Below are 61,293 nucleotides of genomic sequence, written 5' to 3'. Positions count from 1 at the left end.
GAACTTTTCAGCCAAACTTGATAATAGCAACAAGGCTCTACAAATTTGACTGTGGGAAACTACACAATAGAGAGAAATCTAAATTAGCATTCTTATCAACTGAGTTTACAGCGTAGCCGTTCCCTTATCTCTTCTGTTGGCTCTGGTGGCTGGACAGTCAGTGCACATGTGGACTTTCGCCCAGCTAGCAATAAAAGGATAGTAGGGGTCTGCAAGGGTAGGGAGGCGACATACACTGGGCAAAGTATTGGAACAAAACAGTTAGTGCTGCTGCCTGCTGGTCCTGAAGCTGCAACCTCAGATTAAACCAGAGTATTATGCGAGGGCAGCAATGAAGAGCTGGGATGTTGGGAGATGAACATGCTCAAAGTATTCTTCTTGGCTATTAAAGTAAGGGTTTATTAGCTAGGTAATACAGTTCTGCTGATGCGGCTAACCTCCAAATGCAGTGTTGGAGGGTGCATTTATCCAGGCTCTGTTGGGAGGTGGGCGGGGGGTTTACTGTTACTTAAAGCCAAGGTCAGAACTGAAGGAGATTTAATTCCCTAAATGCAACCCTAGTACCACCTGGTGGCCAACTGGCAGAATTTCTCACTGGTCGCATTGCCAGTTACGGTCCAGCAACCTGCATCTCACTTCTTCTGTACACTCCTGCCTGCACAGACAGCGTGACAAAGGACGCGTATGTGTCTGGGAGAGAGATGGATGGGTTTAATCATTAAGTATCCTCTTCTTTCAACACAGCACTGTGTAAACATAGCTCTTATGTGCAAACAATTAACCCCAAACATGGCTTAGATTAAACCTTGCCTTTATGTAGTCTTGTCTTCAGCAGAAGGTTGTGGGGCGTGGAGAAGGAAAAAAGTGCATTAATTCAAGGTAAAACCCTACTAAACACATTTTCAAGCAAGTTTAGGACAATTTAACACCAGCAGTCAGATCAAAGAGAAACTTTGTCAAAATACTGCTGGCAGATTTAAGCATCTAAGTCTAAAGCTGTCATTTCAAAAATTTTTTTTTAAAACCCCTGTTCAACAGCCACCTTCCTGGAAGCACCAGCATCCCATAGGTGCATCCCTACAGTTCCAGAGGGAGACTGCTTTAAATCCTGCGTAATTTAGTTAGCTTCTTCAATAAAAAGAAACCAGACAATGTGGTCCCAAATGGAAGTCCAGTCAAACTGAGGTATGTTCTCAGCAAGACACTGAACAGCCAATAAAACTATACCATTCATAAAAATAGTTATAACTGACTCATTTTTTTAAATGTATTTTGAAGCATGGCTCAAGGCAGAAAAAGAAGTGTCTGTAGCATTTTCCCAAGAAGTAAAAGATTTGGGATCAGTCTGAGGCTGATAGCAGACACTGTCTTGCAAGAATCTATTTGCTTGCTTGGGGGATATGCTGTACGTTACTGTTCAAGCCAACAGAAAAGCAGCTCAGACTCAGAGCTAAAGAAAAAGCAGAGCAGCAGCCTGGCATCAGCCTTACTCCAGATAGAAGAGGTAATAAAAACTCATCTCTGTCCCTGTCCCCACACGCCTGCTCCTCGTAAAATACTCTGAACAATGGCTAACCCAAAACATCCTCTCCCAAAACAGTCTCTTAATAATGATTTGTTGTGTTGTCCTTCGAATATGCAATTAGATTAAATCATCTTCAGTGATGAAGGGCTGAAAGACCGAAACTTTCAAGGGGCACGACCAGACAAAGTGCTAACAAGCAAACGGATAGAAGAGGACTTAATTGTGACTGCCATCATGGAAAAAAAATAGCAAAAAGTAAGTGGGTAACTATGGAGATCACCTCACTGACAACTGAAGTAAGCTTTTTATCAGGAGTACATGAAGACGTTTTAAGGGGTAAGTTCTCCCAGAGTTACCCGAGAAGTTATCTTGCTCAAGAAGCAGTTTTTAAATTCCTATTTAAAAACAACCCAACATATTATTAATTTGTTAATAGATATTAACATTATTATTATTCATAAAATGTCAAATGGGCACAAGTACCTTTGGGAATGAAACACTGAAATTTACAGAGAGTCACAAGGAAGCCTTTGTTCGGAAACACTGAATCCTTCACTGTGGCGGGGCGGGGCTTATACAAGTCATGGTCCTCTCTGCTGTGTGAGGTTTTATCCAAAAGACACTTCACAGGAACAGAAACACATATTAGCTGACGGAATGATGTCAGCAATGTGTCCCAAAGCACCTGGGTATCTCCAACTCCCCATAGCTGAGCACAACAGAGGAATGGCACGGACCGTCATAAGCGATGTATATGAAACCTTGCAATTCAAACTCTCAGTGACTCCATAATCAGCAGCCTGCTATGCTAAACACTGTTAATAAATGTTTTCCTCCGGCTACATGCAAGCGTCCATTCACAGTGCCTAATGCTGAGAAGCCTACAGAGATTTAGAGGCCTCTTTGCATAGTAAGACATAATAGCTGGTAGAGACATCTCCTCACTCTGATGCCAATACTGAATTTTGAATATGCTTAACTAACATTTCAAAGAAATAATTTTATTTCTTCTTCTCACCTTCTGTACACCTGTGTCTATGAAATGGATCAGAGATGAGAACCATGTATCAAAACATACTAAGAGCAAAAAGCTTCATGTGTAACAAACAACTTTTGAAATCCACTGGGATCTCATGACCCTAGACACTAATTAACCCTTATGGTTTCATGTTAGCTCAACTCCAACTATTTTTGAAAAAGCCTGTCCTGCATACTTTTCATTTCTGAATTACCCATCACAGGATATTCCACACCTTTGTCTGAAGCATCTTATACAGGCTGCTCTCAGCAGACTAAGAGATCGCTAATTTGGTCCGGAGTGGGAATTATCATCTTTCCCATTTGCAGTGATGACCAAGACCCATGCTAACCTGCATGCAAATGAGTAACTGAACTAATAGCAGAAAGAAGGACTGGCCATCAAGTATGCAGCTTCTTAACTGCTACAATTACAGTTAATGAAATACCGATAGAAGCAGACAGTAAAAACACAATAGTATACTTTGAATTGACAGTGGGCTTCCCAGTAAAATGGGACTGAATCAGAGCATTCTGCTGGGACAGTTTATTCCATTCATTTGTTGTCCATTTAAAGATGTCTCCACAGATGCCCACCGCGTAGTCTGGATAGCCTTCCCACAATTAATACTCTTACTATTTTGACTTTGCTGAGCTTTAGGAAGACAACACCATTTATTTAATGCAGATTAAAATACACAATGATAATAAAGAACAGATTAGTTAAGTCTTAGTTAATTACTATTTTCAGTACAGTTCACTTTTGATTAATTATATTATCATGCACTAGCTAGCATACGTCTGCTCCCAATTGGTTAAATACTTCTGCAACTATACTCCTACTGAAATCCACAGCAAAATTCCCATTGCTCCAGTAAGCTTTAATGAAGCCCCTAAGACTCTGGAAAGCAAGGCCAGTCATCTGTACGTTGTGTTGCTTTGCTAGCGTTTCTAACTTCGAGAAGCGAAGTGACTCTGTTCTACATATGGTTTGTCCTATACTTTCAGCTGTGCTATCTGCCATGTAGGAGGGCACTAAAACATGGGTTTGAAGGAGTTTAGCAGCTGAATTTATGCCATAACTTGGGTGTATTTGCTAGAGAAAAATCCTCAGACTGTAGACCATGGTTTTAGTACAGGGACTCTGACGTCTTGAAAAGTGGCAAAAAGCACACTGGCTATCAAATACAAACTACTGCAGGTAACGGAAATTCAGATATGCTAGAGCCAACCACTGCAATACAATTTCCATGTTAAAGAATCTTTGAAAAACAAGCAGCAGCATTTTTCAATAATACTAATATGCTGGGCTTTAATGGTTAGCTTGAGCTAACCCGGAGCTTACCACAATTAAATAAACCAATACCACACAAAACTGCTGCTCAAGACATTGCTTCGAAGAATGTATCTAATCATAATTTTGGGTTTTATTTAATTTGTCACCCTTTTCAGTGTTTAAATGTCTAAAGCCAAGGTCTTCTAGACAAACATGGCTCTGTGTGTTAAAGTCTCTAATGAACATCTACACGCTTAGTTGTTCCTCCCCTTCACAATATTCACCTGCATTTTCAATAAATTGCTGATCCCTTTCACAAGCATTTGAAGCAGGACATTAGAACTGTTTCGTCAGAATGTGTCTTTCAAGGAATAATACCAAGACGCTGACGTTATAACACTATTTGCTGAAAACCCCAGACTCTTCACCACATGCAGTGTCTGAGTCACACTTCAGAAATTCCTGAGGGCACTTGGGGTGCGCATGACCTTGGGAGAGAGTCAAGGTTCATTTATTGATGCAGCCCCCTCCAGTAACTGGTATACAACCTAAAGCATCTACTCCATTACCTTTACTAGACTCACAAAGCTCATTCACTGTGTCACTGCCCTCTGTCTCACTATTAATACCAGCGAGATGCATAAGCGAAGTATGCCTCATTAGCCAGAAACTAGTGATTCAGGGCACATCAATGTTCTTTGACCACTCTCAGCTCAAGCGTACAATATGTTTACTGGCTGGAGCGGTTGGTCCAGGGATGCAGCCACTTAAAGACAGGGCAGACAGACCTATTCTGCAATGAAGAAATGGAATTTCCAGAATCCAATTCTTCATGTTGCACAGGGCATGTTTCTTTCTTTGGGTTCGCGCGCCATCCTTGTACAGGAGTCTCAGAGTCCAATTTGTTCTCCAACATAATTTCAGAGCTCTACTCTATCAAGATGATGCATCTCCCAACTTCAGAGAAGAGTCTTGTCCAAAAAGATAAACAAAACTTTTTTAAAATCTTCTTTTAATTCTGCATTACTAAGCTAGCAGACTTTGCTCCTTTAGAGCGTTACTGTGTAACATTATGTTGTCAGCAAAACAGTTAAAATAATATTTGCAATTTTTAATAAGTTACTGAAAAGCAAATCCTTTTAATCCTCTCAGGTAAATAAACAAAGTTTTGTCAAATAAATTCCTCCATCCGTAACGTAGAGATTTTAATTTCTCTGTTGAATGATTACACAATAGTCCCTGTAACTAAGATCTAGTGAATTTTTCCTCTTTTCTTTGCCCTTCTTAAAAAGATTCTTTTTTTTTTTTTGTACAAGACACTAAAAAATATCCCATTTCAGTTTTCCTATTTTAAACTAGATGCAAAGTATTTCTCCTTTCCCTTAGCATTAAGCTTCTGGCTTTGCAATTAACACACATCAAACAGATCTCAGGATGTCACCAAAATGTGTAATGCTACTGAGGTGCATGTTTAAATTTAGGCATGCAAGTAATCAGATTAAAGTCAGTATCTGCGAAGTCAAGCACATAAGCCAAAGAAAGAGTTTAATATTGTTTCCGTGTTCAGCTTCTCAAGTGCTGTCATAGCCATTTCACTAACATGTTGTATCATCTGCATCCCATTTAAAAAAAATGCTAAGATACCCCTCAGTGGGCTGCACAGATATTCTCAAGAGTACCACAGAAAGACTCAGCACAGACCAGCTGTTCATGGTATGCCTCTCTTCCTAAATCACTAATAATTTCATAGTAATACAATAAAGAGAACTAACTTGAATTATAGTTTAATTCTACTGAATTACAGTTAAAAGTAGCAATTCTCTTGTTTAACAAAAAGCTAGATACAAGAAATCGCTTAGTGCAGTAACTGAATTCGGTACTCTAGCAAAACCCTACCGACTTGGTAAGAGTTTTACGCAAGGAAGTAGCGAGTGATTTGTCAAACAATTCTGAATTAATCAGGCCTGCAAGCACTTGCAAAAGTGGGGTATGAGAATGTCTTTTATTTATTGAGAATAAAAGAAAACACGAGTTTATGCTGCACTTGTTGAATTTCTAAATACATTCAGATACATTCACTGGCAATATTTCAAAAGGCTTTTTTCAGTCATTCCATGTATGACCAACATTTGTAATCCCTGTCGTTCCTGTAATGAATTTTAGATATAGAACATAACACTATTTTTTTGTTTAAATACCTTACAAAAAGAGTCATTATACTTCATGCTCCAAAACACACAATAATGACTGGTAAGATTATAAAGTACCCTAATTAATGCATTACTTCTATAAAAAATACAAAATATTTTAAAATATTATATAGGAGCAACATATTTGATTTTTTTTTTGTTATTCTAATGTGAGAGCAGAATAATGCATTTAATGGATTATTAATCTGATACAGAAAAATATCTGCTATGCAATAACTCCACAGAACACCAACACTCTGCATTATTAAAATATGCTAGGTAGACTAACCATAACTTTAAAAAATTCCTGCAGAACAAAAAAAACACAGTTTGATACATGGATCAGCTGACTTTTAATTATGCTTTAATTCAAACTAATTTATCTAAATGAAAAACCCATTATAAATGCAGGAACTACGCTCACTATACTAGCTAGGCAAACTCAGAAAGTATGTTTTGAAAAGGGAGCGTATCTAAATTCAGGAATAAAATTTTTTTTTGAAGATTGCAGTAACTGAGCTAAAACAACATCTTTGAGGCTTGACAGAGGAGGGGGAAAAGCTGATAACATACTAAGTAATTCAATACCTGCATTCATATAACCTTAGTCTGACTGCTGTTCAATTACCCTATACCACCTGAGTAATTTTTACAATGGAAAAAATTTCAATACTTTTTTTTTAATGTATAGCTCATTAGTTTCCTAATTATTTCCCCTTCCTGTAGGACAAATAAAACGGCATCTTCAGAGTTCACCTCTGAATAGGGCTGTGCATAATCGTATTTCAAGAAACATTATCATAGGTCTGCTGAATACAGTGATTGGTGTCTTCACCTATAGATACACCCTAGTATCTCACATTGTTTTGACATAATTTTGACAGCATTGCATATACTTTTTACAATCTAATAAAAACATCTGCAACAAAAAACTAACAATGATTATTTTATATTACAACTCACTGTAATACAAATTAATAGCATTTCTCAACTCCGTAAAGAAGTCAGGAATAACAGCATTCATAAATCTCAGGAACAAAGCCCCCAAATCAGAACAGTAACTTAAAAAGAACCAGAACAGTAACTTAAAAAGAACCAAAACAGATTTTAGAAGGCTGCAAAGTGCTTTGAACATATTAAAACCAAAATTCAGCTATTGCCTCCAATTTTCTTACTATGAGCTTCATTTTTTTCACATCCCATCCTGAAGGGCACACAAAGCTAAATTTATGACAGATTATCAGAATTTCTCAGATAGATATCACAGGTTCCACTCACTTGCATTAAATCTCCCATAGCTTCTCTACATGGCCCTACTATAGAAAAAAAGTATAAAAATAAAAATTTAAAAATAGCTAATTTTTCCTACCTGTACATTCAGGTTTATTTACAATGCCGAGAGAGAAAGACGTAATGGTACAGTTTCGCCAAACTACTCCGCATCGATCTCAGCTGTTCTACTGAGAGTACGAGTACCAAAAAAAAGTTACACTAACTTTCACAATTACGCATTAATTTATAGAACTATAACAACGACAAAAAAGTTATCAGCTTTATAAATTACAGGAAAAAATATGAAATTTTTAATTTTTAAACAAAAACAAAGTTACTAAAAATGTATTTTTTACTGTACCTCCTTTTAATTCCCCCCCCCCCGAAAGCTGATCTTAACAGGTTATAAAGAAAATTATTTCTTCAGCCACATGCCTTTGTATTTTGTTTTTATTCAAAATAAAAAGTCATAAAAGTGATAAAAAAATCCGGTTTTGGCCATTTGGCTCCCTCCCCCAAACTGACACTTTATAAAAACCTTCTGCACTTTTTTCCCCCTCCCTCTCTCCCTCTCTGCTACCTCCAAGATGGTAGGAAAGTTGTTGTTTTGGAGGGCAGAGGAGCCGCTCTCTGATGTTATGTCCTCTCGGTGCCTGTAGTGGTGCTGTAGGAGGCTGCTGGCTCTCTTCTTGAGCAGCCCCAGCAGCCCTGCCTTCTTTGCTGGAGAATATATTCAGGGATTCCCCTTAATAATCACCTACCCTCTGAGCACTTTGTAGTTTTAAAATAATAAAGAGCCCCCAAAGCTTCCTCTCCACAAAAAGCAGGATCTTCTCAGAGCCAGGGGGGCAGCAGCTTCTCAGCACAGAGCCCGAGCCCATTCCCAGTCCCTCTGCTGGGGAGGAAACTCTGATCTGTCAGCCCAACAGAGGGAAAGGGGGGAGAGGAGAGAGAGGAGAAAAAAAAAGCAGCTGGAAAGGTAAGCCAGGCCCGGCCTGCATCCCCGGGCTCGCGTAGCGCGGCAGGCGGTGCGAAGGGTGCAGGGCGGGCGGAGAGGCGGGCTACGCGAGGCCGGGGATCGGCCGGGGCGGTGTAGGCCGCAGCGGGGGGTGAGGGGAGCCGGGGGGGGTTTTGGGGCTTTCGGGCGCCGAGAGGAGCGCCAGAGGGGGGTGAGACGGTCGCCGGGGCCCAGCAGGAGGGTCGGGGCGCAGCGCCGCAGCGCATTTGCCCGGGAGGTGAAGGGCGGCGGGGGAGAACGGGGCCGGGGGGGCGCTAGGCCTCAGCGCGGCGCGGCCCGGCAGCTCCGCTCTCCGCCCTGCCGGGCCCCCCGCGCCGGGCCCTGGGCCCAAAGCGGGCCGAGCCCCGCTGCCGCCGGGGCTTGGCGGGTGGGGGGGAGGCGGCTGGGGCGCCTCGGCCGGGGCCGCTGCCCCCCCGCCCCCCCCTCCTCCCCGCGGAGCGGCGGGGCGAGGGGGGGCGCGGGACGGGGGGTCTGGGGGCGGCATTAATTTGCCGAAATGACTTTTAATGAGTGGCGGTGGCTGGGGGGGAGCGGCGCCCCCTCCTCCAGCCCGGTCCGGAGCCGCGGAGGCGGTGCCGGTCCCGCGGGGCGTGCGGGGCCGCGCCGGCCGCGGCCTGGAAAGTTTCGCGGCGTTTTTGGGGCGCTTCCCCCCCCGGCCGCCGCCGCCCGCCCCGCGGCCGTGGGGACGGGGCCGGTGGGGCGGGGGCGCCCCGGAACGCGGCCACGGCCCCCGCCGCCCGCCCCGTGTGTGTCCCCCCCCATCCCCCCCGCCGGTGTCCCCCCTCGGCCCGGTGATTCGCTTCACAACTTTTTTGGGGGGTGGGGGGCGGTTTTGGGGTGTGGGGAGGCCGTCGGAGTGCCCCCCCGCGCCGTAAGCTGCAGGCACGTGGGGTCCCGCACCGGCGCCCGAGGCAGGGAGCGGGGGGGGGGGAGGGGGGGGGGGGGTGGCGGCCTCGGCCTCGGCCTCGGCTTCGCGCCCCGCCACGTGCCGGGGCTGGCAGCCACCTCAGCCCCGCGGGGCCCGCGCCGGGGCCCCTCAGCCGGGGGATCGCCTCAGCTGCCTCTGCGCACCAAGGGCAGCATCTGGGCTGGGGCCCTGGCCCCGTCGTGTCCTGGTGGGGGTCCTGCCGGGGCAGGGGGGTCCCTGTGAGGTGCTGCTGTCCCCCAGGACTGAAAATGAAAGGCTTCTTTTTTTCAGGGACAAAGAACGTCTGGTAGTTGGGAAGTGAGTCCGCTGGAAAACCCACCAACGCGCTTCGCCCCGCACAGGTGAAACAGCTCCGGTTTCTAATGCAAGAGGTGCCTAGTTTTGGGTCAGATGTTCCTTAATATGTTGTTTAGCTCAGAACGTTAATGGCTTTGAGCAGGTAACCTGGAATGAAAGTTGGAAGTGACAGCAACACTTACCTTAAAGCCTTATATTATGACATCTGATTAAAATCTGTAGATCTATAGTTAGTTCTAACTTTGTTACTTAACAACATACGGTGAAGGTTTATTTTAAGGCTGTTCTCAATTTTTGAGGATTGGTAGGCTTAAAAAGAAAACTGGCAAATTTAGGGCACCGCATCCCTCCCCTGTAGTCAAGTGCCCTCTCCTGTGGGCACCCCCATGCTGGCAGGGTTTCACGCTAAGGCCGTACCCACCAGGTACCGCTGCTGATTGAGGAACTGGAGCGCCTGTGTTTTGTATGAAGCTGTCACTTTGGTGACGTTTTCGCAGCCGTCTTCAGCCTTCTGTGTGATTTGTTTGTAATATATATGTACATCAGAGAAGTCCTGTTGCTTGTAAAGCTAAATTGTCTGCAGAAAGCAACCCAAAATTTAATTAGTGGGAGTTATTTTGGTGTTTCAATATTTTTATGATGAGTGAATGAATTTGTATGTGGGGCCTGGTCCTACGGAGTTGCATGTACCGCGTTCTCACAGTATGGTACATCCTCAGGAGGTACAAAATTATTGTAATACCATATTGAAACTTTGGTAGCTTGTAACTGCTAAAAGGCTGCTCTGTGAGGAACTCTACTGCTTTATTGATTGAATATTCCCACTGAAGCAAGAATGATATTCCTGTATTGTGTGAAAATAAGCTTCTTTGTCTTTGCAGCGTTGGGACTAAGAATAAGACTAAGGTATTTTATTTAACCTCATGTGCAAGTTATCTGTTATTTGAATAAATAAAAGACTTGGACTTGCAGCCTTTTTTCTGTTCAAGTACAGATGCAAGGTATACTGGGGTATGTTTAGTCTCTGCTTTCTCTCTGGGTCATGGTTTTGATATTTCAAGATAACATTTTAAAGTGTATTTCTTCGATGTTGCAATGGCCTAAATGTTCCATTTGTTGCTGCATCTGAAGACTCCCTTTCTGCAGCCCCGCTTGCCCTGGCAAAACCTGGGCCTGTTTATAGCCACATGGAAGTGAGTGTGCTTCTGTGCAAGCATGAGGATCTGCCTGTGAGGATGTGTTTGCAGGACTGGGGCCTGAGACCTGCTGCTCAAATAGAGAAATCCTTGTTCAAAAGACTTCCAAAGATATGGAGCCTGTCTTGAGCCTTAGGTCAGGAATAGCCATGTTTAGGAAATTATTTTATTGAAATCTATAGGAATGTGCTCTTAGCAACACTCATGAATCTTCCTACTTCACATCTTTTCTCTTTAGAAATCCTTTGAAGTTTCTAAATTTCTGAATTCTTAGAGTCTTAAATGTTTGTTTTTTAGGCTTTGGGCTGTCTTTGTCATGTTTTCTTTAAGGTGCTGTTTATCAGCTGAGTAAATCAGCTGATACTAAAATTCCTGCTGAAGTTCATTTTGTGTAGGAAAACAAAAAGAAGAACCTGTTCAGTTTTGGAACAAAAAGAGTTGTTTCCTCTCAGTTACGTTTTCTGCTGTTGATTCAAACTTGTTACAAATCTGTAAGTTCTCTAGCCATTACTATTATTAGGGATAATACTTAATTCTGTATTTACTGCATTATATTCTGATGCATAATCTATATTACTGCTATTGCCTAAAATATACTGCTGCTTTTCTGTTAATATAACAGACATCCTTATGCAATATAAACTGCCTTTTTGCAGAGTTGAAGTAATAAGCTTTCTAAAAAGGCAGAATGAGGACAGTGTTGCTGCTTCTATCTTCCTAGGTAGATTTTAACATATGAAAAAGGTAGTCCAAAATGTGATTCCAGGTAAATGTCTGGTAAGATCTTAACATGTTAAGTGCATTGATCTGTCAGGGTACTTATATATGTGTGCAGTACCTTGACTTTTGCAGGGCTATTCGGAGGTCCTCTGGAGTGAGGATTGTGCTCTAGTTAATAAAACAGTTCCCTACAGGAACTCTTGCAGTTGACTTTGGTTGCTTCCCAGTGTTTTCTGTCTCAGTTTGGATAGTTTTACCAACAAAAAGACTCTTGTTTCCAGAATTACAGCAGGCTTGGTTTGGTAGCTGAGCGTAGTAGAGAATTGAGCTGTTAAATAACCAGAACTAAGCCAAAGTTATGGTTAGATCACAGAATGGGGTCAGAAGTTACAACTTTGTGGTGTTGATGTCGACCACAATTAGATGTGGTGCAGCTTCTCTTGATAGAACAGAGCACTTCCCAGAGAGGTACTAGTTGCCTAAAGTCTCTTAGCATGAGATAGAAAAAAGGAATGTTTTTACTTTCTCTCTGATAATATAGTTCTTACTAATACTGACCGAAAGGTTTTACTGTAAGGTGTCTTGTAAGTGAGTGTCTTTTTTGCAATGATTTTTATGGTCTCTGTTCGTCTCTGAGTGGATGAAATTCCCCATTGCCTAAACATCTTTATGTGTTTATTGTTAGTTTCGGCAAAAGGGTCAGACAGTGGCAACGCAGGGAATTTTTCTTTCTTGGTCAAGTTGAGGAATCAATAAAACTACTGTTCATATTATCTGTGTTTCTGTAAAAGCTGAGGTTCTTGGAGATCCATGTTCCACTTCTGGCCCCAAGCTGATGGTTTTGGAAGCGTATGTAGATGATTTTACCTTGTCTGTGAGATGTCATGAACACACCAATCAATTTAACGTGAAATCTGCGCTAGTATTAGCAAATGTGAAACAACACGGTTAAGACCTCTTTAATCGTGGCTTTTGTTTGGATGCAATGTGTGAAGCTCTGAACTCAGTGCTCTTAATTATACATCTTTTAACCACCGACATATAATTGCCTTGCAATTTAAAATGCATTTGGGGATTCCATTGCCTAAAAGGGTCTTAATGTACCTTGTATGTCAAATTCTGAGCGTAAGTTTAAGAATGTATCCAACCCACAAGATTTAAATACTTGAGTATTTTCAGCAAAATTACCGATTGATTTTTGGGGCCAAAATGCTTTGGGTTTTCTAATAGTGACTAGCCCATTAACTTCTTTGTAGACTACAGATGATGTCAGGAACCAAACTGCTGTATGACAATACTCAGTATGGTCTAGTGAAGATTCCCCCTCAAAGTTTGCTGCTACACTGTTTCCCAGCCTCTCTGAAAGACTTTGTTTTGGGAGAGGGTAGGTGGAGTGCAGGGCTATACCTTTGTTGTCTTGGAGCTGGTGTGCACTGCAAGGGAACTGATTATGCCTGCTTGCCAGTACTAAAAGCAGTTGGGAGCTGGCTTCTTCCTATGCCTGACAGCAGGTGCTGACGGCTGCACAGGTGTGTACCTGTCTGTATTTAAGTCTTTAATTTCTCTTTTTACAGTCACTTTGCAAACCACATTCTGTTGTCTTATGGACCACCAGTGGCTGCACACAGCAGGGAAAGTAGCTTTGCTCTAAGTGGTGATGTCGCAGAGTGTGGCTGTGCTGTGTCCTGCCTGTCTTTCCAATAAAGCCTTGCTGGGATGCTAAGTTTGTTGCTCTTCACATGTCCAGATAGGGCTTTTACCAGGGGGAGAATATTTTCTTCCAGTCAGCTGCTCGGTAATAAAAAGTGGGAGAAGGGGAGAAATGAATGTGTTACCAAATTACAGATGTTAGTAGTAACCTCATAAGAACATATAAAATTCCCTGCTGGGTCATATCAGGGGTCGATCCAACTTAGTGTTCTGTTTTGGGCAGCAGGAGTAAGTGATGCTGTTTAGGAGAGCGTGAAAGCCCAGCCACTTTTTAATGTTTTCATCTCTTACTCCTCCAACATCCATATTTGTTAAATTAGGCATGGTAGCAGGGACATCACTTAGGTCCCTATTGTCTGTGAACTTTTCTGCTGTCTTTTTGAACCTGATGGCACTGTCTGCTTCCATATCCTTCTGTGACAGCAAGTTCCAGCAGTTCACTACCCGTGAGTAGTAAAAATGAAGAAGTCCTTCTTTAATATGTTTTGAGTCAATCTCTTATTAACTTTACCAAGTACCCCTGGTTCTAATATTGTGTGATATGGTTTATGACCATTCTATAGTCACCTTATCCCCTACTGTGATTTTTTTAAACCTCAGTCATGTCTTGCATCGTTTGGTAATGGCACACATTTTTGGGTTCTCTTCTGGTCTTTGCCCCACTGCTTCAGACTAGATAAAAATCTTTTATTTAGAGGCAGCTGTTTAAGGAAAATCTAGGTTCCTCAAGAAGCAGCCTCTGTTTTCTCATTCATGGGTTGTTGCTAAAGCCAGTTTGAGCATATGGAGGCATAAATTATGTTTCTGTTGAACGTTTCTACAGCTTCAGTGTAGAGTATATATGCAAAACCCAAAACAGCTTTCAGAAAGTTTTGTACCCTGATATTTTTTGAGCGAAGTACAGCTGCTTAAGCATTTGATTTTTCCAGGGGAAGTCCATGTTTCCGTCGTCTTTTACTGATTCCTGTGGGACAAAAATAATTTCTCCCCCACCCACTATTTAGCTAAGCATAGTTTCAGTTCTCTTCAATTAAGCTACATGTGCCTATTCCATTCTTGTGCTTTTTATGTAGCAGCAACCAAGTTCTGCCAAGGGCTCCCGTATATTTTGTTCAAAGTAAAATACTGCATCAAATTAAATCAGAATCAATAAATTTAAAAGTCTTTTTTTGTTGGATGGTTGTTTTTTTTTCTGTAATATATATATAGTATGCTATGGTAGTAAAAATAAAAATCTCTTTTTAGATTAAGCAAAACTCCAGTCTCTGATCCTGACAGCATATCCACAGAGTGCCACTGTCTTTTGGGGCGTCTGTGTAAGAATCTACCAATAAAGATATAATTGCAAGTTTGAGAGAGCAGCTGTAGGGATTTTTGTAGTATAACATTGTCTGCTAGGTATATTAGCTTTATTTTTGTTCGTTGCACTGTAGCTGCGCTAATTGATTTGTATCACGGTTTTTAACATGGTTATATTTGCATGAGCTTCTCTTAGTGTATATATAAACCTAAAAATTCGCGTTCAAGCTCATTGGTTTCCCTGAGGATTATGGTCAGTATTTTTGCTTAAATGTTTCATATGGCATTGTACTTGTGCCCTGTATCTTTCAGACCAGTGAGAAGTAAAACACTATGCCTGCCTTAACACAGTCAAGTTAAATGCAAAAATAAGACTTAATTATGTGTTAAATCCAAAAATAAGACTAGGGGCACAAGAATAAATCCAGGATTGTAGTGTCTGGGAACTGTGGAGGAGATTCTTTACAGAAGCTTAACGGAGGCACACCAGGTATGCATTTCTTGCTGTTTACTTTGGAACCATTCTGAGGAACTGTTGCTTGATAACCTTCACTAAAGAAATATTGCTGGGTTGTGCAAAAGAGAAGGTCATTGATCTGTCAAAAACTCTGCAAAGCATGATGATAGTAGCTTAAAAGAAGGTGGTAAATAAAACAGAAAGAAATAGAGAGCAGCATGTGAGTCACCCCAACTGCAGGATGTACTTGTTCTTTCAAGCTTTCCATCCTGTCCAGTATATGCCACCAAATACAAGCTTTGGTTAACTGTTGAGAGAAGCAAACTCCAGAGCAAAAGGCTTTCCAAAAGCTTTGTTGTGAGTATGAGATGCAATTAGCTAAGACTCATTTGAGTCTACTTTTAGCTCATTAGCTAAGACTCATTTGAGTCTACTTTCGCTGCAATAGTAATGGAGGAGGCTTTCAAACATATGGGACCCAAACCCAGATCACAGCTCCTGTAGTGGGCATGTCATCATGGGATTTGTGTTTTTCCTTCATGTTGTTGCTGGATAATACTGAAGTCTGTGTCAGTATCTGCCTTAGCAAAGGTGTCTGAAAGGATTATTTGGTTCTCAGCATGCTAAAGAAGAGATAGTTCCCTCTTCCCATTCTGTGTTTTTGAAGGGCACAGCCAACAATGAACTTTGTTAGGGCTGATGTGTTGTGAAGGGTCATACTCCAGTGATTAGTTTCAAATATATATAGTATGTGCTCTGTACTTTGATGTGCTTCCATGCTTCGAGAGAAGTTGGTGAAGGTGTTTGGAACTGGATTAGATGTCCGTGGTTGTGTTCTGGCTCTCTGATGTAAGCAAAGTGCAAGGCCGCTGCCCCTGGGGGTGTGTGCTTGCATGTGTGCATGGAAAGGGAACTATGTGTATAGAGAGGAAATATGAAATGATCCTTATTATTGTCAAATGATTAATCAGGTCACTTGTGCTAGTTACATTTTGTAGCATGTGTCTCCATTCTGTATGCTGTGTACGCTGCACGTGTGCATATACAGCTGTTTCAAGAAGTGTGAGTGTTTTAAAATTTTTAGTAGTCTTCTGACTTACTGCTTCTACAGCTAGATGTATGTTAATAAAAGGCCTGGTTTATGCAGTTTACTGTTAGAAGAGTGATAGGGTGTTTTGTTTTACCTTAGTGACTTAAAGTTGCTTTTCTAGATCCCCCAGTGCCATCATGCTTGTCCTTTTCTCAAGGCGCTCTTATACAGTGCAAAGTGAAGGCTTGTACCTTCACAAGAGGAAGCTGCATCTTTCCTGCAAAGTCTGTGTAGGCTCCTTCCTTGCAGTTGTGTTCTTGCCATTTTGGGCCGTGGGAAACACGAGTTGACTGAGGTGGTAATCTGTACGTTTGTCATATGCCTGTAATTTATTACATGTTTCCTGAATATCACCTCTGTGTACATTCCTTTGCTTGGTGTATAACACATATAAAACTGAACTGAGTACTGAATATACCATGTTCAAAAGAGTTTAATCCAGTGCTTCATGATGGCCTTTCTGAATAAAAGCTGCTTTTTGCAGGGTAAGCTGAGTGGAACAGAGTAGCTGCAGAATATGTGTAGTGTTAATTTTATTTGAAGCTGCTTTAGGATGTTTTGGTTTGGTTTTTTTGGTTTTTTTTTGCTTTTTCTTTTGTAAAGTTGATTACCAAAGACTCCATAGTGTTGGGAAATGAAAAAATACCTTATAATTGCATGGATTTGCACTACATGAGTCTGTTCCAGGGGGAAAAAAAACCATCCTCTTGATGAAATGACATTTCAGCCCTCCTGGTATCTATGGGAGTACTGCCTCTGACATGATTAATGCCTGCATTTACCTAAAATAGGTACAGTAAGGATGGAGAAGGTCTGAAGAACCGTGGTGACCTTAGGAAGGACTGCCTGTTGATGCTTGCAGAAGCTGTGGGCAGCCAAAAGATCTGAAGATTGTTTGTCAGGTTTGTCATCTTGCGCTGCCTGATGAAATTAAAATTTTGCAGAGCAAGGATAGTCACCAGCATTTTTGTAAGCAAAGATACTTGAAGTAAAACCTCTGCAATCAAATGACTTAAATCATCATTCAGCTTGATTCCTGAAAGCAAGTGATCTAATCTGACACTTAACCTTTTTCAGCTTGTAGCTCGTAATCATTTTCTGGTAGGTGACTGGAGTTTTGTTTAACGGGTTTAGGTGCAGTGGCGGTAGAATTTTATTTCCCCCAACAATTTCCTTTCATGATTTCCAAAGATCTGTGACTACTGATTGAGAAGTATTGTGCTAGTGGATTTGGCTTATTGGATGCTAGCTGAACCACAGGTTTAGTGGCTACATCTAGACACTTACTTATGAAAGAGTAATAATATCTATTTTATTCTGACTGACCTTTTTGATATTTTCCTTAGACAATCTGCTTCATCTTGATTCATCATCATTCCAGGATAGCAGTGTCCTTGGGGCTCCCTCTTAACATTGATATGGTACAGAAGATTTAAAATCAGGTATTGTTTTGGGTGCCTCTTTCCTCTAAAATGAAATACACAATCTAGGACTGAATGCATTCTTTTTCCTTATGTGATTTGTCTTAATATTTTGATTATTTCAGCTGATGTTCACAAGGAATAGAGTCACGTGATGTATGAAGGCAAACACATACACTTCTCTGAGGTTGACAATAAGCCCTTGTGCTCATATAGCCCCAAACTGTGCAAGCAGAGGCGACTTAACGGCTACGCCTTCTGTATCAGACACGTTCTGGAGGACAAGACTGCCCCCTTCAAGCAATGTGAATATGTGGCCAAGTATAACAGCCAACGCTGCACCAACCCCATCCCCAAATCTGAGGACCGTAGGTGAGTTGTGGTTACCGATCTGCGAAGTGGGAAGTGCCTGGGACATAGGCATGAGTTTTCTTTTAAGATGCTGCCTGATTTCAGGATGAGGGAGGAACTGGCCTGAGTGGATTGAATTCCAGGATGTTCCTTTGAGGGTTTTGTTTTAAGCCTAGTAAATTTTATTTTGTTTTCTGTGGGAGTAAAGTACTCAGAAAGTGGGCAGTAACTTACTCCCAGGGAAATTTTTGGGAGAGTTCATTGCTTTTCTCAAATTCACTGTAAACTGTTTATCAAACCTGCTACACAATACCTGCTGTTCTAATTAATTTGCTTTGTCACTCACAGTATGTGCTCTTAAAAGGGCCTGCTTGTTTGGCCAGCTGTGCCAGAAGTACACTTCCATCTACTTTTTCAGGACAATTGAAAATGCATACCTTCTGGGCTTAGTGAAGTGACACGTAGGGATGAATCCAGAATTACGGTTCAATGTTTGTGATTTGGTATTGGTCTGTAACGTTGTATTACTGGAATAAAAAAAAATTACTTGATAGTAGATGAGCCAGCTGGGAAAGTGCTGTCCATTCCCTTTCTTTTTTGCTTCCCCTCTTCCTCTCCCCATTGCTGCCCAAATGAAGATGCCCAAGGTGCCCAGGTATTAAATGCCTTGCAAGAGATAGTCCTTGAAGTTGTTGGAGAGCTGGGAATTCAAACCAGATTTCCTGAATTGCAGCCTGTGCTGTAACCGTTCTTCCTTGCTCTTTAAGACTTCCTGAACATCAGTCTCATTGGTGTTGTTTGGGCTGAAATACCAGTATTTGTCTGATCTTGGCTACCAGGTGTATATGACTTTAATTTTTCAGAGTCATTGTTGAAGATTTTGCCAGTAACACAGTATTTAATTAACGTGTGTTAACTGTCTGAGGCTTGTTCTGTTAGAAATGCATCTTTTAACCTAAAATATAAACCAAATATGCCAAAAAAGAATCAAACCACTATTCACTGACCTTTCACATTATTAGCTGCAATTCACTAACCTTTTGCATTATTAGCAGTGTTCCCACTGTGCCCTACATATAACTTCCTTCTCAGCTCACAGCTCCCTCTCTTGTCTGAAACAACAGTTGGACTGTGCTCTAAATTAACTTGCACTTCACCTGCCATTTCAGCTGAGGAGACTGATGAAGTGAGAAAAAAACATGAATGTTTGTCAAAAGCTGTAGGGCAAATGCTCAAATGGCACAAGATGAATAACTTCAAGCTGTAATTTGACAGTTGGTGACTGTTTCTTTGCTACTGTACAGTTGAGGCTCTTTGCAAATAAGCTCGCAGAAATGATCATGGAAATTGCTAGCGCAAATGGTATGCTGTAATTTCAGATACGAGAGCTGACTGAGCCAGAGTTGCTGTTTGCCAGGGGTCATGCTTGAAAACAATAGAAAAGATACTACTTAAGGACACTTTTTTAGGTTTCATATGTTCCCATGGAATTTGAGATTTTTCTTTACACCTTGAACTGAGTTCACACTTTGTTCTTTTTGATTTTTCTCAAGTTGAAGTGGAGTGTGGTCATGACATCTGGTGTATGTTATATTAGAATAATTCAGTTGCATGTCGAGTGTCACATTACAGTACTTGAAGAGGACAGCAGGTGTCTGAAGGAGAAAATAAACTTTTAATTTCAAATGAGAGGATGTGATAGTTTGAAAGAATATTTTAAAAGACTGCTTCTCAGGGCAGAGTTTAATTTTAACAATAAAATTTAGTGAATGCTAGTGATAAGACTGTTTCTGTTCTAAACATTTTTGGGGGGGGGGGCAAACCTGTATCTGTTTCTTGGGAGACTTTTTTCACACTCTGTTCAATATAAAGATGTTTGCTGTGTCTGAGTTTTTCACTCATAGCTTTTAATTTTCTGTGTACAAAATTACTGTCAGATGGTCATTTTGTCACAGTTTTAGACATGTAACTGTACCTGATCAGAAGCAGGCTGTATGATGCTCTGACAGCTGTCTTCTTACATACTTTTAAAGATCATAAAAAAATAAAATGTCTTAACAAGATGCATGCATTATATGCCAAAAGTTTCATAGTCTGTCCACAGATAATTAAAAAAAATTGTCACTTGACCCCAGACAAATGAGATGCCACCAGCCACAAAGATGTTTAATATGCTGCTATATTATTAGATTTCTTATTAACCATTAGCATTCTACAGATTAAATCTATTAATAGTGCATGACTTCATTGCCTTATTTGAAGCTAGTTTCTCTATTCACTATCTTATTTTTTTTAAGGGTATGTATGGGATGATACAGACATGGGTTCTGTATCTGTATTTCCTCTGAACACGTCTCCTAATTCTTTCTTATCCAAATACATACATGGATAATGAAGTTCAACTTAATTTTTAAGTATAGGGTTATTACAATTTAGCTGGGTTAGACACCATGTTATCTCTAATTCTTCTCTTTCAAGAGAATCTTTGAATATTTTGTTTATATGCAAGATGCTCTCCAGTTTATTTGGATCTTCCTTTAAATAAGTGACACAACTTGCTACCAGTCTGGGATATACTGAGAAGCAGAATGCAGTTGTGGGTGGAAAACCTTGCTGTCTGGATTTGTGCCCTCCCAATGATTTGGGAAACTGTGCAGCTGAAGCCTTCAGAGCCCATCACCTTTTGTGTGCTTCATGTTACGATAGTTTTAATGGATATCAACCCACTGCTCTTACCAAATGTGCTGACTTCCTTCGACGTCACCTGCACAGAGTGAGTGCCTTTGGCACTCACCAAGGAAGGGGGAAAAACCTGTATTAGATACTCAGTGTGATACTGTCAGCTGAGAATAACTCACAGGTATGGAAGTGACAAATTGTGCACATAAGACAGGCACATCAGAAATGGCTGTCATAGAGCCATTTTGACCCTAGCGGGTTTCAAGCTCAGAGCCATGTGAAAGGGACTGTGCTACTTGCAGGTGCTATTCCAGTCTTCCCAGTAATCTGTCTTCCATGGAGCATGAATAACTAACACCTTCCCTGGCGTTATATCTGGTCCAAAGAGTTTATTGCCTTAACTCAGCTGGTTATAGGCTGGTTCCAGCAGAGTCAGTTAATGTCTGCAGCACCGTGCAAAGTCAGAGCCAGTTTGGTTCAGGGCCAACTAAAAAGCCATCCTGGAACCTGAAGGATGGGGAAGTGGGGGTGTGTGCCCGCCTGGCTCCGCATGGGACCAACTAGAGCCTGGCAAGGACACGGCTGAGTTGATGGTAATAAATTATGCCTGGCCAAAACTGCCTGCATGTAGTCTTCTCTACCCAGAGAAGACTTAAGTGCTCTTCCCAGCTTCTTCCTCCTTTTAGTCCAGCAGGCAAGGTGTTTCAGCCTCGGTTATGCTGGAGTTTATGACAGACAGACCCTAAGGCACAGAGCCAAGTCAGTGTGCACTGGAGTCTGCAAGTGCATGTGATCTGTATTTTCATGATGTTGTAGCCTGGCATCTGTGGGTTTGTGTCTAGAGGTGATGCCTGTGTAAGATGTTGCTGGCTTTCAATGATGCAGTATAGTCAGTTGTAAGAGGCAAAGCTTTATTCTCTGCCATATAAAAATGATGCTGTTAAACAAACAAGCAAAACTCTTAATATTCTAACTCAGAGGATGTGAGCAAGCTAATTACCTTTTCATAGGTTTATTCACAATTTCTATTTTTTTCCTTCTCTTTAGTTTTCACACTGAAAACAGACTAGCCAGTTTTACCTCATCACTCCTGCACAAGCACAAGGTGGCAATATTTAAGTTCTGAACAATATAAAGGAAGCATTCACATTGAGCAAAACTCTCTTTATTAGAATAAGGGGGAAAATATTCCATTGTATGTCTTGTCTGTTTATTGTTTTTTCTTCTGTCATACTAAAAGTGCTGTTCTAACTGATCTCATCAGTCTTGTTCAAACAAAATATTTTAAAAGTGCTTAATTTTGGTTATGGGAATAGTGCTGTTGACTTTAAGGGAAGCTTTATTGAGCACTCATTATATAATTTTATTTTTAGAAGTGCATCTCGTAGTAGGAGAGTGTATTCCAATAAGGACTCCACACGTTGCTGGCTTTCAGCTTGCCTCATTTAGACTTATTTATTCCTTACAACTTAATGTAATAAAGAAATTATTTAGACAATAATATGTAGCAGTACTATTCAGTCTTTTCTGATTCATGAATACTTGTGGGTGTGGATCCCTCAAGAAACTACATGTATGGAGATTGTTGAGGAGCATACATGAATTTGCTTTTTCTTTTTTACCTTTTATGGACCCTTTAGAAGCAGTTCACACATTGCTGCTTTAGGGGTGGAACAGCAAGTTGAAAGTCACTAAACTGAAGTGTTAAACCTTTTTGAGGGTTGGGTTTGGGCTTTTCTGTTTATTTTTTTTCCTCCATGAGGACCAGGAATAATTTAATTTTAATCTACCTGTTCAACAAATCTTACTTTTCTCAAATTCATACTGATCAGATTTTATACCTTCATGGTGTATTTCCGTATCTTCTACTTATTTGTATCCATGAATACATTCATGGATATGTCCTTAGCTTGTTCATTAATATATTGATGTAGACATCACTTTTTCCTCATATCTTTGGTTTAATCTATAAGCTGCGGGTTACGGATGGGATCCTGCAAGGGCAGAAGTGTGATTGCTGGTGGCATTCTACAGAGGCAGGAGGGCTTGCCTGTGTGAAACAAGAAAAGGATCGGATCATGGTTCCTATATTTCTGTCACCTGCTTTGTTTTAATCAGAAAAAAAATTAACTGTTTGCTTCTCAGTATGTTGTCTGTGGCCTTAAATTGTAACTCTTCTTTTAATTTTCATGCCAAACTTTCAATGACTTTTTTCCCTTTTTTTTTTTTTTTTTTTAAATAACATGGCTTTAAAAGCTTTTTTGTATTAGAAGAGCATAATGTCCAGGTTTGTGGATTTTATGTATACATATTCCTGGCACTGTGTAAACATTTTCTAGCAGCAGAGCACTGCATTTAGACTAGATTTTTGTTTGAAGAACATGCAGCTAATCCTCTGGCTACAAAATTCATCACGTTGAACTACTAAAGCAGAACTTAAACATTTATGCTACTTGTTCATTAAGTGCAGGTAGTGACGCTGCTCAGCAGGTATCTATAGTGAGATTGTCCAGGTAAGAAACTGCTCCCTACTATAGTGGAATTCATAATAATAATGTGTGTGTTGATGAAAATGTTAACTACTTCCAGTGAAAAAGCTAGTGAATGAAAGGAAGTAGTCTTCGATGTGCTTTTTCTTGGGGGCTTTTGAAATGATCACAGTTAATGGCTTGAGTTCTTACTGTTTTATGTATCAGACAGTCCATTTGTTTTGTTGGCTTTGTTTTGTGAGTATTTACCTTATTAGAGAGTAAATATTTTGAATGGTTGTGTGTCAATCTCCTATAAAGACTGAAGACTTTTATATATTGAGATTACAAATTGTCACTCGTATCTGTTACCGATAGGGCACACCACATTTACCTGCTGTATTAGAAGCAGTTGTGTACACTTGTTATAAAACCTCTTGTGTTTCGATCTAAATTCCCATGAGATGAGTGTGTGGATTTCCCTTTAGCGATGCCTGTTTTCTTCAGACTTTACTTACAAGAGCTGAATTAATAACTGACTGCTTTTACTTTTTAAAGGTACTGCAACAGCCACCTGCAGGTACTTGGCTTTATACCGAAAAAGGAGAGGAAGAAAAAGAATGATCCCATAGAGGAGGTAAAGGTCAGGCATCAGATGGATGCTATGGCCTTCAGTCTGACAGTGCCCACCCTGGCTTTGAAGATGCCCAATGGACTGGATGGGATGTCGCTTTCCCCTCCAGGGGCTAGGCTTCCTCTCCACTACCTGGAGGCAGAATTAGAAGACCCCTTTGCTTTCAACGAGGAGGATGATGACCTAAAGAAAGGGGCGACAGTGAGGAAAAAGTTGCAGAGCAAGTTGGCTCAAAACCGGCAGCGCCAGAGAGAGACAGAGATTTTAAAAGTTCGCCAAGAGCACTTTAGCCCCCTTCCTGCACCTTTGCAGCAGCAGCCTCTGCAGCAGCAGCACTCCCATCTGCCACCTTCATCAGCTTCGTTAAAGCCGACAGGGCTACCGCAGGGCGTAGTCTGCAAGTCACCTCAACCTCCGAACACCAGCCTACCAATGCAGGGAGTGGCACCCACCACACACACTATAGCACAAGCCCGGCAGTTGTCTAACAAGAGACCTCTGCCTCTCCTGCCACCCGCTAGGGCTCCTGTCACAGACCCTCCAAGGACTGATCGGGTCCTCATGAAAGCCACAGCCTTCACTCCGCACTCATCCTGCATGAGTCGGCTACAGAGACTGGTGAAACTGTGCACTCGAAAACAGCAGCTGGACACTGATCTGTTTCCACATTTAGGTGGGTAGATAATAGATGCACTGCCTGCTTATTTTTTAACCTGAAATCAAAAGACAAAAGGGGAATGTCTTCCTAGCCCTGTCCTGCACTGGTGTGTGGTCCTTACAAAATGACCCTGAACTGGATAATCTTTTGGTGTTTTGTTTAGCCCTGTTCTCTGTGAAGGGAATGCTGGGACCCATCGCTTATGGTTTATGGCATTTTGGTTGTTTATTCTTCTTAATGTCCTGTTAACCATTTGAGAAATCAAAATGAGGTATAGAAAGCATTGCTTGGATGATACAGACATGGTACAGAAGGTTTGCAACGGGAGTAGTAAAAGTGGCACAGCTGTACCTACATGAGTGGACAAGGTTAGATTGAATGTTAAATATGTGACAAGAGCACGTTACAAAATGAGTGCGAGTAGAAGTTTGGAGATTTGGCCCATTGTTCTGTGCAGATCCAAATTTCTGGTTGACTTGACTGGGAAAATTGGAACATAAGAGAATTTTTCTTGACTGGGCCTATTCTGGGCTCGTAGGGAATGTGGATGAACAAAAGCAAAAGATTACTGCAGGAGGGCAGCACTGTTACAGCAAGTAATTGGAGGGGTGGAGTCTTGTCCACGTCCCAGTGCAGGAATAGTCTCCTCCTTACTTACTATCTAGAAACTGTAATAATCAATTGCTGCTTGTGAAAATGTAGGTGAATATAACCAAGTTGCTGCTATGGCAGTAGTGCTCTGTAAAGCTTTAAAAAGGCCGCTGACTTTGTGGCTGATTTGTCTGATTATGGGTACTGACCTAGGTACACCTCGCTGTCCTTGTTATCTCTCTCACCCTCCAAAGTTACCTTACTTTCCACTTTGTTTTAGACTGTTCTTTTCTACCAAGTAAAATACTGACAGAGAAAAGGCAAACATGAGTCAGTGTGTGATATTAGAGCAGGAACGCTGTTTATGATGTTTAAAAAAAAAGTCTTCAAATAAATCCGGACGTTCTTCCTATAAAATCTTATTTAACTGCAAACATCTGTAATTTTTGCTATTTCAATTAACCTTTTTTTAAATTTGCTGTTAAGATCTGCCCTTTGGCCCTCGTGGGATAGCTTGGCTATTTGTTCAGAAGATAATTAGCATCCCATAGCATGTCTCCAAAGGACGCTGATCTTCAGAAAATCGCTTTGATGGTCCTCCATATGATGCAGGTCTTTTGAGGAATAGCAACTCCAGAGGCACTGCTGAGTGTCACAGACCCCAATAGCTTAGAAAGTGACCTGTGTTTTGAAAGACTGTAGTAAGATCACTTTCTGTGTTTAATGTTTTACAATCTCACATGGTGAAGAGAATAAATTCTCCTAAAAAAGAGGCGTAGTGAAAAAGTTGATCAGACCTATAAGTGTAGAGTTATGCGGATGCATAACTGTGTGTGTATGCAATTAGAACATTTTATATTTGGCAAAGTAATAGAATTCACATACTAATTATGTGAGAGTGGAAAATATAGTTGTTATTTATTCATAATATGCCTTAATATTAAAGACTGGTTATGTCAGTTTAGAGAATTTCAGGATTTCTTTTTTATGATAGATTAGCACTGGAGATGACTGCATAGAATCTTTAAAAAGATGCAGCCACTTTTATGTCTAACTGCATCAGAGCCATGTAACTGGAGATTAATGTAACTGCAGTCTTCAGTGTGAGTATAGCTGAATCTGTATTAGATTTTATTCCTTCATTGCTGCGGTGCCCATTAGAGTAAACAAACCACTGAAGTTGAAAGTATAATTCTGGCATTTTATCAGATGTCTTAAAAGATACCTTAATTTAGTTCAAATGTGTATCTTAAAAATAGGAATGAAGAACAGAATTTTCAGGATGGTGAAGTTCCTGAAAAATAGAGTTTCTGGTATTTCTGTTGTATGATAAAGTGTTGCTGCTAAATGATGAAGGTCCTCCTGACAATTGCATTCTAAGTGTGTGTGTGTGTGTGTGTGTGTGTGTCTAACTCTGAAAGTAGGTGAGCAAGTACTGATGCATTTCCCAAATTCAAAGCATCTGACTTCAGAATAATCTCAGATGTAGTTGGTTTGTGTACTTTTAGCAAAGATGAAGTGCTCCTTAACTCTATCCCAACTGCTGCTTCATTTTCAAAGAGCATGCAAGAAAGTGAAAAAGTGATAATACTGGCTTGTAAGTGCAGCTATGGGATTTTATCCCACCTGTTGCAAGGAATTGGCGAGAATTCCACTGGATGTGGGAGAGAGAGTAGGAAAAACTGCAAAGGATGAAGCTCCAGATAAAATGTTCCACCTGAGACCTGCCTGGATTTCTGTTTCTGGCTGTTCTGTTCAATAATTGTGTTTAGCTTGACTTAACTGAGGCTGCTGGTGCATACAAGTTGATCCTACTGCATCATCCTTCAGCGAAAGCATGTTGCTTACTAAAAGTGCAGGAGTATTTACATCTCTCTATTTAGCTGTCTTTTCATGCTAATACATGCATTTGGCAGACAATTACAGAGACTGAGCAGAGGAACATCCTGTGTAACTGTGTATCTATCTCTGTCTGAGCTGCTCTGTCTTACGGTTTTCCTATTCTCCCTGTGTTTTGGCACAGAGGAGAGGTCAGAATATAAACAGAAATGGAGGTGACCCATTTAGATCATATCATTTTAAAAATTGCGAGGCAGTCAGTTCTTCATGGCAGGGACTTCTCTCTTAGACCTTGTCTCTAAAGATTCTGTGTGGTTGGTATGAAAGCTTATGATATTTTTCTGTAGGTAAGAAAGCTGGTGATTTTTCTTCTTATGGATAAAGAAGCCAATATGGTGATTTTTCTTCTTATGGATAAAGAAGCCAATATGGATTTTAAAAGGAAAACTCAAATTTGACAAAAATCAGTGCTTGCTCTTTGCAAACTGTAATGGAGCTGTTACTGTAACTTTTCCTGTGTAATTGAGAAATCATATGAGTTAATCAAACATAATTGCGCTTGTGACTATACTACACGTTCACCTTTTTTGCCATAGATTTCTCAGAGACTTATATGAGGTAGATACACTTTTCATCCAGCTTTCACATTTTCAATTCCCTTAGGGCTGGATTGGTCTGAAGATAGTGGAGAAGAGTTGGAGGATTCAGAGCAAACCTCCGCTTACCAGGTTGCATGGTCTATCCGAGAAAGCCTCAGCTATGAAAGACATGAGTGAGTATGATTCTTTAGTATTCATGCTGGCCTTGATGGAATGAATCATGTAAATACGAGCTTCACTTCAAGTGGAGTCAGTGGAACCTAAGCGCTTGTTTGAGTGCTTTGCTGAAACAATGGATTGTTTGAACTCATTTGTTTTGTAAGAGCTACAAAACAGCTTGTCGCCTGCTGTCCCAGTTTCCACCTGACTTAGAGACCTTTGTGCAGCCTGCTATCAGAAGGATGCATCAGGAAAGAATTTAAGCTTATTTGCCTAAATTTAATCGAGTTTAGTGGGATTTGTTCATGAACTTGTGTGCCTTGCTGAGTAGATGTATTTACTGAATTAGAACCAAATGAAAGGAGTTGTTACTGGTTTCTTATCTTTCCTGCTATTTATGAATAACTTTGTTAGTAAACATGCTACATTTTACTCATTAATCCTTATGGTAATTGTGCAGGATGTTGTTTTAATGTGTTGCTTTTGAAGGGCACAGCATTTCTTTTCTTAATTAAGTGTTGACTAAACCTCTGTCAGATGGTTGGGAGCACTGAAAGGAAGTGATGTGATAGAAGGGATAAGCAGAGCAGGTTTTAGCTGTTGATGCAGAATGGCTTACAGTGTTCTCCATATACTGCTAAGTCATGAATCAAAATTTACAGCAGGTTATGATAACATATGTCTCTTTATAAATTTTAATGTGCAAAGTTAAGGCAGAGCATCTCAAGCGTAGTATTGTAATGAAACTGAAGCATGTTGATAACAAAAGGAAATTGGGGTCTCACTAAAGTTTGGTTGTAGTTTCTGTAACGTGATTCACTGTGCAGCTGGACTTCTTGATACTACACCTCTCTCCCATTTGTTTAATTTTTAAATGTCATAGAATAATGATGTTAATGAAACCTTATATTGTTGTTACACGAAAATTCTGAAACTTTCCAGAACTTCCTGCCATCTCTAAAGATTGTCATTGAATCATATAGTCATTAAGTTGGAAAAGACCCTTAAGATAGTGGAGTCCAGCCGTAAGGTGAACAAGAGAGCTGTATCTCTGTCATCAGGACAGACACCAGGATACTAAATACTGAGAGCCTTCAGTGAATCGAAGCTTAGTAGCAGCATGTAGATTTTGCTTTTATAAAAGAAGGGGATTTTTCATTTGTGAATGGCCATTGCTTTTTTAGGGCATCAGCAGCCAGAGAGATAGTGAGCTTTCACAAACTTTAGTTTTAACTTAAAAGGCTACTTCTAAATAAGCTGTTTTGGGAAAACATGATCAGACTTTCAGACTTTTAAATCATACATAATTTTCAAAGCAGATATATCTAGTAAATAAATTCCATTACACTCTTCTCTCTTTGACATTTGATCTGGTTCTTCCATAGATCCCTATTTTTTTGTCAATTTATAAAGGTCATCTCTGTGTGTTTTGTCTTCTATTTGTCTTAACTTCCTTTGGATTCTTCCTACTCTTTTCACATACTGAGAGAAAATAATACCATGTCTTTACATTTCCTTTTCCATTCTAGCATTTTATGCACTTCAATTAAACACTGTCTTAACTAATCATGATGGATAAATTTTTGTATGGTATTTTTCTGATTTTGTTTATGGATAAACGTTGATATAATCACTTGATGTCAGCCTTCTAAAACTTCAGTTCCTATTCTACAAGCTTCTGTAGCGGTTTTTATTACCTGAAATGTTTCACTTTGACACTTTGGCAATGTGGTCTGTCTGCTGCTGAAGATGAATTAGTTCAGACTAAGGTTTCTTGGGTGATTTGATTTGTCAGAATGACTCTGTCTTGCTAATCTGGCGGTGCAGACTGGTTTGTCTGAACTTTATCAGACAACAACTTGTTATGGCTCTGAATTTTGGAGGCTAATTTTGCCAGAAAACCAATGGAGATTGTTTCCTCGCAACATTTAGATTCTGAAATAACATACCGAAACTTGTGGGAATTTATTTACTGTTTTTCATAGCAAAATTAAAGCTATTTTTTCTCTGTTCATTTATATCTGAGCTTGCGGTCCCTGTGTGAAAGGCGTCACTCTTCACCAGCTAACTCCATTCTGTCCTTTTCCATTTGACTCTGTGGAAGACAGTGAGAGGGATGCTGCTCACAACAGATTAGTAAAAAATTAGTAAAACAAAGTGAACAGTTAATTTCTGCATTACTGGACAGTTTGTTCTCAGCATGTCTGATTGTGGGGGGAATCCTCTAACTTTCTGTTGGACTTCTTGTGTGATACTCTAGCTACTCTTCAACTCTCAAGAATTCACCAAATGGGTTTAAAAGTAATGGCTGAACAGTAAGACCGTTTTGAGTTCACTTGCCTTCTGGCCTTTTAATCTGTAAATTCATATTGTGGCAGTCACCTGAGGAAATGCAGGCCAAATGTTTGCTTTTGTTATTCTGTCCTTTAATCTTGAGGAATATCGGTTCCGGTGGCCGTAGGATCCCAGGCGGCAGCCCTTGGCAGCAGGCACAGGAGGCCTGAGCTCTGGCAGTGATGCAGGCAGGGCTGCTGGGGTGGGAGCAGGCCATTGCGGAGGAAGAGCAGGGGCTGTTCCCTGCTGCAGGCTGGTGGAGCTTCCTCCTAGATGATTCGATTACTGGGTGTTGTAGCTTAGAAAGTACTAGAAAACAAATGACTTGAAAACAAAGCAGGTTTTCGTGTCCTGCGGTGAAATAAAGTGAGTGTTTCAAGTAGCCAGTTTGAAAAGGGAGTGTGAGGATTGGAGTCCATTCTCATACCAGCTCACTGAAAGGAGCAAATATCAACACTGTATTGTCAAAGTCGGATTAAATAACTCCCAATAATTAGAAGAACTAAGAGCAAGAAGGGAAGATGTTTCAAATCCCTCCTTACAGAGGATTTTGAGGTACAGTTGCTGTGTGTCTCAGAGTAATGAGCGTGTTCTCCTGGTTCCATGATAGTGCCTGTCTGGTTGCTCTATGATTATGCTCTTCATTTCTGCAGCTTCGTGCTGCCTTTGTTTTCTTCATGAACACTCAGCAATAATTCCCCTGATGTTTAGACATGACAGTCTTAAAGGGGAGGGTTGGGAAGAGGTATTTTGGATTATCAGATGGTTTGCGTGCGCTTTCAGAAATATTTTAAAAAATGAAATGCCACACATTAAGTTGAACTTTAAAAGTTATGTGTGCAGCTTAAGAGAATAAACTAAATAGAAGTTGGTAAACTTGCTTATGAAAGGACATTAAAAGTACCTTTCGGTTTCAGTGCTTGTTGGGGGGGAGGAGGTGTTATTGTGACATTTTTAGGTTTCTTTGAACATAGAAATTTGCTGTGGTTAATCTTACTGGCCTGGAAACAAAATTCTCAATAGGCTTTTAGAAACTGTTTGCCTCAGAAGAAGCCCTTGTCCACTGCAGGCATGATTTCTTTCTACATCTTGCATATATTATCTTCACCTACTTTTTAAAAATGATCTCATGAACTGCAGTTCAAAATATTTTAATATGTAATGACTTTTTTTCTGTCTGTTTCAATGGGAGGGAAGTAAAAAGTCTCAAATATAGAGAAATTTGCATTAAAAAACACTCTTTCCACCTAAAAGAAACACTTTTTTTCCCTAAGCAATATTCATGTCTTTTCTCAAAGTTAATTTGTAGCCATATTTAAAATTAAATCAGTATGTCTGCAACTTTGTTTAAAAATCTTGTCCCAGAGCAGGAATTAAATATCTAAGACCTTAGACCTACCTATATCTTACTGATCCCATCCATGTATTCCTGTTTTCTGATGATATATTGAAAAAAGGAAAATCTATATTAATTAACTCACAACTAAATTTTTCTAAACAAGTTGGTTTTCCCAGTAGGCATTCTTTCCTAAGAGATCTTAAAAATGCATTTTCTTTTCATCTTCAGTGTGAAAATATTTTAAACATTACATATGTTAAATATTCTTAACAGGTTGTATGTGCTGCTAAGCGTTTAATTGCAGAGGTTAATTACTTGTAATTTATGCTTCTAGAAAATAATCTGTAATCTGTTTTAACAAACAAAGTACATAGTATGGTTGACTTTACATAAAATTTTATAAAAATCTGCATTTGTGTCAAGGCAGTGTTTGCTCCTGCAGAGTTTTTGTGGGCAGCCTTAGGGGAAATGGATGTAGTCTCTTAAATTTAGCATGCATGTGAATGGAATAAGGTTTTCTAGAAAGGAATAGGTCTTAGTCGTATTTCCTTTCAGGGACAGCTATTCTGCCTGCATTTCTGGACCTTACTTTATTTAGTAAATATCATGGCCAGTATTTCGCATCTCTTCTTTCATCGGCTAGCTGTGGTCTGCTTTGCTGTGCTCATGTTTGGGTGTTAGCTCATTCAGTCTCGCTGGCCAAGCTCTGCAATCTGAACCTTGGGAGCTTTTGATTTGCTTCATATGTTTGGACTTCTTTTCTTCCCCCTGCCCTTCCTTTGTTTTACAGATAGGAAAGTTAGGAAAATATTTCTCTGTTCTATAAGGAAAAACTTAAAGGAAAAACTGAACAAAGTCTACCTTGCTTAGGTTCAGTGCATGCTCTGGATAGCTTCATGGACCTTGTTGTTTTAACAAGTCCCAGTGATGATTTTATTATGTTGTATGATTTTTACTTCACTTAACTGAATGTGTTGGCGTGGTTTGATGGTCTTGTCGATATGTGCCTGGACATTCAGAAAGCCGAAGGGGAAAAGACTTTCTTAAGCATGCAAAGAATTGGGCTGGTCCTTCGTCTGGCCATTACTGAGTCCTGGTCCGATTTTTCCCTCGGTACCTGTAGAGTTAAATGTGCATTTCTTCTCCATGGCTGTACTGTAACTCAACTTTAACTCTGCAGCAAGGGGATAGCAGTATCAACTGCTAGCTCTGTGAGTGTGTATTTTAGTTTAGGAAGGAAAACACCACCTGGCAAAGTAAGAGGAATTGCAAAAGGTCAGCAGTTTTGGCACGTTAGAATTTGACCATCTTCTCCAGCATGACCTTTCTTCAATAAATTTCCACTACGTAGTTCCCCACCCTTGTCCTCTCCATTAATTGCACTTTGATTTAAGAGTTTGTCTCATTTGCTGAGACATTTACAGTAAATAAAGGTTAACAGTATAGATTTTTTTGAACAGCAGGCTCCAGACATTTAAATGTGTCAGGGTTGATGATAAATTGATGTAATCTCTAATAATGACATACTAAGAAGGGTAAGTACCTTTAGAATTCAAAAAGGATCCTGCCCTTACCATTTCTCAAGCATCCCTGCCTGATTTCAGCCTTTCGATGTTTGTGGGGCTAGAAGATGGATGCCAACTTAAGAATTCTATTAAAATGACAAATTAGCTTCCTTGGAAGAAAAATACTTAAAGTCCATTTGTTTTTATTTTCCCTCTTTCAGGTTTGATGATGACAATGCAGATGACAGGAGTTCCAGGGTGACCAGACTTTGCACTTACTTTCAGCAGAAATACAAGCACCTCTGCCGCCTGGAGCGGGCAGAATCTCGTCAGAAGAAATGCCGGCATACACTCCGGAAAGCATTGCTGCAGGCAGCCAGCAGAGAGCCGGAGCGTGCGGGGCAACTGATACAAGAACTCCGAAGAGCTACGTGCGCTCGTACCAGGTTAGACCTTTCCCTGTGACTGCACTAACCCAGGGTCTGGACAGGGTGGAGATGGGCAGAGTATCCAGCAGCTGAAATGCTGAACTCTGGAACCAGTAGGCATGCACAAGGCAGAAAAAACATGACACCTAAGTGCCTGTCAGTGGACTGAAATAAACATGGCATACAGTGTTTTCCATGAAGATGGGCATTCTCCAGTTTTGTGTTTTGAAATGTGGATTGTTTGTTCAGCAGTATCTGGGCCCATTTCTTAAATGTCACAAAAGAAGTTAGTGGCCTGCGAAAATTTATTCTTGTTAATTAATCTATGTATTTTGGCTGCCTTCAAATATGTCATACTTTTCTAAGCTCAGTTCTTTAGAAGGTGTGCAGTCTGGTCTGCAGTTCACTGCTTCAATTCAGATTCAGACAGCTTTTTTTGAAAAGTCTGTGCCTCCTCTTAATTCTCTTCCCAGCAAATCGAACCTAAACTCATGCTTTTTGTTAGATTTAACTCAATCCAACATTAAATGAAACTTGGCAACAAAATAAATATCTTCTAACAACTCTGAAGGTTACCTTCTGTGGGAATTCTTTCTAGATAATGTCAACATCCCTTCAGCTCTCGGCATACAGAGAGTTGGTTGATTCATATTTGTGCAGGAACAGAGTAAGTCTGAACCCTGGCGTTATGTCTAGAGTATCAGCAGCATCCTTTTGCTGTTGTGGTTTTGCTTTACAGGATATGTGACTGTGGGAGGTAGGGGGGGCTAACATGAGAGGCAGGCTGGAGCAGGGTACTGAAAGTATATTCTGATTATGGGATGCTTTTGTTTCTGGACAGTGGGCTGTGGTTCATGATGGTTGGAGGGTTCATTGTTAGGGAGGTGGAGTGATACTGAAGAGCTGCTCAGAGTTGTAATGTGGAGGTACATTACTGGTTTATGAAGTTGTGTAAATGTCTCTGAACTGAAACTACAGCAAAATCTTGTCAGAATTGGCAAGCTCTTGCTGATTTTTTTTTCCATTATTTTTGCATTTTATTACGCAAAAAAGATTACGTTGTTTTGAGTAGACTGGCAAAGCCAGATATGCCTGCTATCACCACTCTGGTTAATTTAACCAGAGAGTCTTTTCAGTTATTAAATTTTTCACAGGAGTAATACTGCTAACTAAAACACTGCTCAGTCAAAATGCAGTTGATGACAGAAATGGCTGAAAGAAAACAGTCAGGCTACAGCCAGCTTTTTGTCAACCTAGAAAACAACGTGTACAGAGGTGAAAGTCAGCCCTGGAATCGCCAGCTTTGTCTACATGAAGGTGACAAATGCCTCAAGAGCAGGCTAACACCGAGCGAGCTGTGTAACGCTTGCAGTACTCATCCACACTGCTGTCTGGTCGCCTGCTTGCAGCTCAGGCTCAAAGCATTGAGGCTGTGCTGAGGAAGCGCTCAGCTCCGGGCACCTGCTGGTGGATTGGGCTGTAGCACGTTGGTGAAGGAGAGCTTTTACCCATGTTGAGCACGCTCAGGCTCTGCCACTCCAGAGCTCAATCAAAGTTTGTCTGAGCACATGCTTGCATGTAAGCTCTGGGGATGCTCGGCATGTTTTGATTTATGAACAGGCTTGGAAGTGCACTTGACTACCCCGGTAGGCATACCCAATACATTGTATTCTGACGATTGACCTCAAGTTAAGGATCACCTGTGTTGACACTCACCTACTGCTGTCCTTGGCTCTGTTGCAAGGTATTGTAATTCTACATGGTAGTAGCACACAGCACCTCCCATTAAAATTAAGGACCTGTGAAATAAACAATAATCCTGTTGCTGCAGCCACACCTTCACCTGTCATTGACATCTATTCTGTATCCCTGTGTAGAGTCTGGTAGTGGTATGCACCCAGCTGGATCATCACACACACACACACACACACATACACGTGTGTTACAATTTTTCATCCTACTGTGCCACATTCAGTGCAATAGTTGTGCTAAGTAACCACCTGAGACTGGGGGTTTGTCTCTAAACTCTTGTATGCTTTTTTTTTCAGCACAAGCCAAGCGAGGCAGAGAGATGCAGAACCAACAACCTGTAGTGGGACTTCGAAGGGAGAACAGTGCACTAACAAGGCCCTTCCGTTCACCAGGCATTGTTTTCAGCGTATCCTCTTAACTCTGTTGGGGAGTTGCATTCAGGCACGGAAGCTGTTCTGTTTTAGGAGGTTTTGTTTGTTTGTTAGATTTTTGCATTGACAAATACATTTTCACAAAGAAATACCTATTTGTTAGTGTCTTACCAACTACTTTGCTTTTAATTTGTGTGATTTGGATCTGTAGACAGTGAAGATAAGAAGTTTGCCACTGGTATCTATCATAGTCACATTGTTTTACTTTGTAAGCTGTATTTAGAAGGGGCAAGAAAAATTATCATCTTTCGCAGGTGGCTTTCAGCCTCATGGCTTTCATACAGTTCGTGGTAGGTAGACTACCTACCTATGAAGGGTTTATGGGAACAAGTTCTTACACATAGCATAAAAAGATGGCTTACACTGACTAGAAAGATGGAAATCTGATACCTTGCATTGTTGAAAGAAGCAGAATAGAAGGAGGCACAGAATCCAAATTCTAGATGAGGAAGAATTGCCTGTACCGGGGATTTCAAGCAAAGCCTGAAAAGGGTGTTAAGAGTGAATGCATGAAGGTTGCAGAAAGGAGGGAGCACATTAGATGTGAGGTTTGATTCTGGAGGTTATAAACAGGCAGACTTCTGACTGGGAATACTTAAGAATTCTGCAGACTGTCTTTTTAGTTTTAGATGAAGAATTATTGGCACTTTTGTTGGAGTGACTCCTTTTGTTCAAAGTTTTGGTATTTTAAGTAACTAGTTCTGATCTGTTCCAGTTGCTATCAGACTGCAGCACCTTTTCAATCTTTTCAGTTTGCAGGTGCCTTGTTTTTCTTGGTTGATTTTTGCAGGCCCCTTAAAAGTAGTCTGCAGAGCAGTTCAAAACCTCTCTATGAGACACCATTGTGGTGTGCAGCTGTGTTTGGGATTTGCCTCATGATTCTGATTTTTTTAATCTTTTATTTTTTTTTAATTTAAGCGGTCTTGCTTGTTGCTGTGCATACAGCAGAGAAGTCAAGACTACTGATTTTGCATTTGTGCCCATTTTTTCCCTCTGCACTTTCTTCTCAATGGAAACGGTCTTTCCTAAAATGAGTGGGCTCTTGGTTCCGACCTGTCCATCCAAGTCTGCCGTCTGGACTGTTCTGCAGATTTTGCATTTTCTTTGTCCTTTCTTTTGGGTTTTAACATTTTGCTGAACATACATAGTGATGTTGAGGTCTGAGAACTGTTCAAGATTGAAGGAGTACTTCTAATGTTGTTTGAAAAAACACAATGAAATATCTGTTTGATTTGCTCTAAGTCTGGAAACATTTTCACTCCTGCAGGGGATTTTTCTGAAGGAAATCTCAGCAAGCTTACGTTTGGATTTACTTGACCTTTCTGTCTGATTGCACATCTTTTTTTTCAGAGGAGCAGGAAGGATCTTGAAACTTCTTTGTCTGTGCTCTAAAGATAAATGCCAAGAATGTACCTTAAAAGATTGAATTAAGAAATACTCTTTCTTTAATGTTTCAGTATGGATTGTCATTAGTCTGTAAGGAAATAGTCCTGTTGACTACACTGTTCCAACTGCTACTATTGATCTATTGATTAAGACTCCAGGAAAAGGCTTCTTTTAGCTAAGAACTCATTAGTGAAATGGCTGCTTCCATAAAACTATCCCAATATATAATAAAATCATTAGAGATTCTGCATGAATGCAGTTTTTCACTTTAAAAGTTGGGTTTGAGCCTTACCTAGCTTTGAACTTGAATAACAAAGTTAAGGTACTCATTAAAAATAGCATCTATGGACAGGTAGAGTTGAAGGCTCTGATCTTCATCAGATTGGTAAATCAAAGGGCGTTCCTCCATTGTTGCCTTGTGTGTTATTCCTGATGCAGAAATGCATAGATATCTTACTGAACCGTTCTCAGCAGCTCTTCTCAAGTTGCACAGCCAAGTTTGCAGATGGTCAACAGTGCTCTGTGCCAGTTTTTGACATTACACATCAGACACCTCTGTGTGAAGAACATGCCAAAAAAATGGTAAGTACAAAGCCAAAACTGTAATAATTTGTGTGTTGGGATGATCAGGAGTTTTAGCCCCAGTCTTTCTATGAAATCTTGCTTGACAACTAGCAAGTTTGTGAATTGAAGAGCTCATTTCCTTTTATTTTTCTCAAGAGTGTAAAACATGTCAGACATTCCCAGTTAGTATAAAGTATGTTGTGAAAATCTTTTACATGCTTCTAAGGATATAAAGTGTGCATGAGAATATCCTTGACCGAAAGAAATTTGATTCCTCTCTTGAATCAAGAAATAGAAAATCATTGTGAGACATCCTGTGGCCATTTTATTTGGGCTCACTCCTATCCCTTGGGTCTGAATATAGTATGAGTGTGGTATGGTAAGAACACTGTGTCTCAAACAGTCTCAGTACATCGGGCCCAAAATATTTTCTAGAGGAAGTGTAGACAGCAATTACAAGCATACAAATAATGGGTTTCCTACTTTATTTACCTTTTGGTGACTATTAGAATTTATCTTTAACCACCTTCAGGGATCTGTGGATCCCAGAGGAAAAAGCAGTGGCTTACTACAAGTTGAGAGAATGTAAAAATTAGGATGATGGCCTCTGCTCTACTCTTACGCCTCGCATCTTCCAGAACAGAACTTTTAGGATAATTCAAAAGCCCACTACTGTCTTGCCGCTCCTTCAAGGCATTGCGTGTAAAACTACATATTTTTTTATTGTGGGTTGTTGTGGATTTTTTGTTATTGTTTTTGTCCAGCCTCTCCAATACTTGTGAATTATGGAGTTTCCTGGATTAAAATGTGAGGGTCTGCACGGCACAGATTTGTATGGGATTTTCCTCCTTTCCCAGGCAATCTTCAATGTGTCTCTCAAGATCTATTTCTGTAGCACATATGATCCTCTACCATTCCCAGTATGATGGCAACTGAAAACTGATGATGGTTTGATATATTTTTTAATTGGTCAGTGATTGCTGTTCAAAAGCTCTGAGGCTTTAGTTGTTTACCCACATCCTTACCCTTGTCCTACAGTATTAATTCTGTTTCCTCTCTTTTATGGCAGTGGGCACTTGAGGATGTGGGCTTCAGCTGCTGCGCACTATCCCCATTATTGCCACCTCACAGCAGTGTTCTGTCTGTAATACTTAACAGGAATGCTGCCAAAGGTTAACAGTTTTGCACTGATTTCATTAGGATTTGCTATGATGATCTTTAAAGTGACACTGCACCATCTCCTATTTAGCATACCTCATAATTTGGTGTATGTGATTTTTGCCATTGGGATCAATGAGGAAGGAAACAGCTTAATTTTCTTGCATTACATATGAATGTCTGTGGAATGACATGGGGAAAAAAGCAAGGAAGGTAGTTCTTAATATGCTCCCATTGTTTTATTCCCAAAGGACAATTTCTTGAGAGGGGACAGCTCCCGTAAAGTTCAGCACCAGCAGCAGAGGAAACCCAGGAAAAAAACGAAGCCACCTGCACTTACCAAAAAACACAAGAAGAAGAGAAGGCGAGGGCCGCGCCGGCCCCAGAAACCCATTCCTCCTGCAGTGCCCCAAGGGAACCTCACCATGCCTGCCAGTGTCTCACTGCCAGTAGAGATGCCCCACATACGGTCAGTGGTGGCCCTGCCTCAGTTTGCCCACTGATAGCCAGAATGTTGTCAATGAGCACGGTAGAAAGGTGTGATGTTGTGCTGATCAGCATCTGGAGCGGGGCTAGAAATTGCATCTGTGTGTGACTGTTGAAAAAAAACCTTAGAGTGGATCATTTTAGATTTGAGCAATTACTGAGTTTGAACGATAAAATGTCTTGCTCCTGATGCCCATCCTATGTATCTAATCATTAGGCTAAGCATAAACTTCCTAAAGAAACTTTCTAAAAGCATTTTTTTCCTAGATGATGAGGGAGGGAGAGATGTGGAGAAACACCAGTCATAGACTGATACGCATTCATGGTTGTTGTTTGGAGGAATCAGAGTGGAATACTAACAGTACTTTCTGTCCAGGAGCCCCTCCACACCAGAGCTGAGTGCCGATGAGCTGCCTGATGATATCGCCAACGAAATCACAGACATTCCACACGACTTGGAATTGAATCAGGAGGACTTCTCTGATGTCCTGCCACGGCTGCCTGATGACTTGCAAGATTTTGATTTCTTTGAAGGTACCATTTTATTTTACTTTATGCTAACGTGAACACAGTCAGTGAACTGAAGAAGTGAGTGTTTCTAAAATGCATTTTGAGGGGTTGCTTGCTTTTCTACAGAGGTAATAACTTTTGGACAAGGAAGTGTGCATTTGCTCTATTGTTTGTGAGCTCTGAAGTAAAGCAGACTTTAAGAAGACTGGTGTGTGTAGTTCTGTGCTTGCTCTTATAACTACTGCTCTGAAAATCCTAATTGGTTTAGTATTTTAATAATTCATTTTATGTTTTTACTGACTGTCAGTGTTGCATTTTAATCATGAGTATTCTCAGTAATGGCATCTTTCTGCCATCGAGTGGGGCTGGAATCACAGTCAATGTTGCCCTTTGATAAAAGGAGAAGAGAGTGTGAATAAAATCTTTAAATACATTTTTGAAACAAGCTTTTGATCAGAACTATGCCTGAATTTCTGGATTCTAAAGCTCAGTACCTATCACAGATAACAAAGAAATTAGAACAGCCCAGAGTTGGAGTATGTGATTTCTTTGGTCATTTTCTGATATGACATGACATGACATCCGACTGTGTTTGAGTTGAAATGAACCTAAATTACATTGACTATGTAAATTTTAGATCCAAGCTGTAATTTGGTAAATAGAAGGGAGTTTGTGGACTATTTATGTTATTGCAGCATTAAAGAAAATCTTATTTAACCAGGTTTACTTTGTCTAGTGAGTTTGGGAGGCATCTTGTATTGTAGTATGTGGAAAAGGAGGGCAGAGAGAAGGAATTCCATTGACGAGGAAGGTGTAATTTCTCATTTTTCTGACCTTGCTTACCTAGTGAGCACTGGTGAAGGAAATTTTCTGTGTACTGTGAGCCATTCTGGAAGATTGTCATACTCTGCAGCTCTGTACTGAACTGTCCGTACGTCTGCATCCTTAGAGTGTCAGTGCCAGGCTCACCAGAGAGGAGCGCTCTAACTTCTGGTTTCCCTGTTTCTGCAGGTAAAAATGGAGATCTCCTTCCGACTACAGAAGAGGCTGAAGAACTGGAACGGGCCCTACAGGCTGTAACTTCTCTTGAGTGCCTGAGTACCATTGGAGTACTTACACAGACAGATGGTGTGCCAGTTCAGGAGCTGTCAGATAGAGGGATAGGGGTGTTCTCTACAGGTGCTGGAGCTCCAGGAATGCAGTCCTTGAGTCGAGAGGTTAACACGGATCTGGGGGAGCTGTTGAATGGGCGTATAGTACATGATAATTTCTCCGGTCTGGAGCTGGATGAGAACTTGCTCCGTTCTGCTACCTTATCCAACCCACCTACGCCCCTGGCAGGGCAGATCCAGGGGCAATTCTCCGCCCCAGCCAACGTCGGCCTTACTTCTGCCACTCTCATAAGCCAGAGTGGCCTTGGGGAGAGAGCCTTCCCAGGACAGTTTCATGGACTTCATGATGGCAGCCATGCCTCCCAGAGGCCCCACCCTGCCCAGCTGCTGAGCAAGGCAGATGACCTGATCACCTCACGACAGCAATACAGCAGTGACCATTCACACTCCTCACCCCATGGAAGCCATTATGATAGTGAGCATGTGCCGTCTCCCTACAGTGACCATATCACATCCCCTCACACCACATCTTTTTCTGGTGATAACTTGGCAGCTACCTTCTCAGCAGAGATGCCCATGATGGCACAGCACTTGCTCCCAACTCAGCTGGATGTGCCACTTAGCGGGGTGGTCAACCCCAGAACTCACTGGGGGAATCTTCCTGTCAATATTGGGGACCCCTCTCCGTTTAGCAACCTTCTTGGTGCAGATGGACACCTCCTGTCCACCTCCCTGTCCACACCACCTACCACCTCGCACTCAGAGACCACACAGCCTGCCTTCGCCACTGTGACCCCCAACAGCTCCAGTGTGCTTCCGGGGTTACCGCAGACCAGTTTTAGTGGCATGGGTCCTGCCTCCGCTGAACTCATGGCCTCCACCTCCCCTAAACAGCAGCTCCCTCAGTTCAGCGCAGCCTTTGGGCACCAGCTGAGCTCCCACAGTGGCATCCCCAAGGACCTGCAGCCCAGCCACAGCTCCATAGCTCCTCCCACGGGCTTCGCAGTGACCGGTGCCACCACTACCAGTACCAGTAACGCATCTGCACCCTTCACCACCTCCAACTGAGCTTGTCTGCCTGGCTCTGTGCAGGTAGATAGGGGACCTGTGTTTTCTATCTTTCCTTTTTTCCTTTTTCTTTATTTTTTCTGTCCTCTCTTCCCCTTTTTTTTAGGAGGGGGTTAAGAAGAAAACCCCTGCTTCAGTACTGACCAGGGTTAGCCCTCTGTGAACCTTGCTGTAGCGTTCACATGTGCTTGTTACGCACCGGTGCTCATTTATTGCAGGCGGGTTCACTGTTCCCCAGTAATTCCTTAAGGATACAGCACAGTTACTGGATATAATTGATCTTAGCAGTAAGACCTAGAAATGGGAAGATACCTCAGATTACTGATGCATGTTACTGTTTCCTAGGGTTTGGATCAGTGCTTGCCGTCCCATTAGCATCTGGTAGAAAGTTTTCCAGTGGGCGGAAGTCCCTTGATTTTTTTTATTTTTTTTTATTTTACTTTTTTCCAAAGGTAGCATCTGGCATGGAAAACTTGGCTGCACGCATTGATTTGAGAATGGTGCACTGAAGTCCTAAATCAAGACCATGGTTCAAGGATGAGTTTGGCAGTTTCTTAAAATAGTCTCTTGACCTCCTCTGTGTGCGTGTGTTTGGGGTGCAGGGAGCAACAGTTCCTTTTCTTCTTTTGGTGAAGAAGTGGGAGTTGTCCCCTTCCAGAACTGGTTGCTGTTCTTACTGCATGCTGATTTTTGACCTTTTTATAATAATGATTTTTAATTCATTGAGCAGCAAGGGGATCAGTTGACTGGTTGCCCAGAATCTGAAGGCTGATACAAAGTTAGCCCAGGGGAAAAAAAAAAAAAAAAAAAGAAAGAAAACCAGAAGGATTGAAATAGATCATGGATTAGTGAAGATTCCTGTGTAGAAATTTCCTCCCTTGCTGAATAACTGTGGCCTTTTAGCATTGATGATTTGCCTTTTCAAATGTGGCTTTGTCCAGAACTCCGTGTCTGACAGGCTGAGAGGTATTTATCAGCTGAAACTGGAAGAATTTGGTTGGTATTCTGCCTGTCCACACAAGTCTAGGTCAGACCCTTCGGTAAGTTTCCAATGGATGCGTTTCTCAAATTATATCTAGCTACTGAGACTTTCTTTGTTAGTTTTTTCCCCCCGTCTTGGAGCCATGTAGTTTTTTCAACACTTGTATGTTTGATGCTCTGTATGGGAAGCTGAATGTATGTAAGGAACTAGCAGGTACCTATTAGCAGTCATGGCTAACCAGAAGAGAAATCACTAAAGCAAAATAAATAAGAATTCCTTCTGTTGGCAGGACAATTTTGCTTTTACTGCCCACCTGCTAAATATAGTATTCAGACTCTTTGGTAGTAATTTCAATTCTTAAAGAAAGAAGTCCAGTAGCTTTTAGATTTTTAAAAAATTTTATTTTATGTTTTTTAGTCCAAGAGATAACAGCAGCAGAAATTCTGAGGTGTTTACGTGCATCTCTTTATCCTAAGGGAAAAAAGAAATTTGCTTGTGACTTTATAGGGCCCAAACGTGCTACTGTACTCTGACTGTAAAAGTAGCTCCTACTTAATATAACAAGTCTCTACGCTTCTTCATTTGTTGCTGAGATGCAGATAAGAGAGAATAGAAAATCCCACGTTACTGCAGAAGACAGGTTTCGTTGTACCTTACAGTAAAACATCCTACTGCATGTATTCTAGTCTAATTCAGTAAGTTAAAAATATCAAGCACATGTAACAGGGAGGCCTAATAAATTGTTTGAGTAAGGGATCATTGAACAAAGTTTAGTTGCTGTAGAAATTCATTTTGTTAGCAGTCAGGCCCACACCAAAATCTCTGACCCAAACCTCTCCTTCCATCTTGCTAAGGAACAGAATTTAAACGGGATAGGTCTTGTGTCTTCTTACTATCATAGCAATCATACTATCCCTCTTTTCTTGAAAGATTTGTTCTCCTTAAATACAAAGGAGTATGGATGATGCATATGTCCTTTTCTGAAATTGCAAGTGTATGTGGGTGAAGGAAACAAAAATGATTTTCATGTTTCTGTTGTTATGAAGTCCTTATTTCATACTTGGTAAAATAGATCTTAATAATATAAGCCGAATATTTTTAAGTGGTGATTTAAATATGTTTGTAACATTTAAATGTTTTAAAATCATGTAAAAAGTTGAATTGAAGCATATGAAATCCTGCTTGTGATTGTCCTGCTGATTGAGGAATGCCCAGTGGTATTGTGAAATGAGGCAAATCTGACGAGGCATTTATTTATTTTTGTATTATGTTCCCCATACTTTGTTGAGGAGACAGCTGTTTGATTTGCAAATGATTTTCGTTGTGTCCGTATATCTTCTTCAATGTTTTTGGATGACTGGCTGAAAAAAAGTGGAGAACTAGTATACCAAATGGTTAATTCTTTAATCTGCTTGTATATTCATGTCATTTTAGAGGATATGAATTTCTATAAATTGTTTTCAGGACTTTGGTCTTGAGATCATTCTTGTGCCCATCAAACTCTTAAATGAAGCTGCAGCTAGTGCAGTGTGTATTTGCCCCGCATTACATTTCTCTTTCTTAGCAAATGCTGGGGGGGGAAGGAGGAGAGGAACTGAGAGCCAAGTTCTGCTTGCTCACGTTGGTAGAAATTGTGGAGGAGCTCTTTGGTATAAGGTCACTGTGAGTTTGTACTGGTCTAACTCAGAACAAAATCTAGCTCCTAATCTGAGCATTGATTTAGGCAGGGAGTTTCAAAATCTGTCAAAGCAATGCAGGTCTGTAATTCTCATTTGAAATCAATGGCCATTATGTACCTGCATTCCTTTAAGCTAGCCTAGGATACCAACTTCCTTCCCCTGCTGAGGCTTCAATTTTTGTATATCCCTTGATGACTCTTCCCTGAAAAGTGGCTACATAACATTTTTCAGTGAGCAAACTAGGTTTGCAATAAAGCTGCACTCTTAAAAATAGACTTCGGTTTGTATATGTTTGAAATAGGAATCCCTCTGTCCTGTCTGACATAGAGTTCTGAAATAGGCCACCACTCTTGCCTTCTCCTGGTTCACCTCCTGTTTTTTCACTGCCGCCGATTTCATGGTTACAGCCTACCAAGCAGTTACGGGTCTTGATCTTAGCTTTACAAGGAGGATCATTCCAGGTGGGCTTCTACAGCTACAAAACCTGTTGACTTCAGTGAATCGGTGTCTTGCTGTTGGATGTGAGAGATCCAATCTGAGAGGTATATGCAGCCAGAGATGTTTCACACCTCTTCCTCTGGGAAATACGGCAGGTCTGGTTAATGTAGTTCTCAAGGCTGTTATTTATGTGGTTCCCAAGTAGAATCTATGTTCTCTCGCAAAGGTTTTTGAGTATCATGTCCTCCTATAGCAATTAGCACTCTAATCACCCTTTCACCAAAGAGCCAGTGTAGCAATTTCAGTCCATTGATTTGAGATGGTCGATATCTGTCATACCCTTTACGTGTTAACAAATGGAATAAAGCTAGTTGAACCTAAAAGTTAATCTCTTTACATAAGATTTGAATTTTAAAGAATTGGAAAAAAAGATTAGACTTAGAATACCAGTAACATCATTTTTGGTAATAATAGCACCTCAATTAGGCTTTGTACGAAAGTACTTAACACACGATGAACTTTGACAGTGTACAGAGGCTCACCAAGGAACAGCCTTGTGCTGGCCTGGTGTGTAAGGCGTTCTGTAAGACATGCTTAGATGTTTGTTTTCACTTAGGAAGACTTTACGCCAACTTTGAGGGGAGCCATACACACTTAGATACCTCAAAGTTGATTTGTTCTTTTTCTTTGTAATTACTATGATACAAGAAGATGCATGTATGATGCAAGAAGATGGAAAATATGCATCATTGTGTCTCCTGCCTTCCAGCTCCTCCAGCTTCTTGCTTAGTTCCCATCTCATTAGTAGCATGCTTCTCTGTATGGTTGGGTATAAAGGCTTTAAATCGATAATGCTGAGAGGTAGCACAGTTGCTGGTCTGCCTCGGGCATTGTGGAAAAGACAGCAACAGCTAGATTTCCCACTTCATTCAGCAGGTTAGTGAAATGAGGATTTGTAGTTCTCATTTGGAAAGCATTGGAAGGCCCTGAGAAGCTTGTCATTTGCTAGGCAAAAGTCAGAGATGATATTGGAAGTACGAATGCAAGGAAAAAAATGTCAAAAGGGGAGCCATGCATAATAGCAAAGAGAAGCCAAGGGAAGTGTCTTTTTTTTTTCTTTTTTAAAGGGAAATGGGTATTAGTTGAAAAATTTGGAAGTTCTGTGTGAGCTGTTAGGCACAGTGTGATGCCACTGGCTTCAGGGGCTTGGCCAAGGCGCAAGACCTAGGACTGCACCTGCAAACCAGTAGCCGAATTCAGTTTGAATGTTTGCTGTAACCACATCTAAATACAGTCTGGGGTTGAATCTGCTTGCCAGGAAAGAAGAGTCTCACAAAGAAGTACAATAAACAGTGGACTGGTGTCTTCCCTAGGAAGCTGGCCCTGGTGGTTACATACATGGGTGGTTAATCTGCTTCTGACCTCCAGCTGCTCCCTGAGCTTCTGCATCATCGTGGCTACTGCATTTCCCTGTAGGCATCAGCAGGGCTCCGGGAGTGTTTCTCCATGCCTTTGTGCTGCAGCGAGCTGAATCCACTGGTGAATTCTCCCAACAGTATGAGCCTTTGGGCAGAGAGGAGGGAAAAATGTTCAGAAGAGCCAGCTACCTGCAGTTTCATCTTTCAAGACTTTGTGGGGTGCAGGGGCAGTGGCGGGAGGTGCTTTCAGCAGGCAAACAATAGAAAACTTGCCTGCAGTAATCTTCTACAGTGAGGCATTTGTGTGGGTGTTTGGACAGCTTCCCTGGTGGAATGTTTATTTTTGCTTCTGTATTCTTAGCAATACATGTGAAGGAGTATGCTGTGCAGGCCTGTTGCATGGTCCAGTGGTGGTGGAAATATTAACTGAAGGAATAGGTTTGGGCTAATGTGCTGACCGGATCTTTAGGTCTTTCTGACCTTCTGGTCACAAGGTCTTTCTGATCTTTTGGGTGACTATTAATGATGGGATGTTGTGGGCTGCTTCTCGCACCTCCTTGATTTTCTTTCTCTCTACATTCTTCATCGTTCTTTCTTTTATTCTCCCATTCTCAGATACTTCTCCAATGTAAGTAATGCCAACCGGTAAGTCTTCCATGGTCCTGAGCGAATCTGACTGTAAATTCATAACATACGTTTTGGATGTTAGAACGACAGTGCAATAGATCAAAGTATTTCTCAGATCAGTAAGATGATGTTTCACAGCACGATAATGTGTCATGAACTAGATGCTGAGGGCACAACATTGATCATGCAAGTGCACACGCTAGCAGTGAGTGTGCAGGCATTTTTAGCAAGAGTTTACCTTCTCACAAGTCCCTCTTCATTTAAGAAAAGTAGAAAGTCATGAAGAAAAATTTAAAATATTCTTTTTCGTACCCACAAGCCCAATTAAAAGTAAAGAGGGCTGGTGGAGAAATCTACATTTGTGTTTATTAAACTTGGACTTTAGGAGAGGTCTGGTCATGAGAGACCTTAGCTCTATCAGGTAAAGTTTTGGTTGTGTGTTTAAAACTAGACAAAAACACTGTTGTTGGGAAAGAAAAGTTTGGTGGAGGAGAAGGAGTTACAAAAGGTATGTCTTAGAACAATTTTCTTACTCATGTCTTTGGCCTTTTTTTTAAAAAAAAAAAATGTAACTGTTTTGGGAGCTTTTCCCTTTGTTCTGCTACTTCTCATGGTTGTTGGGTTCTTTGCTTTCCCCTGTTTTATTCTGCTTTCAAGTACCCCTTCTCTGGCTGCTATGGAGTAAGGTAACGTAGTGGAAGCGGGAGAGGAGAAAGTGGGCTTGGCTGTAGATTGACAGCAATAGTTGGAGAAGGCTTTCTTTTTCTTTCTCCTTGAAGTAAGTGTTGGAACCTTTTCAGTCTACTCTGGCTGGTAGAATTTGGTTTGGAAGTGAACAGGATGAAACTTGGACTTTTGACCTTAAAACTGTACTTACTCTATGTAGAAAAATGCATTCTTCCTGCTCCTTCCCCTTGCTAGTCCCCCAAACATACACACAGTGACATGTCCAGAGTTACCCGCGTATCGACCACATGCGCGTGTTGAGCTTGGTCCAGTAATGCTAATGTTTTACCTGCTTTCTGTCATTGTCAGTCGGTGCCCATAGAGGTGAACTCTGGATAGGTAATGTTCCCAGATATGCTCTGGAAAATTTTAACTTTGGTGCAGATTGCTCTGGTGTAGCTAACTGCGATGGCGTTGGCTTCTACCTTGGAGTGGACTGATTTACCCTGAAATGACTCGCTAGCCTGCATCTTAAACAGTGTAGTTGGTTCCGGTGCAAATAGATTCATTCTGAAGTGATGGACAGTTCAATTCTCATGCAAAATAGCTACATCCTACCAGAAGGGGTTGAACCAGTTTCTCTGAACAGTGATGACCATCACTGTACAGTTTTGGGTATGTCTCAGGGATTCCTTGTGGAAATAAGGGCAGTTAACAAAAAATAAAAAAGTAAATAGTTTTAAAAGTAAATAATAATTTAAGGTAGAGCGTCACCTAAGTGAGAGCGCAAGAAGGAGAAATCTTTGTTCAGTTTTATAGTCCACGGTGTCTGGCTTAGGGACTCTTTCTCTTCTCGGGGCTCTCATCTCAAGTTCAACATACAGAATCTTTTTCATCACGCTCAGCTTTAAACTTTTTATTTAAAAATACCCTTCCCCAATGAGCTTTCAGAATACTTATTGTAGATTTTAAGAGAAATGGTATATTAATTTATGCTATTAACACCACCTCATAAATTATAAGTTTTATACTAAAGCTGTATTGAGTGTAATGAATTATGTTGCATATGTGTTTTTAATAGCTATAAAATTATATACATGCTTTTTTGGAAAAACAAACTAGTGAAGCACCTTTTTACACTGGATCTTTGCCGTGTCAAGGTGTACAGCTATTCTTTGCTACCTTGCAGATATCTATATCTATATATAGATATATATATATAAATAAAATAAAATGGTATCCTGTATCAACAAGCATAGAACTCTTTTTAATCCTTATATTACTGTTCCTATAATTCTTTTTAATTTTTATTTTGAGTGTTACATTCTGCAATAATTTATCTGTGGTTTGTACCTATGATTAGAAATTTAGTTACAGGGTAAATAGATCAAATTAAAAAATATCCAACTACTGTAGCTGGAAGTTGTGAACCAAGTTCGTAAGACCTTTTCTTTTTTAAATGTATTTATTTCCAGTTAGCTCTGTGAGTTGGAATTTGAAAAGTCGGAACATTAGGAATCTACAGTGTCTTATTCAGGAATTTTTCCCCTCCTTTCCTCACAAAGGAATTCCCACTGTGACTTATAAATAGAATTAGACTGCTTGTGTGCATGTATGTATTATATATACACACAAAAAATATGCATTGGGGGGGATGTATGTGCGATACGAGTGTGTATATTGTATGTAGGTCATAGTTTTGTAAAGAGAAAAGTAGTCGAGAGGTGATGGAATGTATTGTAGAAATGTGATTATTTAGTAGGGGGTTGTTATGTCCTCACTGTTGTATAAAGAAGTGAAACTCTCTACTACATAATCTTCTGTTATAAGGCTAACTCTGATATCATGTCAATTTTACTGTTTTTTAAATGAGTTGCTTTGAGCCCTGTTTAAAATGCCATGAAAATACCAAGCTCCCAAAGACAGCCTTTAAATAAAACAAATGGGGAAGGAGGAGAGATGGCAGAAATGAGTGGTGTTTTTCAGGAGAAATGTAAATGGGAAGGTTTGCATTTGGTGGGATGGGGAGGTGTGGGAATTGCTGTATCTTTGCAAATTAATACCTGAATCTCCAGTGCTCTGGCTTGGAAAATGTTGTCGATCAGTGTACTTGTGTTTTCAAATTAGGTTGTAAAGGGCACTGTTTATGGAGGGATCTCCATTCTGTAAAAGGATGTTGTCTTCAAAGTAGAGTCTTTTCTTTCCTGAGGGTCTTTACATATATTAATTTTGCCCCCAGATTGCTGATGTGAGGTTGCAGAACAAAATACACTTTCAATCCAGGGAGTTTCACTTGTGCTGTGAAATTCTGAATTTAAATATGGCCACTTAAATTTTTTTTTTTTTTTTTCATAATTGGAGAAGGAAGATTTCTTTATGGGAGTTCTCACTTGAAACTGTGAGAAGTCAGAAACATTCTTACAGATTGGCTTACTCTTCATACTGTTCTATTTAGGCTGGAGAAAGTAACCTAATTGTTATTTATTCATACAGTGTCACTTTTAATGATGATGATCCTGGTGACTTTAAAAATCTGTTTAGAAGAACAGAGCTTCCAGTATTGCACAGACATTTGGATTTTTTGAAGGCTTTTTTTAAGCAGTTGCAAATCAAATCTCAATTTTCAAAAATTTTTTTTATATCCCCCCTCTCTATCAGTATGTTAATACCCCCAGGCATCCCTCCCCCTCTCCCCTCAGTTCGTTTCTGGCACATATGCATATAAGTGAAAGGGCAGGGAGGTGGAAGTTGTCAGAGGCCTTTCCTTCTGCTTATTTGGTGGTAATGGGCGTTAGCAGCATAAATCTTTATGCCTTTATGGGGAAGAATAGACCCATTTTTGTGTATACCTGTACAGAGAGATATATCTGTATATGAGATGTTGGTAGCACTTTGCTGAATGTGGACTTGCCCTCATGATGTATAATAAATACATATGAATGCAATCAGTCTAAATCTGTATATACATGCATACAGATGTATAGATGGAGTATGCGTTGTATCACACACATACATTAGTTGTAAGATGAGTAAGTGTGTGAGCTAGAGAGAGAGACTATCCACGTAACGTATGTTTAGCAGGTAAGCACTTGTGCCAAACAAGGTTGTTTTTAATTCTGAGGGATTTGGATGACATCAGTGACTGATCTGAGCTTGGTCACCATTGTTTTGTGTTACCTCAGCCCTCACAGTGGAGTTTCCTTGGTACGTTTCTGCTTTTGTTTCTTCTATATTAATACTTGTTGGGGCCTCTTGCAACACCGACCTCTTCTGCTTCTCTGCTCCATTGCCTCCATTCCAGCTCCTCCTTGTCCCCACATCTCTACAGTTTCTCTTGCTAGCAGCAATCAGCTTTAATGGCCCAACCCAGCTCTGCTTATGTAGTAGGGAAATTCTCGTCGTGACTGTAGTGGCAGCTGTCTTGGGCCCTGAGCACTTGCTTGAACTTACGCAGAATTTCCCAGCTATTCAATTGTGCTTGAGTACAACTGTGATTGATTTGCAGATGAACACAAACTTTTTTAGAACCTGATGCAAAGCTTCCTAGCATATTAAAAGGTTAACCCAGCATTGTATTTTAGAGGTAAATGTTCAAAACAAGAAAAACGCACCCACTGAAAATTATCTTCAGTTTTCAGCCCCAGGGAGAAAAAAGGAATTTGGTTTGTGTTTCCCGTAATGCAAGCAGTAAGCAGAAGGTAGCCCTGTGCTCTGTTCTGAGCAGTGGGGATGTCATCAAACGTATCAAGAGAAACATAGCTCATTACATTTTACCATTAAACAGATTTTAAAACGAGCTGCAGAGTTGACCATTAACATGTTAGCACTTTGCATCTAACTGATCTTGCATATGCAAGTAAATTGTGCTTGTAAGTATTTTATTTTCTGTTTTCTGGCTAAGCGGAGCTTCTATATCCTTTTAGCAGAAAGCAGCTGTCAGAAACCTGCTCAGTCACATTTAAGCACTGGTGAAACTCCTGGCTAACTTAGGCTTCAGTTTCAATGGAGAACGCTGCTCCAGTTCTGTCATCAGGCTGTACTGCATTCCACGTTTTCGGTATGGATATGGCACGGTTTTTCCTGGCCACAATTCAGCCATGGAATTTTGTCTTCCTTGCGTTTCTATTAGAAAAAAGTAACTGGTGTACTGTTCCATCTGAGCTTTCATGCAATCATACATGATGATTTCTATAATACATATGTTCGGGCGTGTGTGTGGGTATGTCTGTACTGTGTGTGTATAATACATATTTATACGCACACATATATTACGCTATTTTGATTTATGTATGTGGAGAACATACCTGTTGGTTCTCTCCTGATATATACTCATGCATACGTATATTAAATATGTATATAGAGTGTAGATGTCCTGCATATACATGTGTATATGTTATGAACCTTGGTTGGTAATTTTTTTCCCCCACTTTTTGCAAATTGCTGTCCCTTATGACATATTTTCATTGAAGCTGCATTATATAGAAGAAATGGAGAAATGTGTTATCAAAGTTTTATTTTAAAAAGGAGACTCCTAATTATCTAAAGCCATTTGTAATTGTCTTTTGAATTTTTACTAGAAGTGTTGTTATGTAAAAAAAAAAAAAAAAAGAAAAGAAAAAAAGAAAAAAAGAAAAATCCCAACAAAAAACTGAAATCAAGCAGACAAGCCCATAAGAAAGGAATAGAAACACAAGTTTCTAGGTATTTATTTCTTTCAGGGGTTTCTGAGGCATACTGTAATTGCATTCTGCCCCATCCCCCCCCTTTTGTCCAATTATAATTAATGATTCTTGGTTTCTTTTACACAGCTTTTTCCCTCATTACTTTCGTAAATCATTGTTCACCTCCTACGTGCAGTAGTACTGATATCACTAAGGAGATTTCATGTCCTGCAGTCCTTTTCAGGAGAAATACCAGTGCATCACTATTGTGTTACATTTTAACATACTTTGTGGAGGATGGATGTTTTTATTGAAGATGTCTGTAACAAGTCTTTAACTTATTTAATGTGAGAAGCCTTCACTGGAATCTGTCGTTTGTTTCCAACGAGTTTCTGCAACTGTTTTTTCACCAACATATTAAGTAGTTCCCTTCTTATTTGATGCCTGAGGTTTTAGGCTTTGAATTTATTGTTGTGGGCTTGGTTTTGGGCTTTTTTCCCCCCCTCCGATTCTCCAAAATGTTTATCTGCAAGTGGAGCACAACACATGTCGGAATCTCAACCAATATCGTTTTTGCAGTTAAGGGTAAATATCTTTATCCTAGGTTTAATAAAAGAGAAGGTGGCAAATGAACAATCCAAAGTGCTAGAGGGAATGCTCACTCTTTTTAAGGCTGTCTCAGAGAAGTTTGTGTTTGGTGTCATTTTAAAGGTAGCTTGATCACACTTTGATATCAGAAACAGCCTTGTAACAAAGAGCCTCGTACAGTTGTTTGGCCACTAGAGTTTAAAATGTAAACAAGTTGCAGTGGGAAAGCAAAGGTGAGGCAGTGTATTTTGAACCAGTGAATCGTAGCTTGCAAACGTACCTGATTTTGAAGTAACTGCATGGTAGCAAGGATTAGCAGTCTCTTACACCCCTTCTTTCTTCCTTCTCATCCCCGACACGTGTTCAACATACCGTACATTGGGAAAAATAAGCAACTTACTCTAGCAAAGCTAAATCCACTTAATGACTGCTTAAAGGGAACATACAAACTTGCATTGGCGCATCCTGTCTCATGGTATTAGCTGGAAGACTAGCTAATACGCACAAAAAGCCCAGTCCAGGTTGCTTCTGCGGATGTGTCGCTTTCAGAGAGTGCGGTGCTTGGGGATGCCGGAGAAGAAGGGTCGCTTCCTGCGGGGTCCCTGGAAGCGATAGTAACTCACACTACTGCTTCTAGTGATGGAGGGTCACGGACAGCATTCCAGGGGCGGGTAGGAAAGCTGGCGTTTGTACTTTCCCTTTAAATAGGAAAGGTTGGCTCATATGTTCCTCATACTTCTCAATGAATGTACTGTATTACCATTTAAAAAAAAAAAAATCAATGATAATAGATTGGTCTCCTTTTGTTATCTGGTCCTTGTTTAATTTGTTTAAGGGTTTTTGTATACAAAAGTTTACATTTTTATGTATATTTTTCTTGTGTAAAAACTGATGTAATATGTGTATAAAACACTGTATGTATTATCTGTATATAGTGTGACAAAATGATTTTCTTTCTTTCTTTTGGATGTATTAATAAATCTTGCTGTGAAGTAGCCATGTTTACTATGGTGAAACCCTCCGCTTCAAGCCATTTTGCTAAGTCCAAGATGTATGAATAGTGCCCAGGCTGAAATCTAATCCATGAAGTGATTTTTTTTTTTTTTTTTTTAACATATCCCAAGTACAGTTATTAACTGTCCTTTGCTTAGATAGCTGTAGAGTCTGATTCTGCTTTTGCTTATTCTCTATTGCTTTCTAATAACATTAGCTAATTAGTTTTGCGAACAAACTAGGGTCTTCAGTCTCAGTCCCAATTCTAATTATAGTGCTTTCTGGCTGTGGATCACTGGGCTGGAGACCAGATCATCTTGTTTTCTGTTTGGAGTTGCAGAACTGTACTTCAAATGCAACGTAAGGGGTATAGAACAGAATTTTGTCTTATATGTTGTTACGTTTTCTGAGATTTAAAAAATACATACCTGCTTCATCACAAAAACTGGTAAGTTGGAGTTTGGTGTTATTTTGAGGGTTAGGGTGTAGATGAGAAATGATGGTTGCTGAGGTGCCGTGGGGCTCCGGTCAGCTCTTGGGCAGGATTGCGGGGCCAGGGCACGCATGTGATGACTAGCTGGATGGTCAGATGCTGGGAATCGCCATGGCCTTGTTCGGACACAGATGGCTGTGCACTGGGGAAAAGCTGCCGTTCCTGCCACCTTGCTGCGGCTGGTGCGAGCTAGATGGCCTTGGCTGGCACTAAGCTTCCAGCGCTGGGTTTGCTCTCTGCTTGAAGGATGTCCTCTCTTCAGACAGAACTATGCCTTGGACACTTTGCAGTAAGTAGATGGGTGCTGCATCTTCCTCTCGCCATTTGTTTTGTGAAGTCTTCCCCTTTGCTTTCTGACATGAGGGTATGTGCTTCAGCTGGTGTTTGCCTTGCTGCTGTCCATCTCCAATGTGTCTGAAGTTGTGAGTGGCAATCGAAAAGCGGTCGTGTCCTGGGCAAGACCATCTTCCAGATTCTGTTTTTCATAAGCAGTCTCACTTAGTGCTGCTCTGATCATCAGAATAATTGTCAGCAGAAATTGATGAGAAGGGGATTCAGTAATTTGACTTTTCTTTTTAATGAACAGTGGCCCAGCCATTCTAGACAGCATAATTAGAGCAGCGTTTCGCAGTGCCTGGTTGTAATTCAGGCCGAGGGGAAAGCGGTGTCAGTGAATGATGTAGTCTTCCACGCTAACACATGCTGCAAAGGTTTCCTGGCAAAGGACGAAACTGGTTTGTGCTTTAATACCTTGCCTTCCTGGGAGATGGGAGTACACTGAAAGCACCACATTCAGACATTTGTCAAGGCAAATGGCAGAAAAGATGAGACACTTAAACAAGAGGAGAGTGCAGCAGCGTAAGCTCGATGCAATATGGCTGTAGAAAATCTACCCTGAGCTTGTCCATTCTAGGGAATTTTCAAGGTTATGGGCCTGAGGCATTTGGACAATGTAGGAGTAACAGTGACGAGGTGGTTGTGGGCTGTTACTGATGTAGTTCTGGCTGTGCATGCGGATGTTGCAAAGCTGATCCTTCAAGGTGTTCCTATCACAAGTTACACTTGAAGTCAAAATGGTGAGAGGTGGAAGAATTGATTTTTATGGAGAAAATAGTTGTTAAAAGTCTGCTTTTAACAAAACAGCAAAAGTAAGTCGCTACTTGGTGTAACGTTTGAGGCCGCAGTGAGGAGTAAGAAGGTGGGAGTTAGGAAAACGGGGGCTCTTCCCTGGGGATGACTCCCTGGCTGAAGCAGGATTGCCTGGTCTGGTCCCGAGCTGGGCGTTCTCCAGCGTGGGCTTGACAAGAGATGGGCTGAGACTCCTCTGCTGACTAAGGCAGAGACCAACTGAATCACCTGGGGTTTTATTTCCCAGCACTTCCATGAACAACAAAGAAATTCTACTCTTAGAAAATGGTTGCATGGTTTCAGTCTGAAACTTTACAAAAAACAACCAGTCCTAGTGCCACATTTCAAAACACAAATAGTTTGAAGTATGAATTCACAAAAAAGGGGGTACATCTTTCTCTGTAACAGTCATCTCGAGCTCCAACAGTAGCCTTTTAATAGTTGGCAATTATTTTCTCAGGAAAGCTCATTTAGTTTGTACTTGAAAAGCAGGTGACATTTTGTTACACGAGCAAGTGTTGCTCTCGTACTCGGTGAAGCAATTAGAAGGAGAAACCTTTATTAAATTTGGGAGCTGGGTTCCTGCAGAGGTGAAGACAACCTGTCTTTCTCCCTGCGTAGTCACAGGCAGTTGTCCCATCTGCACAAAACACTGGGGGCCACCTGCCACCCTCCTCGCTGAAGCCTACACCCCAAGCACGGGGCTGGTACTCTGCAGCTGTCAGACCTGAATTGGAGGTACAGAGTGCTTGTTTGAAGGGGCTAAGAGGTGACTGTCACGTTTGCTGGCGTGAGGTTCAACTCAGGAATGGCTGCCTTGTTTTACTGCTGTTGCTAATTTATGGCTTGTGGAAGGTGCTAGTGAAGAGTCTTGGTACCATTGAATCTAGTAAGAAAATTGAAGTGTTGTGCTAAAAATGTCCCTGAAAGCAAAGCAGCTTTGATGTTCAGATGCATTGTTGTACTTCTGTAGCAGAACTGCAGTACAAACTTTCTATGCCCGCATCACATAACTCCCTTGACAGATGTCCTTAGGACCAAGAGACTTGTTGTGTCCTGTTCAGCCCTCACATCTCACTTGCAATGGCTGACGTAGCCACCAGTGTGGAAGAGTCCTTTACCGTGAACTCACTCTGGCTCTGATGCCTGTTTCTGCTCAGCTTGTGCACCAGCTTCCAGTTCTTGCCTGTTTAAATTTAGAAATTAAAGCCTTTGCTTTTGTGCTGTGCAACACTTGGTGGAAGAAGCCCCGTGTAACCAGCTAGCAGCTGTCCCAGAGGGCTCTTGCAGATCTGATCTGCAGGGCCCTCTGCTGTGATGCCTATCAGGGAGCTGATGCTGGTTAGCTGCTGACACAGATGTAAATGCTGTTACACTGACCAATATTTTCTTACAGCTCCCTTGCGTTCTGCAAGCCCACGTTTCCTAGGAGGGTGTCAGACTTCAGCCACTTCCAGCTTCCCCATTGCAGCCGTGTTGGATTCACCGGTGCTGTGAGCCTGTGCTGTGACCCCAGGGAGGGCAGTAAGGCTTATGAGGAGCACAGCTGGCATCTGATGTGGCACCCTCCCCTGTCTGTGTAGTCCTTTGTCAGAGCATCTGTGTGGTACCTGGTACAGTATGGTATGGCTCGTGCTAGAAAGAACATCATGGGTGCAAACAAGTCTTGGTTTCTCTTCGGTTTTAAGTGTGTTAGAGCATTTCTCTTCAAGCTGTGGCTGTCTTGCACCAAGGCTTTGCACATGCTGAGAGTGACAGCGCTCCTGAAGAAATGCATTGGGCCCAAACTCCAGTTGAAGGGGTAGCAGCAACCCTGACGCAACCAGCTGGTACCAAAGCATCAGCAAGAGAATAGCTGATTTATGTCAGGTTTGGGCCAGTACTCTGCCAAAGTTTGATTTCGAGCTGTGAGCCTCAGTTACAATACTGCCACATCATCGGAGTTGGTCCACATTTGTGCCAGTGGAAGCTGTGCAGAACTACACCCTGGAAGTACTCACAGATATTTCCCAAAGTGACTGTCGTCACCATTTCTACATGAGGCATGTGGTACCTGGTTACAGCTTCCCTGTGTCTCTCCATGGTGGTGCTGATCCCTTCCAGTGCTGGGAGAGCAGGGGCCTTGAAGTTCTTACAACCAGTTTTGAGCAGGTCTTCAACATAGTGCCTTTGTTGGATTTTATTTTCCATTTGCTAATGAAAAATGTTCTTTGCCATCACTCCATTAGGATGAACCCATGTGGGATGGGGAGAGAGGTTTAAGACGTAATTCGTTAAGTGCCTACAAGCATATGGATAGATTAACTCCAAGACACATGGGGCATCGTGGGTGGTTCTCTGCACATTCCTGCTGTCTGTTGGTGCAGACATTTGAACTTGCCGCCTGAATCAAGAGACACATATTAGCATCAGCAGAGGATACCTCCCTAAGTGCGTAGTCTTCTATAATTTGTGCTCTCAGCAATTTACATGCATTTGCTATGGCTGCTTTAGTAAAGAGGTTTTCTAGTCCAGCTGAGTGTTTAAAGTCCGTAAAGCCACTTGGCATATCTGAGAGCACTTAGTTGTTGGTTTTCTGGGGGTTTTTTTCCCCCCAATCAGTTTAATGCTCAGTTTAATCCTACAAAATTCAATTTTTCTGTTAACCAGCATTTGCTCAGTGGAGCCAGACAGTTTCCTCTGTTATTAATCTCATTTTTTCTGCTCTCCCTTGGGTCCTACTGTTTAATATGGCTTTTGGGGTGTTTTTTCCTCCTCTTTTTTTGCCCAGTGTTTTGCTCATTCCATACAATGTTTTTGTCTTGTCTTCTCCGTCTCCTCTCCCCTCAGACTGCAACTAACATTGTTGCTGAAGAGATTCTGGTAAGCAAAATTAGATTCCTAGAACTCAGAATTGTTCCTTGTCAGACCTTATCCTCTTCACTCGGCTGCTTTATCTCTACCAGCTCTGCCCAGGTACAAGGCCTTGCTTGGCAGAGCTACTCCTAATACCCCTAATTAAGAAATTAGAATCAGTCAAGGTCTCGTACAAATATATGTGTTGTCTGAGGTAGGCCCTTTCAAAGATGATGAGATGAGGATCTTGACAAATAACCTCTCTTAGAAGAATTCAGCAAAGCTGCTGTGATATTTCGCATGCCCTGCAAAGCTGGCTGCCTGTAGCAAATTTCCTGTGATGACACGCCAAAAAGATGATGCCTTTATCAGACACTGTTTCCCATTAAAAATGCTTAAACAGCTAGCAGTTCTGCTCATATTGGTTCCCGGTTTGCCGTGATGTCGGCTGCTTTCACACAGCCCTGTGCTGCAGGGAGCAGAGCGTTCCACAAAGACCGTGCTGTGTCTCTCTGAGTACGTCCCTGCTTTTGGGCAGACTTTGCCCACAGGCAGCACTGCTGCCATCTGCCTTCGCCAGGTGACAGAGTGGGGCTGGTGGGTGGCAGCTTAACTCTTACTCAATTAATTGAATACTTGCAGGCACTCTTTTCCTGAATTTCCCACCAGTACCACGGCATATTTATCCGCAATTCTCTTCCTGCTTCTTCCCGGATTTTATGACTGGTGTTCTTAACCAGTGCCAGAGTCTGTACTGGGCTGCTCTAAGCTGAGTCTGTAAGAGGCAAACAATGCATGGATCTTCTGCTGGCTCTAAATGCAATCTAAACTGTACAGAAAATGATGGAAGACACCAGCAGAAAAGAGAAATGACTCAATGTGACTGAATCTGTTCAACATCAGTGGGTGACACAAAAAGACACTCTGCTTATCTTTCAGTTCTGGTGCCTGCATGCATTTTGGAAGCCCATCTCACAGGCTGTCCATAGCCCCATGCACCTCACCGTCCCTGTGGCACCTGGCAGCACAGCTGGCTTCACCATCCCCTGGCAAACCCTTTGCTCCACATCTTCCTCCTTCTCTATGTGCTGCCCAGTGGCTGTCTCCTCTGGTGGACACCTTGCAGATTTTGCTTTCTTACACCCCAACCTACTGCAGTGGGTCTTGCTAGCATCTCTCTCTGGTCTGCTTTCTTCTGTTGTCCAAAGCTCCAGTCTGCCATCCGTGAAGTCATGACAAACAGTATTTTTCATCCTCGTGCTGCCTTATGAGCCCCCCCCCCCAGCCCACGTTGCTCACCCTGTCCTGTATGGGTGACCATCCAGGTGTGAAAAGCCCAGGCTGGAAAACCGGTGGTTTTTAAACATCGTGTCCCCTCTGTGTTACTCTCTGGTCCTATAATTGAAACGCTGTTTGTGATGCGTAATTCTTAAATACATCAAAACTACAGAAGAAAATCCTCTTTTTATCTTAGTCATCTCTAATGCCATAAAAATAAATCCACTCGTTCATATAATTCATAATTCGGCTTTGTCTTCCTTCTGCCTTCAGTTTTTCCACCAGCTGTTTGGGACCTGATTTGCAGTGAAAGGTGGTGTTTGATGAAAGGGATACACCGATGAGAGCAAATGGCTTCAACCTCTTGCACCCAGAGTATTAAGTTTTATGGGTTTCCCAGTGCCATAAAACCAACACACCCTATTTTATTTTTCTTTTTGACATCATTCTGTTTATTTTTCTTGCAAGGTTTTATACCAAGATAAGCGTTTGCAGAGGTTTTTGTTTACTCTGGGAAAATGACTTGGCAAAGGAAGTATTACTGTGCAAGGCTTGCATCATGAAATTGGTTTATGGCTGTAATTTTTGTGTCAAAGATGCCAGACTATTAACAATCGAGAATTAAGTTTTCTCCTTCTATTTTCAAACAGGTAATTGGCTAGTTATTTACCTAGGGATTGTTCCTTGCTAATGGCCTAAGTCCATGGCATACTTATAATAACCCTGCTGTCATGACCTATCAGGAGAGAAATGCCGTTCCCGGGACAGAAGTGGAGAAGGTAGGCAGCGGCGAGAACAGGGCAGCGGTCCGAGAGCTGCCCTGCTCTCCTCTGCAGTCGCCGCGGCTGCCTCGGTGGCGGGTGCGTAGGGCGTGCAGCGGCCAGCAGAGACCCAGCTGCTCACAGGACGTGAGCTAGCGTTAGCGCTGTTAGCCACAACGGTCTGTTTGCCCCAGCCGCAGAGCAGGACCCAGGTGGATGCCTGCTGCTTTGTCCTCCGGGTGGAAGCGGCCTGCTTGCGCCCACACAAATGTGCAATGGTGGAAGAGCATCGTCATCGCAGATTCAAGTACAGCTAAGGCAGGACAGTAGTCTATTCCCACTTGAGATTCAGGCTATTTTCTGCAACCCAAGGCCAGAACCTGAAAGCCATGTTTTTGAATTGTTCTAACTTTACAACTGTAGTCTGCAGAGAGTCTCAGACAGCACCACAACACAACAGCCGCCTGTCAAATTCACTCCTGATGGCGAGACCTCTCTGTTGGATCAGAAAGCTTCAAATCAGAAGGTTTGCATTTTCTCCTTCCTTCACCAATGAACACTTGCTGGCGGTGCAATGCAGCTCTCCTGTTTAGTCCCCCTATGTCTGAACTACACCCAAACAGAGCCATGTCCTCCAGACCAGCACTGGTGTTGATACTACCTCCGACCTGTGCCAGGCTGGCAGGGCTGTCCTCGGTCAGAAATGTGGTCCCCAGCAAGTGTGTGGGAACTACTGAACATGGTGTCAGGCCCTGCGGAGCAGCAAGAACCCAGGCAGATGGCCAAGGGCAGGGCAAATGTGCTGCAGCTTGCCACAGAGGGTAACTTGACCTGCTTGGTCCCTCAGCTTTAGTTTTGCATTCCTGGTTTTATTTCATCACCCAAACTCCGCAAGGAGCAGCAGGCTGTTGTAAGAGGTTTCTGTAATATAAGTACTGCCTGAGTTTTTACTGATCAACCCAAAGTCATTCCTGACCTGCACCAGGTTTATTCCAGAGCGGCCACGACGGTGCTGCCAGCGAGTGCCCGGCAGAATTGACAGCGACAGCTCATGAGCTGCGGGGCTGGGGCTGTGATGCTGAGAAGCAGGACAGCGCCCTCGGTTTCAATTGTTCTTTTCAAACCCAGAAATTACATCTTGCAATATGCAGTATAGTCTGTGCAGAGGCTCACATGAGCAGAGCCGATGCTCCCCAAGCAGTGTGAGATAAGGGAAAGCGTGGGGAAGTGGAATATCTTTATTACTTTTTTTCAAGGGGAGATTCTCTTTCACTTTTCAT

The 61,293-nt window shown here is 41.4% G+C and overlaps 1 protein-coding gene across 6 annotated transcripts; it reads left to right on the top strand.

Moving 5' to 3' along the window:
* Positions 1 to 7,851: 7,851 nt before the first annotated feature.
* On the top strand, positions 7,852 to 53,837 carry INO80D (INO80 complex subunit D). 6 transcript variants are annotated; one of them, XM_075429715.1, is made up of 14 exons: positions 7,852 to 8,258; positions 9,496 to 9,566; positions 16,786 to 16,896; positions 17,341 to 17,436; positions 17,541 to 17,787; positions 23,472 to 24,220; positions 27,299 to 27,407; positions 32,793 to 33,017; positions 35,048 to 35,157; positions 37,017 to 37,150; positions 38,542 to 38,759; positions 39,153 to 39,310; positions 40,298 to 41,490; positions 51,200 to 53,837. In XM_075429715.1, exons 5-13 carry the CDS (start codon positions 17,570 to 17,572, stop codon positions 41,464 to 41,466), a joined length of 3,090 nt encoding a protein of 1,029 aa, XP_075285830.1. In that variant the 5' UTR covers positions 7,852 to 8,258; positions 9,496 to 9,566; positions 16,786 to 16,896; positions 17,341 to 17,436; positions 17,541 to 17,569; the 3' UTR covers positions 41,467 to 41,490; positions 51,200 to 53,837. The 6 variants fall into 6 exon arrangements, with proteins under 6 accessions (XP_075285830.1, XP_075285829.1, XP_075285824.1 ...); XM_075429714.1 differs by lacking the exon at positions 51,200 to 53,837 and adding an exon at positions 41,919 to 48,488; XM_075429709.1 differs by lacking the exon at positions 51,200 to 53,837 and having other exon boundaries at positions 40,298 to 48,488.
* The last annotated feature ends 7,456 nt before the right edge of the window (positions 53,838 to 61,293 follow it).

This window comes from Opisthocomus hoazin, chromosome 9, assembly GCF_030867145.1.
Source record: "Opisthocomus hoazin isolate bOpiHoa1 chromosome 9, bOpiHoa1.hap1, whole genome shotgun sequence".
NCBI lineage: Eukaryota > Metazoa > Chordata > Aves > Opisthocomiformes > Opisthocomidae > Opisthocomus > Opisthocomus hoazin.
The sequence above is the reverse complement of the archived record's forward strand: the minus strand, read 5'-3'. Positions and strand labels throughout refer to the sequence as shown.

What these genes read in the sequence shown, in the direction of transcription:
- INO80D (XM_075429715.1), top strand. Translation starts at nt 17,570, where the DNA reads ATGTATGAAGGCAAACACATACACTTCTCTGAGGTTGACAATAAGCCC. An exon ending in CACCAGGCATTGTTTTCAGC is followed by an intron (nt 35,158 to 37,016) that starts GTATCCTCTTAA and finishes AGAAATGCATAG; the next exon opens with ATATCTTACTGAACCGTTCT. An exon ending in GTAGAGATGCCCCACATACG is followed by an intron (nt 38,760 to 39,152) that starts GTCAGTGGTGGC and finishes CTTTCTGTCCAG; the next exon opens with GAGCCCCTCCACACCAGAGC.